Raw genomic sequence first — 72,089 nt, forward strand, 5'->3', positions numbered from 1 at the left:
GGAGAGTGAGTTAGAATGTTGTTATGGGTCTCAACATGGTGTGTGGAGATCTGTGTGGTATAATTTACATTGGAAGATGTCTTTTGGTTGACTAATTGGCAAGCTTTATTGCCTATCTACACATTACGTTTGGTGGAAAATTTGGAAGATGTGTTAGAATATGCAGATCATTGGATTAATCTTGGAAGGATGTGTCATGATGTATTTGGGTCCCCTCTTTCTCCTATTGTGGACCGCCTTGAGTATTTTTGGTTTGGATGGCTTATTTTGTGCAATAACATTTATTCTAGTTGTGGTCAACCCTTAATTCAATTTTTGATGATCTATCTTATATTTAATGAGTGTGGTTGTATGAGTTGAGTGTTTCAAAGAGTTTTATAGAGTGTGGATTGATGAGAAGAAAATGTGAATGATATGTAAGCAAATTTGAGACTACAGATGTGGAAAAGTTAGCTTCTAAAGAGCTCTCAAGGTGATGCATTCTATGAGATAGTGTACTAAGACAATGGTAGTGGTCATATATTTTTTCCATGATGTTGGTAACTTGATATAAATGTTCAAGGACAATTTCATGATCAGGAGATCCTTCTCATATTAGTTCTTCTATTTTCTCTATTTTTGATTGATAGTGGGTCCTCTAGCAACTCTTTGTATCTTGCCCTGAAGTAGTGTGCCTTAGTAGTGCAAGTCCATTTATCTTGCCCTAAGGTAGTGTTCCTTAGTCTTGCAAGTCCATTAGGTACATCTTGCTCCTTGGTAGTAATCCTAAAACATTGTAATCATTTTATTCATATTGTGAGTTTGATTCTCACTGTGGTTTTTCCCTATTTGGGTTTTCCACATAAATATGGTGTTCATGTGTAGATGGTTGATGTGTTTTTATTATTCTTATAGAATGGTTAAATGTTGTTTATAATTAATTTGTTTTGAAGATCTAGATTGATTCACCCCCCCATCTTAGTCCTATCATGGGTTCAATAATTGGTATCAGAGCAAGGTTCCTCTTCAGAAAGGTTAACCTCTTGAGGTAGATCTAGAATGGTGCATGAACTTCATCTTAAAACATCATTGTTTGACAGTACAAATTTTCCTTATTGGAATGAGAGGATGAAATTTTATTTGCAGACTTTAAAGAATGAAATATGGGATATTGTCTAGACTAGTTATACACCTTCACCAAATGGACCTCAAACTCTAGATGACCTTAAGAATCATGAGACTAATGCTAAATCTAGAACAATAGTATTCAATTGCTTGAGTGATGAAGTATTTGGTAAGGTTAAGGGATTGAAACAAGAAAAGGAGGTTTAGAACAAATTATAACAAACATATGAAGGTGATCCCAAGACAAAGAAAGCTAGGTTAATGAATCTAAAATAGAAATATGAGTTTTTAAGAATGGATAATGATGAAGGTGTTAAGAACTGCGTACCCAAGGTGAATGATATTACAGATGCTATTAGATTTATTGATGGAAATTTAGAAGAAGGTAATGTATAAGAAAGATCCTATTGACACTGCCTAAACCCTAGACAAACCTAATAAGTCTATGATTGAAGAATGTCATGATTTGGATAAGTATACAATTGATCAACTACTTGGAACATTATCTACTTATGAAATTGCAGAGATGGAAGATATAAAAAGAGAAAGGAAAAAGGTCACATTTAATGTTTCAAAGCTAGTATAAGATGAACCGAAAGCAAGTGAAAACCTAGATGATATCAAAGCAAAAATTTTAAGAAGACTGAAGAGAGGAACTAGAAAGTACAAAGGTAAGTTACCCTTGAAATGCTTCAAATGTGGTAGAATTGGTCATTATTCTTTTGAATGTATGTATAATGAAGATTATAAAAGATTTGATGATGATGAAAAGAAAAGTAGATATAGAATATATGAATCTAAGAAAAGGACAGATGATAGAGATAAAGGGAAAAGGAGCCTATGTTCTATGGAGACACATTCATCTAAGGATAAAGATGGTGATGACTTGAATGAAGAATCTCTATTTTTGGCTATAAAGGAGAAGAATAAGGATATGTCTAGAAGACTAAAAGGTAAGGAAAACAATAAGAAGTTAGTAAGAGAGAAGACTACACCGCATGCTAAAGTGGAACCAAGAGCTTGGAACATCGACTCTGGATTTTCAAATCATATGATTGGTGATAAAGAGGAGTTCATTAATCTTAAGAAGTATGAGAGAGGATCAATGAAATTTGTGAGAAAGGAATTTGCACCTATTTTTGGGATTGGAAGTATTTTGATTGATGGTAAGCATAAAAATAATGATGTTTATTATGTTGAACATATGAGACATAGTTTATTGAGTGCTAGTCATATGTGCAATAAAGGTTATGAAGTTTTATTCAGTAAGACTGGATGTGTAATTAGGAAAATGAAAAACTAAAAGAATGGTAGAAGAAGGTATTAGGACAAGTGTAAGTGTTAACTACATAAAGGATAAGAGTGGAAAAAGGTGTTTTCTGGCATAGAGCAGTGAATGTTGGTTATGGCACAAAAGGATGGGACATGTCAATTTCGATAACATGGTAAAGATCAGTAATACTAAAGTTGTGAGAAATTTACCAGGATTATCAAAATCACCAATATTGTGTGTAGGGACTGTCAACTAAGAAAACAAAGAAAGAAAAGATTCAAGAACAACAAATATTCTACTTCAAAACCCTTGGAGCTGATTCACACGGATCTTTGTGGACCTACAAGGACAAGAGGACTCAATGGAGAAATGTATTTTGTGTTACTTATTCACGATTACTTTATTAAACATTATCATTGAATGTAAAACAATGATATAATAGAATTCTTATATAGCTATAAAATAGCTATAAATGAGGAACTTAGAGGTTCCATGTGAAGTTAACAAATAATAAATATAGTCTAATATAAGCTAACAATCTATAACAAAATACTAACTACTAAACAAATAAATAAACAATCTAACAAACCATGCATGAGAAAATTATGGAATACCCAACATTTCCCCATTATTACATCATTTTTTTAAGTACTAATCAGAGAACCTTGAATTATTTCAAACTCCACATGAGAAAGAGGCTCTATGAAGATATCAATACGTTGTTCCTGTGTGGAGCAAAATTGGAGTTGAATGTTGTTTTGTTGAAAATGTTCTCATGTGAAGTGATAATCTGTTGATATTTTGGTATGGTTTTGTCATTGATGTCAACACCTACTAAAACACTAGCACTTTGGAGATCCAGCAGCATTCATCAGCAAGCAAGTAACTATTGCACAGTTACTGGTATATGGTTCACCGGCAGGATATAATGATCACCGGCACTTGAAATGATATGGAAGACACCTGGTAATATCGAAGACATCATGTGGACATCTCATCTTAATGAATTAATCATTGGTATATTCATATTTGCATATTTGCTTTTACCGGCAAATAGGTCCAGGGTTACCTAGGGTTACACCGACAAGTTTATCTTTTCCAGATCAGCATGGCACGCTATGGAGATGATTAATTATTGTTGTAAATGCATTAAGCTGACATCTTCAATTGGTTATTGCATCGGATATTATATTGTTTGTAGAATGTTTTTATTGTAATATCTTCTAGAGCCGACCTACTAAAATTGGTCTTAGGTTATGGTATAAATGTAAGATCTTATTTGTAAGATCAAGTGTGGAATGCGAAAAAGAATTGTGTGAAGGTATATGCGAGATTAAGTAGTGCAATACACGTAGACATCATTTGAAGGTGAAGCTAGGGTTTTGTGAAAGCATATCAGCATTACACCGGTACTGAATCCAGCATATGAAGATGCTATTTTGTGCAGTACATTCTTATTGGATTTAACCATCCAACTGTAGTCAGTGTGACTCCCATTTTGTGATTGAGCAGTGAGCTCTAGGCTGTTGGCCTTTCTGCATGTGCAGACCCCATTTATGTACACTTACTATCTACAGTAGTATCATCTGATTGTGGGTAAGGTTTCCCACCATGGTTTTTCCCTTTACAGAGTTTCCACATACAAATATTTGTGTCATGTGTTGTGGATGACTTTGTATTTATGTTTCATGCATTAATCTTTACCGATATAGCAATTAACTGTTAAAACAGTCTACCGGCATACTTAACTGGTTTACCGATATTAAGTATTAAGTTGGTTAAGTTGTTTTTTGTTTGAATTTATTTGACAACCGATTCACCCCCCCCCCCCCCTCTCAGTTGTCTCTGGGACCTAACAATTGGTATCAGAGCCTAGTCCTCTTTTGCAGAAGTTTAATAGCTTGAGGAGATCCAATGTCTACTAATTATTTTAGGAAGGACAGTCCTAAACTTGATGGAACCAACTATGGCATATGGAAGATCAGAATGGAGACACATCTAAATTGCATTGGAAAAGATGTCTAGGAAGTTACAAAGAAGGGTTATACTACTACTGTACCTGGTCAGCCCAGTCCAACTAACTTGGCTAAAGATGAGGAAAATGATTGCAAAGCAAGGGAAGCACTTTTGAGCGTATTATCAGATCAACAAATCATGGGATTATCAGATAGGTCTACTGCTAAAGCTATTTGGAATCATTTGCAAACACTCAATGAAGGAGATTCCACAGTCAAAATTGCAAAACTTGAAAGCTTTCGGGTTAGGTATGAACATCTGAAAATGGAAGAAGATGAAAGGATTTCTTCTTTTATGGAAAGAGTAAATGAAATTGTTTTCGGTATTAAATGTTGTGGAGGAACCTTAAGTGAGGATGAAATTGTTTCAAAAATTTTAAGAGGATTTCCACCGGCATATAAACTGAAGGTTACTGCTATAAATGAGTTGAGAACAATTCCTAATGCATCAGTAACTAGGGATACATTGATTGGCAAACTTTCAGCTTTTAAAATTGAAGAATTTGGTCATGTTGCTACTATTAAGACAGATTTAGCCTTTAAAACATCAACGTCATCTACTCCATCATTTGACAAATCTGATTGGAAAGCCTTTTAAGCAAGAGAACTTGAAGAAAGCAGGAAAGAAAATGAAGAACTTGAAAAACTTGAAGCACTATTTGCAAGCAAAATGCCTAAAGGTCTAGTTGGAAGTAAGTATGAAGGTAAAGCACCCTTTAAATGTTCTAACTACAATAAGATTGGTCATGTGGCTTTGAGATGCACTCATAGACATGCTAGACTAAGAGAAGAAGCTAGAAGAACATACAAGCCTAATCTTGAATATTAGAGATACAGATTTAAGAAGAACAAAGTCAAATCTTGTAACATTGTTGATGAAGGTGTGACTGATGATTCTGATAAGGATCTGGCAAACAATGGATGGGTTTTTGTTGCTATAACAAAAGATCAACTGACACCTACTGCTCAACCGGTAGAACAAGGCCTAGTGGCTAAAGTTGAAGTAAAGGATGAATGGATCATTGACTCATGATGCTCACATCATATGACAAGAGACAAAGGTAAATTCTTGAACTTTCAAGAATACAATGGAGGTTTAGTAAGATTTGGAGATGACAAAGCCTGTTCAATCAAAGGTAAAGGTACAATATCTCTTGATGGTAAGCATAACACTGACAATGTTTACTATGTTGAAGGATTAAAACATAATCTTTTAAGTGTTGGTCAATTAGTTGAGAAAGGATTTCAGTTACAATTTAAAAATGGAAAATGCAAAATCATGAATAGAACTGGTTTGGAAATTGCAACCGGTAATCAGAATAGAGGTAATATCTTTCATTTGAATAAAAGTGAAAAGACTGCAGCAATTGATATATCTAAGAATCCAGTACTACATTCTAAAACAAAACATGTTTCTATCAAACTGAATTTTCTAAGGGAAAAAGTTGAAGAAAAGGAGATAAAACTAGTTTATGTGAATACTAAAGAACAACTTGCAGATAGTTTTACAAAACCTTTGCCTAAGGAGACTTTTGAATATCTCAGAAATCAGCTTGGAGTCATACCACCACCGGTAGAGACTTAGACAGTTGATGATTATCATCAACCGGCAGAATTAATAGACAAATCTTTTACTGTGGTCTTTGATGAGGAAGCTACTTCTCAGGGGGAGTAGTTGGTATATTGAATTGATTGGTATTTTGTATATGAACTTGGTTTTATTATAACTTTGGCATTTGATGTCAAAGGGGGAGAGATATCTATGGAAAAACACATTATCTTTTGAGGAACTTTGGATAACACATGTTGCTCCTAGGGGGAGAGATTGTTGTTTGGGAGAGAGTATTACTCTCTGTATTCTGGTTATGATCTTTTTGGAGATTGTTGGTTTTTGGCATTTCTATTTTGGCACTTTGATGGTTTTTCCATGTTGTGTTGCCATCAATGCCAAAGGGGGAGATTGTTGGTATTTTGATATGCTTTTGTCATTAATGTCAACACCTACTAAAACACTAGCACTTTGGAGATCTAGCAACATTCACCAGCAAGCAAGTAACTATTGCACAATTACTGGTATATGGTTCACCGGCACTTGAAATGATATGGAAGACACTTGGTAATATCGAAGACATCCTGTGGACATCTTATCTTAATTAATTAATCATTGGTATATTCATATTTGCATATTTTATTTTACCGGCAAATAGGTCCAGGGTTACCTAGGGTTACATCGGCAGGTTTATCTTTTCCAGATCAGCATGGCACGCTATGGAGATGATTAATTATTGGTGTAAATGCATTAAGCTGACATGTTCAATCGGTTATTGCATCAGATATTATATTGTTTGTAAAATATTTTTATTGTAATATCTTGTAGAGCTGACCTACTAAAATTGGTCTTAGGTTATGGTATAAATGTAAGATCTTATTTGTAAGATCAAATGTGGAATGTGAAAAAGAATTATGTGAAGGTATATGTGAGATTAAGTAGTGCAATACATGTAGACATCATTTGAAGGTGAAGCTAGGTTTTTGTGAAAGCATATCAGCATTACACCGGTACTGAATCCAGCATATGAAGATGCTATTTTGTGCAGTACATTCTTATTGGATTTAACCATCCAACTGTAGTCAGTGTGACTCCCATTTTGTGATTGAGCAGTGAGCTCTAAGTTGTTGCCCTTTCTGCAAGTGCAGACCCCATTTATGTACACTTACTCTCTGTAGTAGTATCATCTGATTGTGGGTAAGGTTTCCCACCATGCTTTTTCCCCTTACAGGGTTTCCACGTACAAATATTGGTGTCATGTGTTGTGCATGACTTTGTGTTTATGTTTCATGCATTAATCTTTACTGGTATAGCAATTAACTGTTAAAACTAACATAATCAAATTCTATATTCTTGGTTTGTTCATGGAACACTAGATTTAAAATACGCTTGAGAACACTCTGATTATCACTGTAGAGGATGGTAGGTTGGTTTTGAGGTACACCCAATTATTCTAGTATGCAATGTAGCCAAATTACTTCACAAAATGCTACACTTGTTGTGAGATATTTTGCCTCTATTTAGGAATGAGAAATTGTGGCTTGCTTCTTGCTTCCCTAAGAAATAGGTCATGAACCTAAGAAGAAACAAGTCCAGAAGTAAATTTCCTATCATCAACTGAACTTGCATAGTCTGCATTTGTATACTCTGTCAAGAGGAATTGATCATTCTTGTTATATTCCAAACCATGATTCAATGGACCTTGGATATATCTTAGTATCTATTTTTCTACTATCTAATGACGTAGTTTTGGTTCTTGCATAAATCTTGATAGATAATTAACATCAAAAATAATATCTGGTCTGGTGCAAAATCAAGTAAATAAAACCTCCAATCATTTAATGATAGAGAGTTGCATTTAGCCAAGGAGATATATCAGATGTAGATAAATGCAATCCTGATTCCATAGGTGTAGACATGAATTTGGAATCCATCATTCTGAACTTCTCAAGCAATGTCTTGGCATATTTCCTTTTAGATACAAAGATATGGTGATTATTTTTTCATACCTCTAAGCCTAGACAATAGTACAGTAGCCTGATATTTGTCATATCAAATACCTTCTTGAGAGAATTCCTTGTTGCTTCAACCTTTGCTTCTAAGATTCTTGTGATAACTAAGTCATCAACATATATATTAATAATCACAATATCTTCCCTTGATCTTTGAGGTAGAGATTTGGATCATATGGATGCCTGGTGAAACCATGTTGTAGCAGATGTTTGTCAATTTTTATATACCAAGCTCTAGGAGCCTATTTAAGATCACATAGGGACTTAATAAGTTTGCATGTACCTTTTCTTCTTTATCAGGTGCAATGTATCCCCCTTGTTTAGTCATATAGACCTCTTCCTTAAGGTCTTCATTAAGAAAAGCACTTTCTACATCCATTTGATATAACTTCCATCTAAATTGGGTAGCTAAAGAGAAAATTATTCTCATGGTTTTTATCTTTGTTGTGGGAGAAAATGTTTCCTCATGGTCTATCCATTCTTTCTGCCTCTTGCCAAGGATTTGATTCAAGCACTTCTTAAATAGTAGATGGTTCAAAATTACAAACAACTGTAGTTATCAAGACTAGATTTACCTCATTATAATCTATGTTGTGAGTCCTTGGACCTAAATTGGATATTAACACATTGGTCCTACATGCCTATAAGTCCTACTCAACACCCCCCCCCCCTTTCTATAGTTTTCTAAGGCTAGTAAGTTGATTTTGTTGAATTATTTCTTGATCTCTAAGTGGCCTTACAGGCATGGTCATATGGCTACATTTCTATGGAGGGTTGGTTATTCTAAGTGTCTGGGACTCCATCTAGCTTTGCATCTCAAATGGTATTGTTGGAATCCAAGAACACTGAGAGGGGGGAGTGAATCAGTGTTCTACTGATGAGATTAATTTTAACCTTATTAACAAAGTATTTCAATAACCGGTAACCATAAAAGAATATAACAGTTGTAATACCCTAAAAATGGTCACCTAAACCATGGGCCCCTAATCTTGACAACATCACCAAGGTCCTAACCAAAGACATTTAAATCAACCTTGAGCACCTAATTAATTAATTCTTCAATCATTAATATTACATGGAAAATTAATCACTTTATATTAATTAAATATTTGTTTAATTAATTAAATCATTCCAAGTAAATCATTTTAATCAATTATCCTATTTATTTAATTAAATATCCTGGCATATTTAATTAATAAATAAATTTGCCATTAATCACAATAAGAGGAATTAATAAATATAAAAAAGGAATTAATTTAAAGAAAAAGAGATTAATCACAAAAGAGGAATTAATCTACAAAAGAAAGAGTTAAATTGAAAACAAAAGAAAAGAAATAAATTGAAAGAAGAAATCAAACTTAAGATATTTCTTATTCTAAAATTGAGATAACTTGGAAAATCAGAAAAGCAATTAAATTGAATTAATCATTTTCTCTAAAATTAAAACTCAAAGCTTTTGAGGAAAGAAGTTCAGTTATATTGAAAAGCCTTTTTCTAAATAAAAATCTTGAGAAAATTAAAGGAAAGTGCATGGAATCACCTATTTTTATCTCAAGTGCATGGAATCAACTAAATTTATCTCCAATGCAAACTTAGACTTATAATCTGAATGCATTCAATCAAGCTATAATTCGAATCTATCTCAAGGTTAACTTAATCTAATCTCTCAATTATTTCAATTGTCTTGAATTGTGCTTTTTTATTGAGGAATCTCAACTGCTCATTACTAATTGATCTTGACCGTTGGTCTCTCTTTTGAGTCTCTATAAATTCAACCTTCATCTCTCATTCAAAACGCCCTGGAGATTTATTGTTATTATGCAGTTTTTGCTCTGGAGTCATTGAAGATATTGTGCTTTGATATTATTGCATCTTAGTTTAGCTTTTTGCATATTTAGTTTAATTATGATTGCTTGAACTCATCTAGCTTAATATTCATTCATCTAGCTTACTATTCATCCATCTAGTTTAATATTGCATCCATTTAGCTTATTCTTGTGCTCATATAGAGTAAATCCTTCATCTTGGTGTAGTCTAGTCACTGGTATTGCTTATACAAATCTGAGAGCAAGTCTATACTCGCATCTTTTAGAAGGCAATAGGTCGATTTGTTAAGGTTTTTATATTCATGATTATATTTGTCTAACCATGCATGCAATGACTTAATTGAAGTGTTCTGTCTTGCAGCTTGTAGATACTTATCCACTTTTCACACACACAACAATAAGTAGAAATGAAGCGACCACAAGAACTTACACCATAACACAAAGATTTATACGTGGAAAACCTCAAAGAGGAAAAACCACGGTGGGATTGGTGACCCACAATATCTATCCACAGGCCAAATAAATAAATATTACAATAGGGGTTTGCACATGCAGGAAGGCCAATAGCTTAGAGCACACTGCTCATCACAAAAGGAGCCTCGCTAACTACAAACACCGAATATGGAGTTACAAACAAAATTATGAACTCAGAGATTGCATCTACTATGTTGGATGAGTTCTGGTTCAAGCACTGTATGCACCCATTTTCACTATGTCCTCCTTTACCAGTAACTTACTTTGCATCCCAAATCTTTAAACCAATAATCAGGACCGACTATAGAATATTATATGCACATTCAATCGATCAACATCGCTTGCACAATGTCACATCACTATATATTCCTTCTCTCTATGTATCTACAAAATATCCTAACTAGACTGACTTAAATACCATTCCCAACTATATACATAAATGCCTTATGTCGACTTACAATGATATTACAAGTTATTTACATGTTGGCCTAGACAAAAATAAATGCATTAAACTTTGTGATCGATGCCACTGATTGCTGCCATGAAAACCTGTCGGATCAATCTCCTATGTTGGCCTCATATATCAATTCCTAGTTTCTTGGTTTTCCTGAATGTCAGTTGTCAAATCATGAATATCGGTGAGTACCAGTTAAGTGTCCAACCCAAAATGATGTGTGCTGCCATCAATGACAACACAACTAAACTAGATGAGTGTCAATTGCCAACATGTACTAGTATACCACTTTGGTAAATATTTTGACATTGGTGAGTGTTGATTGACTATCAACGTTCTCATCATTTTTTCCATCCATATTGAATATAGGAGCACTATCTAAATTAGGTGATGATATAGCAGGAGTAATTGAATCACTTTTCTCATCAAAAATTACATCTCTACTAATGTATATCTTCTTTGTGATTGGATCCAAAAAATGATAAGCCTTAGATTCATTACTATATCCAAGAATAACACATTTCATTTATTTTTCATCTAGCTTCTTCCTATTTTGTTTAGGAATATGCATATAGGTAGTGCATCCAAATACATGAAAATGAGAGATAGAAGGGTTTACCCCTATCCATGTTTTTTTAGTGTGATGCCGTCATGATCTTTGGTTGTTGCATGATTCAAAATATATATTGTTGTGTGAACAACTTCAACCCATTATGCATATTCTAGTTGAGAATCTTTCAACATACTTCAGACCATCTCCACAATGATGTGATTTCTTTGTTCAACAACTCCATTTTTCTGAGGTGTATATGATGTATTCAATTGATGTTGAATTCCATTTTTCTTTAGATATGTGGAGATTTATGTGCTAGTGTATTCCCCCCTTGATCTGAGCAGAGGAAACAAATACAACAATTTGTATCTTTCTCCACAAGAGTGTGAAACTCTTTGAAGTAGGAAAAAGATTCAGCTTTATGTTGTAAATAATATACCCACATTTTCCTTGTGTGATCATCAATAAAAATCCAAAAGTACTTATATCCTTTATGAGTAGGTGCCATAGGGCAGCATAGATCAATATGCACCAATTACAAGGGTTGGCTTGTACAATGCTCACTAGGTTAGACACTTGACTTCTCAAGTGATGGAATCTCTTTGACCATGCTTTTAAAAATAAGTTTTAGCAAGTCACAATTTCTCGAATGATCAAATCTAAGATGCCAAAGCATAGCAATATCATTGTCCTTAGTCGCTAAGGCTTGATTATTAGCAATTGTATCAAGCCTAAACATTTTACCAATATTAGTAGCACTAGCAATAATCTTTGCATCTTTAGACTTATCCTTGATAAGAAATACCTTTGTATCCTAATTTATATATTATTCAATCCTAATTTCATGATCAAGAAACTAATTAATAGAAAGAAAAATTTTGGTAAGTATTGGCATGTACAAAACATCAGTAAGCATACAACGATGTATGTCAAACTATAAAGTGGTGTTGCCAATACCTTTGATGTCATGGATAGTATCATCTCTAAGAGTGACAATACCATGATGAGGTTTCAATGTGAGAAACCCATTATTATGTCCAATCATGTTCTTTGTAGCACCTAAGTCTACATACCATAGAGAGGTTGATTGTGAACCATCTTCTAAAGTGTAGGCTGAAATCATGTATTCCTCATCTAGAGAATCTTCTACTTTAGCAGCATTATTGTGTTGTGTTTGTTTTTCCTTCATCTCCCATCATGGTTTCCCACTTAGAAATGGATTCTTTGGTGGTGGTTTGTTGGAAGATCCTTTGTTGAAGGAGTTGTACCAACAATTTTACACATCATGTCCAACTCTTTCACATATTGGACACTTCTTCTGAGGTCTAGATGAATTACCAGATTTGGGAGGTCTACTGAATTTCTTTAGAGGATTATTGCCTTTATGACATGATAGTTTTGATACTTAAAGACAAGTACAGATGCCAAGCTAATAAGATGAGAGGGGGGTGAATCATACAAACTTAATCTTCCATAAAAAACAATAGATTCAACCTCGGTAACATATGCTTCAGTAATATAACCAAAACTGCTAAACATGCAAACTCGAAAGCATATAAACATCATAACACTCATAACACTAGATTTAACGTGGAACCCAAATAGGGAAAAACCACTATGGGAATTCAGACCCACTAAGAAATATACTCTTCTAGAGTATGCTCAGTTAAAAGCAAATCCTATTAAAGATTACAAACACATTGCTAGATGTGACCTGGTTAAGGGATTTCCCTCAGATCTGTTAGGATCTTCACCTTGTTAGAAGTGACCTTGTTAAAGGATTTCAAACACTCAATCAGAATGTCACCTTGCTAGAGGGTTTTACAAATAAGATTGTTAAGTCCACTCGGTTAAGAGATTTTCTATCACTTTACAAAATAACAATAATATAAATCTATCTGCAACTTCACATCTAAAATGCTAAAGCAGATTCTTATTTGCTCATTACAATATAGATATAGAACTAATCTTATCCATCTGTTGGGCTCTATACTCTGTTATTCAAAACAGATCTTCAAGCTTTTGTGCTCAGTAATCACTATGTAGCATCCCTATGCATACACTTGCCCGCATACATTGTTTATCAACAGTTCCCTATTTATAAACAATTCGCTAACCGCTTAATCTCCTTGATCACATTTCCCATGATCAATCATAGCCACCATATTTTCAAACTTGACCAGGTTCAATGTATCCTTCGATCTGAAAATGTTTTACCCCATCTTGGAACTTGCATACATTTCTTGGAACATGCACTAGGGTATTGTAGTTCAATCTAAGTTGTAGATCTTCCTGCCGATTTTCCTTTGCCATAGATTCTTTAACAAATTTCATTCATGGCATACCAATCATTTAATCATATCCAGCTCATCAGCTTCCTGCATTAAATAATGCTTTTATTCATTCAATGCATTCTATTATTATTCGGTTGCAACTCGGTAGACATTCTACCTTCATTAACCGATAGCAATAACCTTAGGGTTTACCGACTAGGTTCCTTAGGGTTTACCGACTAGGTTCTTTGGGTTTACCGACTAGGTTCTTTGCTCGGTAACATAGTATAGTATTAACCTTACAATCAATAACATATGTAGGATAACAAAATAATCTAATCATTATGATCTCATCATTGTCTAACTCGTAATAGTTGCCCATTGAATAACTTATTTCTCCCCTTATCCATCATATTCTTTCTGTGTCTTTTACCAACATCTTTATACTCATCAAATCATACTTCTCAAGATATGGCAACATCATACTGAATTAAAAAATCAATTTCTTGACATCAATGACAAAATAATAATATTAAGATAGTAAAACATCCTTAATCAGTTATATCCATAATCATCAACAACCTTCTCAATATCCTTATTGAAATGCCAACAATATCTCCTTGCTTGTTATAATGCCAAATGTGAACAATCTCCCCCTTTGGCATTGATGGCAAAACCAATTGATTTGACCTAATTGATTCGGATTGCTATGAAATTCTGAAATGCTCTTCCCCTGTCATCAGAATTCTCCCCCATACATTAGTCTTCTCCTCTTTTCTTTAGTCTTCCCCCCCTTTGACAACAATGCCAAAGAGTAAAGAACTAAAACATAATTTCTTCCTATATGAAGTGATTTCCTACTATTATGTATCAACTTAGTCTCGGTCAGAGCATTATCTCTTCAATTCCTATTCCTTGTATTGTTTCCTATATTGTTTCTTGCACAGCTTTAGAAAAAATCCTAAAGTGTGTAAATCAGCATCAACTCCTAAAAGATATTTTGTAGAGTCATCAAATTGATGCTTTCACCGAACTTGGTCAGTGAGTAGAAGATAGGGGTAGGACCCCTAACTTACTTCTGAGATACTCAAAAGTGTCCCTTGGCAATGGCTTGGTGAAGATATCTGCTATTTGTTCCTTTGTGCTAACATACTCCAACACCACTTTCTTTTCTTGAGCTTCTTCTCTAAGATAATGATATTTGATAGAGATGTGCTTTGTCTTAGAGTGCATAACAAGATTCTTTGAAATGTTAATGGCACTAGTATTGTCACAGAATATAGTTACTGGCTCGGTAACTTTCTCATTTATACATTCCAACAGTTGTTTGATCCATGCTATGTTGGTATAATTCAATGCTACAGCAATGTATTCAGCTTTTGTTGTTGACTGTGAAACACATCCTTGTTTCTTGCTAAGCCAACTCACTAGTCTTTCTCCTAAAAAGAAAGCTCCTCCACTTGTACTTTTCCTGCCATCAATGTTGTCTGCCCAATCAGCATCAGTATAAACTTTTAAATCAAAATCATTTCTTTTCTGATATACTAAGCCATAATCCTCAATGCCTTTTAAGTATCTAAAAATTCTCTTGATTTTTGTCATGTGTGTTTCCTTAGGATTTGTAGAGAATCTTCCAACTATACCTACTACATGTGTTATGTCTGGCCTGTTGTGAACAACATATTGTAGCTCCAATCATGGATCGGTAAAGTGTCTCATCAACAGATGCAGATTCATCATTCTTTGATAGTTTATAGTTGGTAGTCATAGGAGTACTTACTCGTTTTGAATCCTCCATTCCAAATTTCTTCAAGATTTCCTTTATGTACATGGATTGAGTAATGAAAATCTCATCTTTCATTTGCAGTATCTGTAAACCTATAAAATACTTTATCTCACCGATTAATGACATCTCAAATTCTTTGCTCATTTCATTTCCAAAGTTCTTACATAGAGAGTCATTTCCACAAAATATAATATCATCAACAAATATGGCTGAGATCAGTATTCCATTTTCATCATTCTTCATGTAAATATTGTTGTTTTCACTTGTTCTTATAAAACCAATCTTGATTAAATAAGAGTGCAATCTTTCATACCATTCTCTAGGTGCTTGTTTCATACCATATAAAGCTTTGTTCAATTTACATACCTGATCTTTATTATTGTCTTCAGCAAATCCTTCAGGTTGTTCAATAAAAACTTCTTCTTCTAATACTCCATTCAGAAATGCAGATTTGACATCCATCGGATATACCTTGAAATTTTTGTAAGCAGCATATGCCAACAATGTTCTTACTCCTTCTAGTCTAGCCATGGGTGCAAAAGTTTCACCATAATCAATTCCTCCTTCTTGGGCATAACCTTTGCAAACTAGTCTTGCTTTGTTTCGAATGACCTCACCTTTTTCATTCAACTTGTTTCTGAAAATCCACTTTGTACCAATTACATTTTTGTCCTTCGGTCTTGGGACTAGTTTCCAAGTGTCATTCTTCTTGATTTGATCAATCTCTTCTATCATAGCATTTATCCAATATTCACTGTTAAATGCCTCTTTCACTATCTGTGGTTCAAATTCAGATATCAGACATGTGTTTTGTCTCAGTTTATTCCTTCTCATCACTAGATCATCCTTATCTCCTATAATCTGACTTGGTGCATGATGTCTTCTGACATATTTGGCTAATACATGCTCGGTAGGCTCTATATGATCTTCTTTATCACTCGGTAACTGGATATTTTCTTCATTTCCTTCTGCAGTTTTCTCGGTAGGACTTGTTAGTTGAACATAGACAAATTCATCATAATCTTCTGGTTCCTTGGAATTTCCTTCATCATTTCTTTCTGCAAATTCATCAATTTTCACATTTGCACTTTCTACTATTTTGTTAGATGATTTGATCAAACATTTAAATGCTTTACTTCTAGAAGAATAACCAAGAAATGTTCCTTCTTCACTTTTCTGATCAAACTTGTCATTTCTATCATCCTTGTGTACATAGCATCTACTTCCAAAGATTTTAAAATAACTTACATTAGGTTTCTTGTCATACCAGATTTCATATGGTGTCTTCAAAGTACCTTTCTTCAGTTGTACTCGGTTCAAGGTGTAAACTGTTGTGCTTATTGCTTCTCTCCAAAATGTTTGTGGCACTTTCTTTTCAATCATCAGGGTTTTGGCACAATCCACAATAGATCTGTTTCTTCTCTCAGCAATTCCATTTTGTTGTGGATTTCTCGGTGCAGAGACTTGTCTTTTTATACCATGATCATTGCAGAATAAGTTGAACTCATCAGATGTGAACTCTCCTCCTCTATCTAATCTAAGACATTTTAGTTGTCTTCCTATTTCATTTTCAACTCTTGCCTTGTACCATTTAAACATTTGAAAAGCTTCTGATTTTTCTTTTAAAAACATTACTGACATCATCCTTGAGTAATAATCCACAAATAATATGAAATATTTATCACCATAATAACTTTGAACTTTCATAGGACCACAAAGATCAGTGTGCACAAGATCTAAAATTCCCTTAGAAGTGTAAGACTTACTTGTAAAGCTTGATCTTGTCATTTTACCCATCTGGCATCCTCGGCACATAGAATTCTCAAGTTTTTCAAGACTCGATAGACCTCTTACTCAGTGCTTCTTGCTTATTTTGATCAAATTATCAAAATTTACATGACAAAACCTTTTATGCCATAACCAGGTATCATCTATCTTTGCATATAGACATTTATTCCGAGTTGAGTCAAGGTGAAATGTGTTACCTTTTGTTTGTGTCCCGGTAGTAGCTAACTTTCCATTCTTGTCATGAATTTTGACAATTCCTTTCTAAAATTTCATTCGATAACCTGTATTGTTTAGCTATGCTACACTCAACAAATTTTATTTCAAACCTTCAACCCAATAAACATCATTGCATCTTGCATTGTTAAGAAGTGTTATGGATCCTTTACCTCTTACCGGACATGGTGCATCATTACCAAATCTTACATAGCCTCCATCATAGTCTTCTAACATAACAAACTTGTGTTTATCACATGTCATGTGATGTGAGCATCCACTATCTATGATCCAAGAATCATTAGTATTTATGTGAGATATTAGGGCTTTTTCTTCATACCTTTCTTCATCCAATCCATCTTTGATAGCCACATAAACTACTTCCTCTATATCAGTTTCATCTGATTTGTCATCATTGGATTCCTCATCGGCTATTAAGCATGACTTTCTATCTCTTCTTCTGAAGTCTCGGTGTCCTCTGTAATGATTATCTTTCTGTCTATCATCTCGGTAATCTCTCTTTTCAGTAGAATCTTTGTGAGGACAGTTAGAAGCCATATGTCCTATCTTATCACAATTGAAACATTTCAAAGGTAGTTTTCCTTTATACTTACCTTTGCCTCTCGGTAACCTTCTAGCTAATAGTGCTTCAAACTCTTCTTGCTTTCTAATTTCCTCATATAGTTTGTGTACTTCCTCCATGTTCTTGCGAAATCTTTCACTTGCTCCACTGTGATCTCCTTCAGAGTACTTATGCTTTCTTTCATTGTAATCATTAGATTCATCAAGATGAAAAGAACTAAATGCAGATTCAACTTTATTTACTAATAACCCACTGTTATCAAAGTTACTTAACTCAAATGCATGTAGCTTACCAATAGTAGCATCTAAAGAAACTGGCATATTAGGTACAGACCTCAATTCATTGATTGCAGTGACTTGGATTGCATAAGCTAGTAGAAGGGTTCTTAACAACTTACTTGTTATATCCTTTTCTTCAATAGTTCCACCTGCTCCTTTGATTTGATTGACAATCTCCTTTAGTCTTGTATTGTACTGGGTTATGTTCTCACCTTCATTCATTCTTATAGATTCAAGTTGTCCTCTTAGACTATCCACTTTTTCTCTTTGAACATGTTCATCTCCACTATACACAGATATGAGCTTATCTCACATAGCCTTTGCATCATTGCAGCCTTCTAGATCATTAAACTCTGAATCAGTCAATGCAGATGTTATTTCAATCATTGCTTGGATATGTTCTTTCTTTGCCTTTATCTCTTCCATTGTCAATGGATAGGTGCTCAGAGTAATGAAATCATTCTCCAGATAATATATAGCATATTCTCCAACTCCTGATAGGTGCAGCTTCATCCTTTTCTACCATGTAGAGAAACTTGACTTGTTCAGCGGTGCATCCCTCTTATACATCTTTGGATCTTTTCCTCAAGTACCTTTAAACTTTTCCTTCCAGAGTCCAAAGCTCTAATACCAATTGATAGTTTTGATACTTAAAGACAAGTATAGATGCCAAGCTAATAAGATGAGAGGGGGGGGTGAATCATACAAACTTAATCTTCCATAAAAATAATAGATTCAACCTTGGTAACATATGCTTCAGTAATATAACCAAAACTGCTAAACATGCAAACTCAAAAGCATATAAACATCATAACACTCATAACACTAGATTTAATGTGGAAACCCAAATAGGGAAAAACCACTGTGGGATTTTAGACCCACTAAGAAATATACTCTTCTAGAGTATGCTCGGTTAAAAGCAAATCCTATTAAAGATTACAAACACATTGCTAGATGTGACCCGGTTAAGGGATTTCCCTCAGATCTGTTAGGATCTTCACCTTGTTAGAAGTGACCTTGTTAAAGGATTTCAAACACTCAATCAGAATGCCACCTTGCTAGAGGGTTTTACAAATAAGACTGTTAAGTCCACTCGGTTAAGAGATTTTCTGTCAATTTACAAAATCATAGTAATATAAATCTATCTGCAACTTCACATCTAAAATGCTAAAGAAGATTCTTATTTTCTCAATACAATATAGACATAGAACTAATCTTGTCCATCTGTTGGGCTCTATACTCTGTTATTCAAAATAGATATTCAAGCTTCTGTGCTCGGTAATCACTATGTAGCATCCTTGTGCATACACTTGCCCGCATACATTGTTTATCAACAGTTCCCTATTTATAAACAATTTGCCAACTGCTTAATCTCCTTGATCACATTTCCCATGATCAATCATAGCCATCAGATCTTCAAACTTGACTAGGTTCAATGTATCCTTCGATCTGAAAACATTTTACCTCACCTTGGAACTTGCATACATTTCTTGGAACTTGCGCTAGGGTATTGCGGTTCAATCTAAGTCATAGATCTTCCTGCCGATTTTCCTTTGCCATAAATTCTTTAACAAACTTCATTCACTGCATACCAATCATTTAATAATAGCCATCTCATCAGCTTCCTTCATTAAATAATGCTTTTATTCATTCAATGCATTCTTTTATTACTCAGTTGGAACTCAGTAAATACTAAACTTCACTCGGTAGACATTCTGCCTTCATTAACCAATAGCGATAACCTTAGGGTTTACCGACTAGGTTCCTTAGGGTTTACCGACTAGGTTCTTTGGGTTTACCGACTAGGTTCTTTGCTTGGTAACATAGTATAGTATTAACCTTACAATCAATAATATATGTAGGATAACAAAACAATCTAATCATTATGATCTCATCATTGTCTAACTCAGTAATAGTTGCCCATTGAATAACTTATTCCTCCCCTTATCCATCATATTCTTTCTGTGTCTTTTACCAACATCTTTATACTCATCAAATCATGCTTCTCAAGATATGGCAACATTATACTGAATTAGAAAATCAATTTTTTGACATCAATGACAAAATAATAATATTAAGATAGTAAAACATCCTTAATCAGTTATATCCATAATCATCAACAACCTTCTCAATATCCTTATTGAAATGACAACAATCTCTCCTTGCTTGTTACAATGCCAAATGCCAACATGACATGTTTTGTGGCATGATCTTCCTCACCATGTTCCTAGCTTATAGACTTTTCCTTTTGAAGGAGATTCACTAGCTTCTCAAAAGTGGGTGTTGTCTCAGTGGCATTTGAAGTTGTCACAAAGACTTTATATCTAGAAGGTAGTTCCCTTGGAACAATAGGCACCAAAAATGAATCATCAAATATTTCTCCCAATGCTTGTAGTGAGGCTCTCAACTCTATAATCCTTCTAAGGAACGATTCCATATGTTCTTCAATCTTCCTCAAGCCATGTACCTAACTCTGCAAATTTAGGATCTAATTTTAATTCTTCACTTCATACACCATCTTAATCTTGTCCCATGCATCTTTGGGTGTGGATGAGTCATGGATAAAAGGTCAAACTTCATCAAACACACTAAATAAAATGATCAATTTTTCCTTTTTCTCAGCTTGATCAAATTTATTGTGTTCATCAACATATGTCTTGTATCTCCTTTTGGTTCCATTGACCACATCCCAAGTTTCTTCAAACTCAAGTTAAGTTTTGAATTTTTTTTTACACGTGAAATAATTATTTTTGTGCAGTAGTTGTGAATGAAGAAGAAGAAATTTCGAAGAACTTCCAGCCATTTTTTAGAGAAAAAATAACACCCCGCTTGGAAGAGTTTAAAAATAGGCTTACAATTAAACTTCCTACATCTAATAATATACTTGGAAACCTCCTATTTTTTTTAAATAGCATATGAATGCATGTTTCACATGGATATAAATGTTTGAAAAAATGAAACACTCCACAAATACAATGTTTTCATTGAACAATGGTTGGGACTAACATATATCTTATTATTAGATACCCATCCATCTATCAAACCCTAGAATGGGATTCACAAAATGTAAGCCTCAACAGTGATCATGCCTACTAAATTACTGAGAAAACCAAATTAAAGTAAAATGGAGCACCCTAAAAACTTCAAAATGCTCAAAACTGCAGAGAGAATTCAGAATTTCTACCTCAACCCCTATTGTGATAGCAGCTAGAATCTTCTTGTGTAAAGGAACATTGGTGCAGGAGCACATAGTTGAGCGAAACTCCCCTTTTTGAGTATTTAATGCTTTCATGTTTGTAATGTCTTATTTCAAGTTTATAATGTTGTTTTAGGTTGTTGTGTGTCTTTTTTAGTGGTTTTGATCACATTATGGGCTCAAGAGGTCAAGTTTTGCCTTTCAGGATTTGAGTTGACAATTTTTGGCAAAAATGTGCAAAATTGCCAAAAAGGTCTTCTAATGCTTTCCAAAGAATTAAAACATGTTTGATAAGTGTTTTTAAGCATTTATAAGGTGTTTAGACAAGTTGATAAGGTTAGATTGTCAAAAATGTCTTTTGGAGCAAGAAATGTTGTCATTTGGGCTTGTAAAAGTTGCCATTTTTTTACTTTTCTTGCAAAATGAAGTTATGGAAGCCTCATGTCTGTACTGGGCTTGATAACTAACTTTTTGGACTTTAAAAAGACCTCTCTTTTCTTTGAGAAGGGTTGGTGATTTTAAGAGCAAGAGATTCCTAATAAAAATTATGAAATTTTGGCTTTTATCACTATTTTTTGCTTCTTTGGAGTAACAATCCGTACTGTAGCTTTGCTAGTCCGTACTATACCTTGGAAAAGTGTGCACGGTAGTTGTACAATTCTCTCCAAGTGATTGTTGTACTGGTTTCCTTTGGCAATTTGTTTGTGCAAAATTAATTTACTTCTGTGTGCTCATTGCCATGTTAAGGGTTTGAGGTTCAAAAATGCCACCACTTGACTAATCTAGGTCTGGGATCCCACAAAATGGATTTAGTCAAGTTGGAACTCATGTATATAGTGTACATATGCTTTACTTTATGCCAAAATTGTGTTTGGAAGGAGGACTTGAGTGAATACTAGGCAAGTATTGATTACTCGGCTGGTAGCATGATCAAAAACTCAAGATTTGCACCCAAAAGAAATTTGGAGTGAACAAATGTATGAGGCAGAGGTCTAGAAATATGGCCAAGGGTGTTGAAGATCGCCTTGGTTTGTTAGAGTAGCTTGTTCCTATTAAACATGCTCACTTTGTAAACAAAACAATGAGTTCACTGTTTTTGTGAATTGTGTTTGTCAAATGCTCATGGAATGCTTCAAAAGCATCATCCAAGCCTTGTAACTGAGAAGGCTATGTAATAGGAAACTTCTTTCATATCTTGAAAACCTCATTGAGGTATTTTTCCAGTTCAAAATCCTTGTCATGCAAGACCAAAGATGTAGCAACAGATTGACTGGTAAAGGGGCAATTTTAACAATGATAGTGACATTTCAGTTGTTTGCCAAGTGTTTGGCATTGTGTTTGCAAGGCAGTAGTAGGGGAAGGCTTCATTTTGGTGTGGCAAAAGTTCTAAGCTAGTTTGGAGGTTTGATTAGTGGAGATTCAATGACTTCCCAATGTTTTTGGGTCTAAACCCTACCAAACCCTACAAAAGTGCCACAAATAGTGGACAGTCCTCAATCTGCATTAACAATGGTCTAAAACATAAAAATATATGAGCATATACCCCTAAGACACTATCCAAATTAGGTTTGAGGGAGGAAATACCCATCATAGAGTAGGATAAGCAAAAAAGTGCCAATTACCCCTCCACGGGCTAGTAACCCTTTTGACTGCATAACACACATTTGACTGTTTTTGTCAAAATGCATAAACCCGATTATAAGGAGGAGTTTGGGGTTTTTGAAACCTTATGAGATCACTCCAAAATAATGAAACAAGTAACTTTTGAGACCTTGGACAGTGTGATGACAGTTTTGGGGGTTTGACCTTTTGGTTGGTGTATTGAGCAAGCTAAGGACTATGAGCCTTAAACTAAGTTGGTTGTCAAACTTGAACAAAACCTTGCTGCCCCTACATGACCATGTTGGAACTGCCTAATGCACACTGAAAACAATAAGTTGAATGTCTAGTAAGCTAGGGATTGACAAATGTGTAGATGGGTGAAGTGAGGAGTTGGAGTAAGCTAGAGCAAGGGTATGAATTTCCACCAAGAAGGGAGATTGATGGTGAAGACTTGTAGAGAGACCTATCAAGTGTAACTAAACTTGTTATTGCAAACATCAGGAGCAAACACAAACAATACCTCTTGTTTCCTTTTATGGCCTTTTGACTCAAATTGGCCTTTTGAGCACTTACCTAGCAACCTCCCTATCATAGTGGTACCAGAGCCAACAAAAGATTCAGGAGGAAAGGAACATTAGGAAAACATGGTGACTAATGCAGAGTTAGCCAAGAAGAGGAAAATAGGGCACTCAGAGAAAGATTAGATCAACTAGCAATGAAACTAGTTGAAGTAAAAGTCAAAACTGAAGAAGTCCATGATAAGGTTGGAGATCAGGGTAAAATGATGGCAATAGATGATGAGTTCCCCATGCCTGACCCTATCATTGAGCAAGAACCATTCTTGAAAGCCTTTAGAGCTATGAGTGGTAAAACCTTAGAGGGAGTGGCTCTTTTCAGTGGGAAGATGGATCCAGATGCTCTTATAGAGTGGATTGAAGGTCTAGAAAACTATTTTGAATGTGATGGAGTGACTGAAGCACAAAAGGTTAAGGTAGCAAAATCAAGGTTGAGAGGGGCAGCCTTAACTTGGTGGAAGTTCATCCAAGAGGAAAGGGTGAAAGAAGGTAAGAAACCACTAGCCACCTGGAAAGCAATGGTAGCCAAAATAAAAGAAACCTACCTTATTGAAGACTATGAAGTACAAATTCACAGGAAAAGACAAATTTGAGACAAAAAGACATAGATGTCGGTATCTACACTGAGGAGTTTCAAAAACTATGCATGAGATCCAGAGTAGTAGAGGATGAGAGTATAAAAGTGGCAAGGTACTTGAATGGGTTAAGATGGAACATCCAGGAAAAGATGAGTTTGTTATGCCCACAAACAGTACTCAAGTGTTATCAACTAGCACTTAAGGTGGAAGAGAAAGGTAGGAGAAAGCAAGAACAAAACAACAGAGGAAGAGGTAGGGGAAGAGATGGTAGAGGCCATAGAGATAGTTTTGGGGGAAGGAGCATAGATCAATGATCCCAGGGAGAGTCTAAACTTATAGAGCAAAGTGGGGATTCTCATAGCAAACCCAACTATAGGGGTAGGGGATCAAGCAACTCGAGTAGGGGTAGATCTAATGGACTAGGGAGAGGGTCTTACTTCTCAACCATGAAGTTCTATAATTGTCAAAAGTTTGGCCACCTTGCCTATAGATTCCCAAAGAAGCCTAGTTCATCCTATGGTGGTGAAAAGAGGGTAAACTATGTTCAGGAAGATGGAGGTAATGCCAAAACTTCAGCATTGAACCTAGCTTTAGAAGATGGTGAGAGTTTAATGATCAAGAGAGTGTTAATGAAGAAGCCACATGGTACAGAGGTCTCACAGAGAAGAGCATTGTTCAGGATTAAGTGTAAAATCATGGGAAAGGTGTGTAAGGTTATCATAGACTCAGGGTCCACAGATAACATCATATCAGAGGAAGTAGTGAGTAAATTGAAACTACCTAGGATACAACACAAGGAGTCATAAAAAGTCACATGGTTAAATAAGGGACAACATGTGTTAGTAAATGAGCAAGCCTATGTAGATTTCCACATAGGTGGGTATATGGATAAGATCCTATGTGACATCCTTCCTATGGATGCTTGCCACCTACTGTTGGGTAGACCATGGCAGCTTGATAGAAAAGCACACCATGATGGGCAAAGAAACTCCTACTCATTTCAGAAAGATGGAGTAACCTATCAGATTCAATCCCTGAATGAAGAAGGAGAGAGCAGCAATAAAGTGCCTAATATTCTTGTTAGTGAATGAGAAAGAGTTCATAAAAACACTATAAGAAGGTGAAGGAGTGGGATTTGCACTCATAGTGAAACCCAAGGAAGAAAAGGTAGAAAAGAAATTTGATATACCATATGAGGTGCAGTAAATCCTTGATAACTTCAAAGCAATAATCAGTGATGGTACACCTGTAGCTTTACCACCTTCTAGAGCCATTAGCCATCAGATTGATTTCATACCTGGAGCCTCTTTACCAAATAAGGCAGCCTATAAGATGACCCCTGAACAAAATAAAGAGGTATCAAGACAAATACAAGAACTCTTAGACCAAGGGCTTATTAGGAAAAGCATTAGTCCTTGTGTAGTACCTACAGTGTTGGCACCTAAGAAGGGTGGAACATGGAGACTTTGTACAGATTCTAGAGCCATAAACAAGATCACCATCAGATATAGATTTCCCATACCCAGGATAGAGGATTTGATGGATTGTTTGGGGGGTGCACAGTATTTCAGTAAGATTGACCTGAAGAGTGGTTACCATTAGATAAGAATCAAAGAGGGTGATGAGTGAAAGACAACTTTCAAAAGGAATGAGGGTCTTTATGAGTGGCTTGTCATGCCATTTGGACTCTCTAATGCTCCTAGCACATTCATGAGCCTCGTGAATGAAGTTTTACATGATTTCATTGGCAAGTTTTTTATTGTGTATTTAGATGATATTCTTATTTTCAGTAAGACTAAGGAAGAGCGTCTTAAGCATTTAGCTATTGTTTTGAGACAGTTATCTGATGAACGGCTAACCATTAATCTTGACAAGTGTGATTTCTTGAAGCAAAAATTGGTCTATCTTGGTTTTGTTGTATCAAGAGGCAATCTGAAAATGGATCAATCTAAAGTTGCAGCAATAACCAGCTGGCCAACTCCTAAGACAGCCAGTGATGTCAGAAGTTTCCATGGTTTGGCACAATTTTACAGAAAGTTCATAAGGGGATTTAGTGCGATTTGTGCTCCAATGTTAGACACCATCAAAGGGGGTGTAAACATAAAATTTCAGTGGACAGATGTAGCCAATAAGGGGTTTGAATTATTGAAAACTAAAGTAGCTACTCAACCAGTGTTCATTTTACCTAGTTTTGATAAGCTTTTTATTATTGAATGTGATGCTAGTAATATTGTTGTAGGAGCTGTTTTAAGTCAGGAAAATAGACTAGTTACATTCTTTAGTGAGAAGTTGAATGATGCCAAGAAAAAGTACTTTTCCTATGATTTAGAACTTTATGAATTAGTATAGGCACTTAGGAAATGGAGAAATTGTCTTCTTCCTAAAGAGTTTGTTGTATACACAGATAATCAGGCACTAAGTTTCTTGAACTCATAGGATAAACTGAATCATGGGCATGTTAAATGGGTAGAATACTTGTAGGCTTACACTTTTACTCTTAAGCATAAGAAGGGTCAGTTGAATAAAGTAGTTGATGCTTTAAGTAGAAGGTTGTTAACTATTCATGAGATTCAAGTTCAGAGCATTGGTATTGATAGTTTTAAAGAGATGTATCCTACTGATGATGATTTTGTTGAAGCTTATAAAGTTTGTCAAGATTTTGAGAGTAATTTCCATGGTGCATATGCTGATTTCACTTTGCAGGATGGTTTTTTATTCAAGGGTGGACAATTGTGTGTTCCAAAAGGTTCTATGAGAGAGAACCTCATTCAGGAGAAGCACAATGGGTGCTTAAGTGGACATTTCGGTCTCAAAAAGACCTTAGAGTTGGTTCAAAGGTTCTATTATTGGCCTAAGATGCAGAGAGACATCAGGAGGTATGTTGAGAATTTTTTGGTATGTCAGAAAGAAAAAGGTAATTTCTCCAATGCCGGTTTATATTAGCCTCTTCTCATTCCACATAGGCCTTGGGATTGCATTAGTATGGATTTTGTGGTAGGATTACCTAGAACTCAAGTAGGATTTGATAGCATCTTTGTAGTAGTTGACAGATTTAGCAAAATGGCTCATTTTATTCCTTGTAAGACAACACATGATGCAAGTCATATTGCTTACTTATTTTTCAAAGAAGTTGTTAGAATTCATGGTTTGCGTACTAGCATTGTTTCAGATAGGGATGTTAAGTTTCTTGGTCATTTCTAGAAAACATTGTGGAAGAGATTGGGTACTAATCTCTCTTTTGGTTTAGCTTATCATCCACAAATGGATGACCAAACCGAAGTTGTGAACAAGTCTATTTGAAACATGCTTAGGTGCTTGACAGAGGAATATGGGCAGAGTTGGGGTTAGCTCATTCATCAAGCAGAATATGCCTACAATGATAGTGTCAACCGGTCTACATGTAAAAGCTCTTTTGAAGTTGTTTATGGTATGCATCCAAGGGGTATAATGGAGTTGATGGATATCACTAACTTGCAGCCTAAGAGTGGAATAGTAGATGACATGGCTCAATCCATGAAGGAGGTTCATGAGCAAGTGAGAAAAGCTCTCCAAGAAACCTCCCAAAAAGTCAAGGCAAGAGTGGATGCTACAAAGAGAGATGTTCAATTTTCCATAGAAGATTATGTGATGGTTAATTTGAACAAGGCAAGGCTACAAAAGGGAGTTCCAAGCAAACTTCAGATGAGGAGAATAGGCCCTTGCAAAATATTGGCTAAGTATGGGTCTAATGCTTACAAAGTTGATTTGCCTACTGATGTTTCTTTGTCTCCTATTTTTAATGTTGCAGATTTGATTACTTTCCCAGGGCAGCCACCTGAGGAGATTCAAAGAGTTTCAGATGTTTCACAATCCCTTTGTGATCTATCTCTCCCTTCTCTTTCTATTCCCCAAGCAGAACAGGTTCTAGACTCCAGGATTCTCAAAAAGACAAGGAATCACACCTACATGGAGAATCTAATCAAATGGAAGAATAAGCCTATCTCAAAGGCCACATGGATACCTAAAACTAACTTTCAGTAGTTTGGCATTCTTTCTTCTTTTCTGCCTCAAGGAGTCACATGACTTCTCTGTTTTTGGGGGAATATGGTGCAGGAGCACCTAGTTGAGCAAAACTCCCCTTTTTGAGTATTTAATGCTTTCATGTTTGTAATGTCTTGTGTCAAGTTTATAATGTCATTTTATGTTGTTTTATCTCTTGTTTAGTGGTTTTGATCTCATTATATGCTCAAGAGGTCACGTTTTTCCTTTTAGGCTTTGAGTTGACATTTTTGGCAAAAATGTGCAAAATTGCCAAAAAGGTCTTCTAATGCTTTCCAAAGCATTGAAACATGTTTGATAAGTGCTTTTAAGCATGTCTAAGGTGTTTAGACAAGTTTATAAGGTCAGATTATCAAAAATATCTTTTGGAGCAAGAAATGTTGTCACTTGGGCTTGTAAAAGTTGTCATTTTTTTACTTTTCTTGCAAAATGAAGTTGTGGAAGCTTCATGTCCATACTGGGCTTGATAACTAACTTATTGGACTTTAAAAAGACCTCTCTTTTCTTTGAGAAGGGTTGGTGATTGTAAGAGCAAGAGATTCCTAATAAAAATTATGAAATTTTGGCTTTTATCACTATTTTTTGCTTCTTTGGAGTAACAGTCCATACTGTAGCTTTGCTAGTCCATATTGTACCTTGGGAAAGTGTGCATAGTAATTATATAATTCTCTCCAAGTGATTTTTGTATTGGTTTCCTTTGGCAATTTTTTTGTGCAAAATTATTTTACTTTTGTGTGCTCACTACCCTGTTAAGGGTTTGAGGTTCAAAAATGCCACCACTTGACTAATCTGGGTCTGGGATCCCACAAAATGGATTTAGTCAAGTTGGAACTCATGTATATAGTGTAAATGTGCTTTAATTTTTGCAAAAATTTTGTTTGGAAGGAGGACTTGAGTGAATACTAGGTAAGTATTGATTACTCGGCTAGTAGCATGATCAAAAACTCAAGATTTGCACCCAAAATAAATTTGGAGTGAAAAAATGTATGAGGCAAAGGTCTGGACATATGGCCAAGGGTGTTGAAGATCACCTTGGTTTGTTAGAGTATCTTGTTCCTATTAAACATTCTTACTTTGTAAACAAAACAGTGAGCTCACTGTTTTTGTGAATTGTGTTTGTCAAATGCTCATGGAATGCTTCAAAAGCATCATCCAAGCCTTGTAACTGAGAAGGCTATGTAATAGGAAACTTCTTTAGTATCTTGCAGACCTCATTGAGGTATTTTTCTAGTTCAAACTCCTTGTCATGCAAGACCAAAGATGTAGCAGCAGATTGACTGGTAAAGGGGCAGTTTTAACAGTGACAGTGACATTTCAGTTGTTTGCCAAGTGTTTGGAATTATGTTTGCAGGGCAGTAGTAGGGGAAGGCTTCATTTTGGTGTGGCAGAAGTTCTAAGCCATTTTGAAGGCTTGATTAGTGGAGATGCAATGGCTTCCCAATGTGTTTGGGTCTAAACCCTACCAAACCCTACAAAAGTGCCACAAATAGTGGACAGTCCTCAATCTACATTAACAATGGTCTAAAACATAAAAATCTATGAGCATATACCCCTAAGACACCATCCAAATTAGGTTTGAGGGAGGAAATACCCATCATAGAGTAGGATAAGCAAAAAAGTGCCAATTACCCCTCCACGAGCTGGTAGCCCTTTTGACTGCATAACACACATTTGACTGTTTTTGTCAAAATGCATAAACCCGATTATAAGGAGGAGTTTGGGGTTTTTGAAACCTTATGAGATCACTCGAAAACAATGAAACAAGTAACTTTTATGACCTTGGATAGCATGAAGACAGTTTTGGGGGTTTGACCTTTTGGTTGGTGTATTGAGCAAGCTAAGGACTATGAGCCTTAAACTAAGTTGGTTGTCAAACTTGAACAAAACCTTGCTGCCCCTACATGACCATGTTGGAACTACCTAATGCACACTAAAAACAATAAGTTGAATGTCTAGTAAGACAGGGATTAAGAAATGTGTAGATGGGTGAAGTGAGGAGTTGGAGTAAGCTAGAGCAAGGGTATGAATTTCCACCAAGAAGGGAGGTTGATGGTGAAGACTTGTAGAGAGACCTATCAAGTGTAACTAAACTTGTTATTGCAAACATCAGGAGTAGACACAAACAATACCTCTTGTTTCCTTTTATGGCCTTTTGACTCAAATTGGCCTTTTGAGCACTTACCTAGCAACCTCCCTATCAAACATCCACAACAAAATACTCTCCTAATGAGTCTATCCATTTCATTGGAGGTCATATACTTTTTCATGAACTTTGACACATCAATTACAATTTTACATGATAAAATTGGACCAAATGTTGAGACTGTCTCATTTTTCCCTACCAAACCAAGGGTCATACAAATTGGGCTTATCTTCAACCCCATCTGAATTACATCCAAGTGTGATGAGGAGGAGTCAAACTTGGTACATGATTTGGAGGTCATGGCAAGGCTTGAGAGAAAGGATAAGGACATGTCGTAAGATGTGGAGAGAGTGAAGGGAGTCTCCCTCATTCTTAGTCTTATAGACTCTCCAAATTATTTTAATGCACATCGCTACAAATAAATGAACTAAGCCACCATAAGATCAAGACAAGGTATTTGCAAAATTTTGGCTATGTACATAGAACTAGTCATTGACAATCTTGTAGCTACACACACAGAGGATCAACACCCAAAATAAAATACAACCGGTCACCGATATCATCACCAAGTAGGAATAAAATGTCAAAAATAATAGTGCATTTCCCAACAAATAACACCTTCAACCAAATAAAGGTCATCCATACACACACTAGTAGAAAAACATAAATAAATGACTAAAAAAACTACTTAAATTTGCCTATAAATGACCAAACTTGGTCACATGACTAGTGGTATTTTATTTCCAATCATTTATAACGCAACCAAATTTATGACTAAACCATTTTGGTCATTTATTTGGTTGTTTTGATTGATCAATTTGATCATTTATTTGGTCATTGGTTTAGTCATTAATTGGGTCGTTGATTTAGCCATTAATTTGGTCATTGATTTAGTCATTGATTGTTGTTGACTATGTTGGAAATATGTTGGATTTGGTTAAGTGTTGTTATTGATGTCAACACTGTATCCCGATTAGTCTTGGTGATCATCTTGGTTTTGGCTATGATTCTGAACCGGTATGATCGAATCTCTGGAATCAGTTTTTGATCCTTACTCTTTATGGTTATATACTTTCTATATTCTGTTGGTTCATGATTTTGTGCTTTTGTTGTTATCTCCTTTGGTATTTACCGGTACTGGCTAGCTTCTAGCTTTCCCTATTAGTTTTATCAGTAAGTGATATTTGGTGTTTTGGTCAAACAATCTTGGTCCAGCTTATGGAATCAGTTTCTATCATGTTGAAGGTGCTTCTTGATCATATTCTGAGTTTTTGGTGACTTTGCATTGGCTAGTGTGTTATTATGGTGGTCCTATTTGGATCTGGTTAGACTTTCTGTGTTACTTCACTAAGGGTTTCTATCGATTGTTGAAGCGTGTTGGATTTTGGTCTTAGCAGAATTTTTGGCTAATAGAATTGTTTAGTTATTTAGGTCTATGCTATGTAATGTAAATCATAATATTGGTCCAGTGATACCATGTAATGTATTTTTTGTTATTATGGGTTTATGGGTTTAGGGTTTAGTCGTCCTTGTCAATAAGGTTGATGATCTGTATTTATAGGTCACTTATTCATGTAATTTGGATATCGATGGGATGGATGGTTATGTCTGCATTATCAGAGGAAGGTTTATGCTCAAACAAGTGATATATCTTTTGGTGAAGGTTTTTGTATTGTAGGGAAGACATTTGTGCTTAAACCGGAACTATATCAAGCATTAGGAGATGCTACTTTCACAGTTCATTATTTCCAGATTGTAGTCCGATGTTTTGTAAGTCAGTGAGTCTTCTTTTTGTGATGTGCATTGCGCTCTAGGCCATTGGCCTTTCTGCAATTGTAATTGTTCACAATACTATTGCAGAGTATTCATTTGATTGTGGGTAGGGTTTCCCACCGTGGTTTTTCCCTTTACCGGGTTTTCCACGTCAAAATATTGGTGTTGTGTGTACTGAGCTTTAATGTTCTATTCTTCATTGTGTTGGTTCCTTTCTGCTCTGGTTTAATGGTTTTGATATGCATTAATTTATGATTTCTGATGGTAAACTGATTCACCCCCCCCCCCCTCTTAGTTTACTCCTGGTATCAGATCTATCTAACAGACTAGTCATTTGTTTAGTCATGGTAGTCATTTATTTAGTCACTTTGGTCATTAATTGCCATCAATTGGTGGTATATTTAGTCACTAATTTCTGTCAATTGGTAGTATATTTAGTCACTGATTTCCATCTATTGGTAGTATATTTAGACATTTTAATCATTATTTTGCCATCAATTGGTCATATATTTAGTCATATTTATTCATTGAAATATGTCAATTGGTAGTATATTTACTCAATTTAATTATTAATTAACGTCAATAAGTAGTATATATAGTCATTTTATTACAGCATGCTAGAAGATAAAATATTTTTCTATTAATTATAAAGAGGGCACTACATAAAGTATATATATGTGTGTGTGTATATATATATATATCTATATGTACATATGTACATATAGATGTACATATGTACATATAGATGTACATATGTACATATAGATGTACATATGTATATATATATATATATATATGTGTACATATATATATACACACACACAGAGACACATATAAGAGTTTTCAACTCTTGCAAATAAACCATGATAAGGATAGAGAAATAAACATATTGTTAAAGATAAAGATCCCTGAACAACACATTCAAACCACTACATAAAGTAGTAGGCCAAGTTGTCTGACTGCTAGTAAATGATAAACATCAACTATCATTTTTTGCAAATATTTTAGTGGCCACTATGTGAATATTCCTTCTTTATCTTTCAGATGAACAACTCCCTCTATTTTGTCTTCATAAGAAAGGAGTATGTTACTTGTGACCTTTAAAATATTTACATTTGCATCTCATGTTCCTTTCAAGTTGACTCCATGTACAATAGATAGTGAGTGAATTCACCCAATACCCATAGCAGTACCATCAAATGGATCCAACACCATAACATTATCCCCTTCTTGGAGTTTGTAGACACCTAAATTTGATTAATTTAATTAATTAAATTTATCTATCTTGAATATTCTTAAATTAAATAATTACGCATTATTTAATTAGTTAGTGTTCCCTCCTTCTAGCTAATTAATTTTATTAATTACGATATAGTCCCCTTTTAATTAATTAAATTCAACCCCTTCTTCTATTAAATAAATCAAATACATAATTTGACTATTTAATTAATTTTGTACTTTCCTCCTAATCTCCTTTATTGAATTAACTAATTAAATTAATTAATTCTATTTTCCCCACATGTCTCTTAACGCTAACCCTCCTCAAATCTTCCTTTAACCCTTCATCTAGCCTAACCTGGCTAATTAACCAAGGGTATTGGTCAACCTTATCCCTTATCCCTCACCATATGTATGCACATTCCTAAAATATCCTAAATTTCCTAAAATTTGGGGAAAATGTCTTTGAATTTGGGGAAATTTCCTAAAATTTGGGAAAATATTCCAAATATCCTAAAACATGGAAATATCTCTATTTGGGTGCCTCATTCCCAAATAGGCATGTGTCCTCAAGGACACATGTCATTCCTTCCAATGACACTTGTCCTTTGGGGACAAGTGTCTCATTTTCATGCCTCTCCATCTTCTCTTCTAGCTTATTTAAACCCCCCCATTTTTCTTCACAACCCATCCACTTTCATACTATCATGTCGTTATAATGCAAATTCAATTACTCACATCCATACACTTTGCATCCAATTTAGCTTAGTTTTTGCATATCCAACCATCAAGGAGCACATTCAACCACCCTTGGAAGCATAGATCAAGCACACATCCAATTAAAGGACCATCAAATCGAAGGGTTATTGGTTTTCATTTTAATTGCTTGCTTTTTATTTAATCTAATTTCCCTTCTTAAGCATCCTTATCTTGAGTGTTTGATTGATTTATGTTTTACTTATATTGTTAACTTAGTATTTCAATCATTTTATTTGCACACATTTTCACTCACACATTTTTGGCCACGTCCGGTGGGCACTCACTTCATGGGTACATCTCACCTTTTTTGTTGTTTTAATGTGTTTTGTTGCAAATTTTTGACACTTGCAAGCAAAAATGTGAGAACACAAGTGGATTTCCACCTCGGCTGAAGTTTGTTTCATCTCAATTTTAATTTTTAGAAATGGTGGGATTGCTTTGTGAAGTGGCAAGATGCTCTATGTTTTTTATTTTCTCTTATTTTCTCAAATTCAAATTTTCTCAGTTTATTGCTAACTTTAATCTTGTTGTTTGAGTGGATTTTGCTAACGTTTGTGTAGTTATATCACTTGTTAAAGACCCCAAAACATAAACACTAACTTATGTGTTATAGGACTGCCAAAGACGGGTGCATTTGCAAATGATTTTATATTATAATGAATCATGTGTCTTCTCTTAGTTAGAAAACACTTCAATTTCATAAGGAAATGAACCTTTGTATTTTGTGTTTAACATAATTGTGCATGTGAGTGGATCTATTGCTAACACGTACTATCCTCTCCCCTAGCTTTCATGGTCCTCAGTGCAAGAGAAACATGTTAGTGCAACTCAAATCTTTACTTTTATTAGAGGGTCTGCCTCCCGAGAAGCCATTAAGGTTGAGTGAGAGGGAATGACCCAAGTGGTGCTTTCTTTTGGTCCACAATATAAATATTCATGATTTTGGTGAAAGCCATAATCAATTGGTGCAGTTACGTTATAACAATGATTTCCCTTAGTATCTACATGAAAATACCTTTGTGATATTGACAAAAGTCAAAATCTCTTGGTTCTTGTGTGTAAGATGTGTAAAAACCTATATTCCATAGGCTAGGATATCTCTTAAATGAGCTAGCCACCACATGTATAGACATCAAATTTACCTTAAAAGTTCCTCCACTATGAACCAATATTTTTAGTATCTCAAAACCTTTGATACTTGTTGGTGCAAGAGGTCAGACCTCTGAAGCCACCCCAATTCGTACTATTCATTGTTGAGATAGATGTCCCTCAGTTCACAAGATCTTTAGATCTTCGAGGTATGAGATACTAGTGCACCTGATAAGTGTGTGTCATGTAAGGGGGAGTCAGTTCCTCCAAAATCTCTTTATGTTCGCTTTGTTTTAGTATATGGAGAAATACAAGTGGGGATTCAACAAGTAGTATCTGTATTCCAAGCTCTAGGATATTTTGTCTAATTGGTCTTCACGTTTTGACCAGAATTGTAAACATTATGGGCTAATTTAGGCCCTCATCCTTCAGTTGAGTTAGACAATTACTTTTGTGTTTGATGTGTGTATGTCACAAAACTATCTTTTGCCAAAGAACAAGTCAAAAATCAGTGTTCGAAATCCAAACTTATTGTCCATCAAAGTCCCAAATTTGCATCTCCGTGATCTTTATCCTAGTCCTAGCATAGTCACCATTATCATCCAAATTTGCACCATCATAATTGTCATTTTTCATCCATCACCATTGCCACCAGAGTCATCTTGTCATTACCTTCTTCCTAAGTCATCAATCCAAACATCAAACATCAATCAATCCAAATATCAAAAATCCAAAAATGAATATCAAAATTCATCCTCTTTCCAACTTCCTCAAATTCAGTCCCCATCCTAGTTTGAGCTTGTCATTCATCCTATTATGAGCTTTAGTTTGTTGTCTATTTTCATCTTTCATCTCTCCAGCTCATCGACTAATCATCATGTCACAATTTTATTAATATTAGTTTATTCATCCTTCATTTTATTCCACTTCATCCTATTTTGATGATGATGAGAGTCTTGTTCATCAATACAAATATGAAATTGAAAACCTTGATGCCCTCATCCTTAGCAAATTTGCACCAAGTGTCAAATACCAAAATCCAACTATTCATCCTAGCTACCCTACCATTCCTCCATGTGTATCCATTCATTATCCTTATCGCACCTTTGACAAGGGAATTCCATTATGTTTTTTACCCACAACTCCCTCATATATCACATCCTCATATCCCTCATATGCAACATCCATGCCTGCATCTTCTCCCATGATCTTATGCCAACCTACATCTTTACATAACAATACTACCTACATCCATAATCCAAATCCACCATCTCATTCTCCCCAAATCCATTACACAATCCATTATTCTTATCCTCCATCCAATCCTAATCCTTCATAATACCTCAATCTACCATCATCCAATTCATCCTATCTCAACCCACCATCCACTTCATCCTACCTCAATCCACCACCATCCACTTCATCCTATCTCAACCCACCATCCACTTCATCATATCTCAATCCACCATCTTCCACTCCATCGTACGCCAAAACACCTTCATCCACCCCATCCTACCTTAATCCACCACCATCTGCTTCATCCTATCTCAACCCTGTTGGCATCATTGACATAATTTATGTAGATCAAGAATGGTGATTGAGCCAGTAAAGGATTGTTTGTGATGACATTGTGATGAAGAGATTGATATTGTATGATCGGATGACTTTGATCAGTTGTTTGTGTTGTCATTGATGGCAACTAATGTTTTCTATGTTGTATTTTGTCATCTAAGTCTTTTTGGTATACCAGAAATACCTTATAGGTATTATAGATAGTAAACTAAAAATTAGGACCTTAACCGGTAAACGAGGAATGTTTTGATTTGATCTAGTGATTGGTGATGATTGAAGTGTTGTGGTTTGGAATGTGAGCTTGTATCATAGTAATATGTATCTGACCGTAACTACATCATGTTTTGGTTATCAGAAATCATGTTTATGATTTCTATTGTATTTTTGCTAGGATTTAAGAAGGGTTTAAGGACCGATAAATAATTCTCTTAACCAGTAATGATTTTTGGTATGGCGGTGATCTACATCAAGTTAAAATGTTTGTGATGACATGGCACAAACCACATGAAGTGTTTGAAAGATGTTTTGGTGCATTTGGAAAGCGAATTTCTTGGGAATATGCAAAGTGCTTAGCAGAGTGCTCTAAGGGTTTGACTTTGCATCAGATCAAGATGCAATGATCATTGAATGGTTGTAATTGATTTGTAATTGATTGTAATGATTCATGATGATCAATGATGATCTGTAATGAGCTATAAAATATCTGTGATGAGTTATGTTATGTCTTAGGGTTTTGTAACCGACTAAGTTGTAAAGGTTATTTATGTCGGTAAAGATGATGTTTGGAGTGTCAATGGTTTTGAGAAAAGTGTGAAGTCGAACCAGAGTATAAGATCTGCCAAAGTGTAGAAAATTTAAAACTTAATTGGATCTGATCAAGCAAGCAGTTAAGTATTGTACCTATATCATTCACTATTATTCTCTAACAGTTGCAGCGGTCAAAATCCCTTAACCGGGTAGGTCCTAACAGACCTTACATTGTAAATCCCTTAACCAGGTAGCTCTATATTAGAGTATTAAATCCTCTTGCGAGGTTGATCCTAACAGGTCAAATCCCCTAATAGGGCTCATCATCTAAATCCCTTAATCGGGTGACTCCTAACAGGGTATGCTCCTAACAGGGTGCATTCCGAAAGAGTGCACAATTTTTGTGGGTACCAATTCCCACCATGGTTTTTCCCTATTTGAGTTTCCAAATGAAAAACATGGTATTCATATGATGAATGTTTTTATGTGTTGTTATGTTTTACTTTCAGTTTATGCATATTGATGAACACTTAGTGAGTTATTATGATAAAGCGGTTTAATAGTTGGTTATCAGTGATTATCGATAATGGTAAAGAGTTTACTACTAGTTTATGTTTGATTTGAAGAAATTTTATAAGTTCAAGTTTTAAAATTAAAATTATTGTTAATACTGATTCACCCCCCCCCCTCTCAGTATTAACTAGATCCTCTAAGATTATCAAACCCACCATCCACTTCATCCTACCTCAAGCAGCCTCCATCCAATCCTAATCCTTCATCTTACCTTGATCCACTATCATCAACTTCATCCTATCCCCATCCACCATCCACTTAATCCTACCTCAATCCACCACCATACTTCATCCTATCTCAACCCACCATCCACTTCATCCTATCTCTATCCATCATAATCCACTTCATCGTACACCAAAACACCTTCATCAACCCCATCCTTCCTTAATCCACCATCATCCACTCCATCTCATCTCAATCCACCACCCTCCATTCCCTCCTCCATTTCTACAACTTCCCTTCCATCTCCCACATGTATCATTCCTCTCCCACCTCCCAATGTTGTTGAAACCCTCTCATGCATTGACATTATACAACCACAATCCCCATCTCCTACTCCTACCATCATTCAAATTCAACCCAGTGAAACTCCCATCATTTCATCCACTCCATCTACCCCATTTGATGAATCTCCCATCCTTCCATTCACTCCATCTATCCTAGTCGATGACCCTTCCATCCTTCCATCCACACCAGTCCCATCATGGCAAGATATTTTTAAAAGCATGTTGAAATATTTATTGATCCAAATCAAGATCTTACCATTTTGTCTCCTTCATCTCAAGAGACCTTATCATCCCCTCATCCAAGTCAAGATCATCTTGTCCCTAATACTCCATTTCTTGAGTGCTTTAATGTGCTCCATGATTGAGAGTGTGAAAATTAGACTAAAAATGGATGCAAATGGATGCTAAGTGGATATGGATATGCAAACGATTAGTAAACAATTTGGCATTATGATGGTATGAAAATGAAAGTGGATGGAGTATTATGATTGGATGGAGGATTAGGATTATGGATTGTGTAATGGATTTGGGGATAACGAGATGGTGGATTTAGATTATGGATGTAAGTGGTAGCGTTGTTAGTGAAAAGAAGTAGGTTGGGATATGATCATGGGAGATGATGGAGGCATGGATGTTGTATATGAGGGATACATGGATGTGATATATGAGGGAGTTGTGGGTGGAAAACATAATGGATTTCCCTTTTCAAAGGTGTGATAAGGATTATTAATGGATGTGCATTGAGGAATGGTAGGGTACCTACGATGAACAATTGGATTTTGGTATCTGACACTTGGTGCAAGCTTGCTAAGGATGAGGGCATCAAGGTTTTCAATTTCATATTCATCTTGATCAACAAGACTCTCATCATCATTAGAATAGGATGAAGTGGAAGAAAATGAAGGATGACCAAAATATTCATAATAAAATTGTGACTTGATGATATGAAAATGGACAACAAACTAAAGCTCAAAAAAGGATGAATGACAATCTCAAACTAGGATGGGGACTGACTTTGAGAAAGTTGGAAAGAGGATCAATTTTGATATTCGTTTTTGGATGTTTGATTTTTGGATTGATTGATGTTTGATGTTTGATTTTTGGATTGATGAATTAGGAATAATGTAATGATGATGTGACTCTGGTGGAAATGAAGATGGATGAAATATGATAATTTTGATGGTACAAATTTGGATGATAATGGTGACAATGCTAGGACTGCACTAACGATCATGAAGACGCAAATTTGAGACTTTGATGGACAATAAGTTTGGACTTTGAATGACTAATTTTTGACTTGTTCTTTGGCAAAAGAGTTTTGTGACACAAACACATCAAGCATAAAAGCAATTGTCTAACTCAACTAAAGGATGAGGGCCTAAATTAGCCCAAGATGTTTACAATTACTAGTCAAAATGTGAAGACAAATCAGACAAAACATCTTAGAGCTTGGAATACAGATACTACTTATTGAATCCCCACTTGGATTTCTCCATATACTGAAATAAAGCAAACAAAAAGAGATTTTGGAGGCACTGACTCACCCTTTCATGGTACACACTTCTCAAGTGCACCAAAATCTCATACCTCAAAGATAAAAATATCTTGTGAATCGAGGGACATCTATCTCAACAATGAATAGTATGAATTGGGGTTGCTTCGGAGGTCCGACCTCCTGTACCAACAAGTATCAAATATTTTGGGCTACTAAAAAAATTGGTTCATAGTGGAGGAACTTTCAGAGTAAATCTGGTGGTTATACATGCAGTGGCTATCTCATTTAAGAGATATCCCAGCCTATAAAACATAGGTTTTTATGCATTTGCCACACAAGCACCAGGGGATTTTGACTTTCATCAAGACCACAAAGGTATTTGCATGTAGATACTAAGAGAAACTGTCAGTATAACACAATTGCACCAATTGATTATGGCTTTTGCCAAAATCATAAATATTTATACAACAGACTGAAAGAAAGTATCGCTTGGTTTGTTCCCTCTCACTCAACCCTAATGGCTTCTTGAGAGCTAAGCCCTCTAATAAATAGTAAAACTAAGCATCACTAATACTTTCTTGTTGCACCTAGGACCACCAAAGCTAGGGGAGAGGATAGTGTGTGTTAACGGTAGGTCTACTCACATGCACAAGTGTACCAAAAATGGAATATAAAGGTTCATTTCCTTATGAAAATGAAGCATTTTCTAACTAAGAGAAAGCACATGATTCATTTTATCCCAAAAGTTTTGTTTTCCAAGTGCACCCCTCTTTGGTGATCCTACAACAAACAAGTTAGTGTTTCATCCATTTGGGGTTTTCTACTATCAAACCTGTGCCAAATGTTAGCCAAAATCCAAAAAACAATCAGCAAATTAGTGAGTTAGCTACAAATTGAGAAAATTTTAATTTGAGAAAATGACAGAAAATAAAACACAAAGCATTTCAGCCACTTCACAAAGCAATAACCAAACTAAGGGTGTGATCTTGATGGTTTTTGTTTTACTCAATGTGTGTGTTTTTTATGTGACTCTTGTTGTAGCCTCATGAGTTCTTGGTTATCTCATGTTATACTGGAGCATATATTTTTCTTGTGGTTTTTCTAGCATCATTTCCAGCAAAGTTCTTCATAACTCTGTGTGGTGCTAGACTAACCTTTGTGTGTTTTTTTCTTGTGTCATTTCATGCATTAATGATGCAATAACCAAGTGGTTCCTCATACCCTCGTGCCTCATATACAATGCTAAATCAAAATAAGCGCTCATTGCATGCTAACCCATTTTCAAGGGTGCTCACCATGATCATTTTGTGCATATCATTTGTTGCATTTGCATTCACTCTATTAGATAGTTCAAATAACTGGAAGACAATTGAGAGGGGGGGTGAATAAGTTGTCACAAGATTACCAAAACCTTAAGAAATTAAAACTTTAATATCAAAACACATAAGATCAATACCAGAATACATAAACCAATTACCGAAATAGCATATATACCAATTAATCACAAGAAACAATTTGAGAATTGATACCATCCACATAATATCAATATGTGTACGTGGAAAACCCAATAAAGGGAAAAACCATGGTGGGAAGCCTACCCACAGTTAGATAATACTTTTGCAGTAAGTATGTGATTATAAATTAAGGGGCCTACACTTGCAGGAAGGCCAACAGCCTAGAGCACATTGTTCATTACAAAAGGAGTCTCACTGACTACATAAAAATCCAGACTATGATCTCGAAGGAAGAATGAACTACAATGATAGCATCTCCAATGCTTGAGTACAGTTCCAGTTAAGCTCAATACCAGAGGACTTAATCCTCTTGCATAAACCCAACTCGATCACCTATGATTGATCAAATCCTTTGCATGAATGATTATTACATTATTCACTCCTATACCATTCCATCCATTATCCATCATGATTTACAATGAGATCATACACATATATATACAAAACCTTGACCATAAATAATAAGGTCGGTCACTAGACAATAAAGTAATTACATAATTATAAAACATGTTGGCCTGAGACCAAACAAATATTATCCAACCCATAAGTCATCTTGGAAGCACGTCAAGAAGACCAAACAACATGTTACATTAAGCCATCCATAACCTATATAGTACCGGACCCAATTTAGGTCCACACATGCTAAAGCAATGATTCCAATCAGCCAAGTATTGAACATGATCACCATCAGCATCCTAAATCTCTACTAGAATCCACACCAACACCACCTATGCATAACATTCAGTGAAACCCTAACTGGATCAATAAACCAGGCTTACCAGCATATAAGATAGCATCCGATCACCAAATCAAAACCAACTGAATGAACATGAATCTAAGTAGCATGAATAACAGATCTAATTCAATTCCATAAGTCAAAGCATATCGGAGTATACCAGATCAACATGATCTAACCAACCAGAAACCAAACATCCTATCGGGACCAATCGGATACCGATAAATAGCCAAAGTAGCCAGTGTTGACATCAATGACAAAACATCAATGCAACACATAATCAATTCCTCAAAATGGCCAACAATCTCCCTCTTTGGCATTGATGGCAACACTAGATGTGAAAAACATCCAAGGGCCAAGAAATGCCAAAAAAATCTCCCATACAAGAATATAGCAATGAACTTCTAATCCATACTCTCCTTGTAGATGATATCATAGTTAAGTTCTACAAATTTATCCCCCTAATGTATATATCTCCTTAGGTTTTTCACATGAATATCTCTCCCCCTTTGACATCAATTCCAGAGATCTGACATAAATATCAAAGCAAAATCATAAACCATTGAATCACAAGACTAACTACTCCCCCTGAGTAGTAGCATCGCCACATCAATCTGGAATGAATAATAGCTCTGATAATGCATACCGGATTGATGCCAAATAGCATCAATCAGTTCTCTATTGGAGAGGCAGAAACCCCTAATCTATCTCTGAGATACTCAAATGATTCTATAGGCAAAGGTTTAGTGAAGATGTATGCAATCTTCTCTTTAGTGTTCATATAAACCAATCTAACTTCATTTTCTTCTACCTTCTCCTTAAAAAAGTTATACTTGATAGATATGTGCTTTTTCTTAGAGTGAAATACCGGATTCTTTGATATGTTTATAGCAGAAGAGTTATCATAGTGAATAGCTGTCGGTCTATTGCAATGCACTTTTATGTCCTTCAACATTTGCTTCATCCATAGAACTTGTGTACAGTTAGTAGCAGTAGCAACTTACTTAGCTTCAGTAGTAGATAAAAAAGTACATGAATGTTTCTTGTTGATCCATGAAATAAGTTTCTTTCCAAGAAAGAAAGCTCCACCAGAAGTACTTTTCTGGTCATCAACATCACCTGCCCAATCTGCATCTATATATGCACATAAATTAAAGTCGTCCTCTTTAGGATACCACGACCCATATTCAGATGTTCCTTGTAAGTATCTAAAAATCCTTTTCATTGACTCTCATGATTTTCTCTAGGATCACTTTGATATCTTAATGCAATGCAAACAAAATTCATTATATCTAGTCTAGTCTTAGTCAAATATAGCAGACCTCCAATCATAGACTTGTACCTTGTAGTATTTATCAGTGCAGATTCATTGTTCCTTGTCAATTTCTCACTTGTAACCATAGGAGTACTAACCGATTTAGAATTTTCCATACCAAATTTCTTCAACATCTCCTTAGCATACTTAGTTTGACAAATGAAAATACCTTTATCAGTTTGAGTAATCTGTAAATCTAATAAAAAATTCATTTCCCCAATCATAGACATCTCAAATTCATTCTCCATATTGTTAGAAAATTCCATGCACAACTTATCTTCACCTCCAAAAATGATATCATCAACAAAGACCTTGATAATCAATATATCATCATCAATGACTTTATAATATAGATTATTGTCAGCATTACCTTTAGTGAAACCAAGCTTTAAAAGATATTTGTCCAACCTTGCATACCAAGCTCTAGGTGACTATTTCAATCCATATAAGGCTTTGTTTAACCTGCAAACCATGTTTTTATCATCTGAAAGTGAAAAACCATCAAGTTTATCAATATAAACTTCCTCATCAAGATCCCCATTTAGAAAAGCACACTTAACATCCATCTAATAAACCTTGTAGTTTTTATGTGCAGCATAGGCAAGAAATAATCTTACAGCTTCAATCCTAGCTACAAGTGCAAAAGTTTCACCATAATCAATTCCTTCCTTATGAGAATATCCTTTACAAACCAATCTAGCTTTATTCCTTACAACTTGTCCATCTTCATTTAATTTATTCCTAAAAACCCATTTAGTTCCAATAACATTCTTATTTTTAGGTTAGGGAACTAAAATCCATGTGTTATTCTTTTCTATCTAATCTAATTCTTCTTCCATAGCTTTAATCCAACATTCATCTTTACATGCTTCAATTATTGATACCGGTTCAACTTGAGAAATTAAGCATACCTCATTAGCTGCCAATCTTCTTCTTGTCATCAATTCATTGTTTTATCCCCAATGATCTGATCTTCTGAATGATTCAACCTTACATACCTAGGAGTCTTTTGACTCTCTATTCCTCTTCCCTGATCTTCAGTTCCTGTAGAATTTTTTGATACTATCGGAGTAACTGGTTCAGCATTATGTTCCGGTAAAGGTGTTACCGGTTCAGTTATGATCATTTCCACTGCCGATTCTTGCTCATAGATTTTGATTTGACTTATATTCAACTCATCTACCTTGACATTAGTGCTCTCCACAATTCTCTGCAATCTTTTGTTATAACATCTATATGCTTTGCTTTCATTAGAATAACCAATAAATATTCCTTCATCACATCTAGGATCAAATTTGCCAATGAAATCATCTCTCCTAATATAAAATTTACTACCAAAGATTCTGAAGTACTTAACTATAGTTGTATTGTCAAACCATAATTCATAAGGTGTCTTACCGATTTCTCCTTTGATATGAACTCTGTTGAATGTATAAACTGTTGTGCTCATTACTTTTCTCCATAGATATGAGGTAGATTATCTTCCATCATCATGGTTCTAGCAGCATCCAAGATAGTTATGTTCTTTCTTTCCACAACTACATTATGTTGAGTTGTCTGGGGAGCAGAAAATTGTCTCCTTATGCCATGCTTCTTGCAAAAGTTATTAAACTCACCGGATGTGAATTCTCCACCATGATCTGACCTTAAGCACTTAATCTTCAAAACTGTCCTAGTTTCAACTTTAGCTTTAAAGATTTTAAACTTTTCAAAAGCCTCATATTTCTCCCTTAGAAAAGTAAGCCACATCATTCTAGAATAATCATCAATGATTAGCATAAAATATCTATCACCTTGAAAAATTTTGATTCTAGTAGGGCCACACATATCAGTATGAATAATATCAAGAACTTCATTAGATTTGTCTTGTATACTCTTAAAAGAGGTTCTGACCTATTTTCCCATTTGACATTCCTTACATACCAGATTATAAGGCTTCATAATCTTAGGTATACCTCTAACTATCTTAGTTGAACTGATCTTTATAATGCAATCAAAATTCACATGACATAGCCTTTTATGCCAGAGCCAACTCTCATCAATTTGTGCCATCAAACATGTCTTCTCACTAGAATTCAAATGAAATATATTACCTTTTGTCTAAGTACCGGTTGCAATTTCCAATCCAGATCTATTAATGATTTTGCATTTTCCATCCTTGAATTGTAATTGAAATCCCTTATCCACCAACTGTCATACACTCAAAATATTATACCTTAAACCTTCAGCATAATAAACATTATCGGTATTGTGCTTACGATCTAATGATATAGTTCCTTTCCTTTGATCATGCATGCTTTGTCATCTCCAAATCTAACCAAACCACCATCAAATTCTTGAAAAGATAGAAATCTCCCTTTATCTCCAGTCATATGATGTGAACAACCATTGTCTATTACCCATTCATCATTATCTTCAATTTTAGCAGCAAGGGCCTTTTCTTCAGGTGCATTCTCTTCCAGTGTCGGAACATCTTCCTTGATAGCCAGGAACACCCATTCCTTTCCATTGTTGGAACCACTAGCAGAGTCTTGTGTCAGTTCATCATCAGAATCAGTCATACCTTCCTCATCCGCAAAGTAACATGATTTATCTCTGTTTTTCCTATACTTATGCTTGTTCTGATATCCAAGGTTAAGCTTAAAAGATCTTCTAGCACTTTCTTCAAATCTTGAATTTCTTTCAGGATATCTAGATGCAAAATGACCTATCTTATTACAAGCAAAACATTTAAAAGGTGATTGTCCTGCATACTTACTTCCTATCGGTCCTTTAGGTACTCTTCTAGCAAATAGGGCTTCAAGTTTCTCAAATTCTTCATCTTCTCTTTTCATATCAACCAATTTCTTTGCATACAAAGCTTTCCAATCTTGCTTGTCGATTGATGATGTAAATGCATGAAAAGTAGGTTCAGACTTCACAGCTCTAGAAGGTCCAAATTTTTCAAGCTCAAAAGCAGATAATTTCCAAACCAAGGTATCCCTATTGACAAAAGTATTAGCCATTGTTCTCAATTCATTAGTTGTAGTAGCCTTCATCTTATAAGCTGGTGGTAAAGCTCTCAAAACTTTAGAAACTATTTCATCTTCACTCAAAGATCCACCACAACATTGAATTCCCGTGACAATTTCATTTACCCTTTCCATTAATGTAGTAATCCTTTCATCTTCTTTAATCTTCAAATTTTTATATCTCACTCAGTAACCATCAAGTTTAGTAATCTTAACATTAGGGTCACCTTCATTTAGAGTCTCCAACTTGTCCCATATAGCTTTTTCTGATGATTTGCCAGTCAATCCCATTATTTGTTGATCAGAAAGTGTGCACAAGAGGGCTTCTCTAGCTCCACAATCATTCTCAAGCTCCTTATCCAAGTTTGTTGGAGGAGGATTTCCAGATGCCAGATTAAAAGGAGTAACCCCATTCTCTATGATTTCCCAAATTTCCTTACCAAGATATCTCAGATGAGTCTCCATCTGAATATTCCATACTCTGTAATTTATTCTGTCAAGCCTAGGAATTTCTCTTTGAAAGAGAGTTGCAGATGAACTAGATGAACTTGAATTGTTAGATGCCATAGGATCTTCCTCAAGCAGTTAAGCTTCTGTAGAGAGGACCAGAGCTCTGATACCAATTGTTGGACAGTTCAAATAATCGGAAGACAACTGAGAGGGGGGGTAAATCAGTTATCACCAGATTACTGGAAACTTAAGCAATTAAAACTTTAATACTAGAACACATAAGATCAATACCAGAATACATAAACCAATTACCAAAATAGCATATATACCAATTAAGCACAAGCAACAATTTGAGAATAGATACCATCCACATGAAATCAAGATTTGTACATGAAAAACCCAGTAAAGGGAAAAACCACGGTGGGAAGCCTACCCACATTAAGATAATACTTCTGCAGTAAGTATGTGATTACAAATTGAGGGGCCTGCACTTGCAAAAAGACCAACAACCTAGAGCACACTGCTCATTACAAAAGGAGTCTCACTAACTACATAAAAATCCATACTACAATCCGGAGGAAGAATTACTACAATGATAGCGTCTCCTATGCCTGAGTATAGTTCTGGTTAAGCTCAATACTAGAGGACTTAATCCTCTTGCATAAACTCAACTCAATCACCTATGATCGACCAAATCCTATGCATGAATGATTATTACATTATTTGCTCCTATACCATTCCATCCACTATCCATCATAATTTACAATGAGATCATACACATATATATGCAAACCCTTGACCATAAACAATAAGGTCAGCCACCAAACAATAAATCAATTACATAATTATAAAACATGTCGGCCTAGGACCAAAAAAATATTATCCAACCCATAAGTCATCCCGAAAGCACATCAAGGAGACCAAACAACACATTACATTAAGCTGGTCCATAACCTAGATAGTATCGGACCCAATTTAGGTCCACACATGCTAAAGCAATGATCCCAATCAGCCAAGTCTCGAACACGATCACCATCAACATCCTAAATCTCTACTAGAAGCTTCACCAACACCACGTATGCATAACATCAAAAGATCTTCAACAAAGCTCTATCAGTGAAACCCTCACCAAATCAACAAACCAAGCTTACCAGCATATAAGATAGCATCCGATCACCAAATTAAAACCAACTAACTAAACATGAATCTAAGTAGCATGAATAGAATATCTAAGACAATTCCATAAGCCAAAGCATACCAGAGTATACCGGATCAACATGATCTAACAAACCAGAAACCAAACATCCTACCAGGACCAATCAGATACCGGTAAACAGCCAAAGCAACTAGTGTTGACATCAATTACAAAACATCAATGCAACACATAATCAATTCCTCCAAATGGCCAACACACTCTTCTTTCCCATCTTTTTTTTCTTTATGGGGCATCACTAACCCATCCTCCATCTATCATTAATTCAACCTGGGGCACTTTCTCACTATCTATTCTTTGAGTCACTGGTGTCTCATTATCTTCACGCTGACACTATTTCAGTGCCACCACAAAGAGGGGAAAAATGTAGACACCTGAATTTAATTAATTTTATTAAATAAATTTAGCTATCTTGAATGCTCTTAAATTAAATAATTATACATTATTTGATTAATTAGTGTTCCCTCCTTCTAGCTAATTAAGTGTATTAATTATGCTATAGTCCCCTTTTAATTAACTATTTGACAATCATAAATCATTTAATTAATTAAATTCACCCCCTTCTTCTATTAAATAAATCAAATGCCTAATTTGACTATTTAATTCATTTTGTCCTTTCCTCCTAATCTCCCTTATTGAATTAATTATTCTATTTTCCCCACATCTCCTAATGCTAACCCTCCTCAAATCTTCATTTAACCCTTCCTCTAGCCTAACTTGCCTAATTAACCAAGAGTGTTGGTCAACCTTATCCCTTAGCCCTCACCATATTTGTGCACATTCCCAAAATATCCTTAATTTCCTAAAATTTAGGGAAAATGTTTTTGAATTTGGGAAAATATCCCAAATATCCTAAAACATGGAAATATCTCTATTTGGGTGTCTTATTCCCAAATAGGCACGTGTCCTCAAGGACACATGTCATTCCTTCCAATGACACTTGTCCTTTAGGCCTCTCCATCTTCTCTTCTAGTCTATTTAAACCCCACCATTTCTCTTCACAATCCATCCACTTTCATGCTATCATCCCATTATAATGCCAATTCAATTACTCACATCCATATACTTTGCATCCAATTTATCTTAGTTTATTAAATATCCAACCATCATGGAGCACATTCAAGCACCCTTGGAAGCATCGAGCACACATCCAATCAAATGACCATCAAATTGAAGGGTTATTGGTTTGCATTTTAATTTCCTATTTTTTATTTAATCTAATTTCCCTTCTTAAGCATCCTTATCTTGAGTGTTTGATTGATTTGTGTTTTACTTAGATTGTTAACTTAGTATTTCGATCATTTTATTTGCATGCATTTTCACTCACACAAAGTTTTATCAACATATTTTTGCAAAAATAAAAAAACTACACATCATATTGATATATAAAATATTCGATAACACACCAGATAAACATTCGATAAATATTTGTAAGAAACAAAAAAATGACAAATCAGTTTTTATATGTGCTTTTTTTATTCTGTTGATTAACAAAGAAACAACTTTTTACTCTGAAAAAAAAAAAACTAACTCATTGCAAGGTACGAACAAATAGAGGGCAAGACTATAATAGTGCTATAATTTATGAGTACTCTAAAAAGAGATATGGATTTGCAATCAAATTCCCCCCCACTGAGGACCATGACATCCCCAAACATAATGCACTAATGCATTGTCAAAATCTATGTATGCACTCTATTACAACTAAGCTCTAAGCTTCCATATGTAATTTATATGTTCTCCCTTATTTCCATAATATTATATGTATATATTAGCTAATTACACTTCACTACTATTCTAGCTTACTTGAATAGTACTTACTTGCATGTGGCATCATGGCACTCACATTGAGTTCAGCACCATTACTACTCTGAATATCATGCACAAACTCACTGAGTTCAGTATAATCATGACTATCAACATTGCCATGAAGTTGTGCAGCTTTGTAGAGAGGTGCATTGACATGGCCTTTTTCTTTTCATTCTTCTTTCATAGAATTTCTCTACATGTGGCTTAATCATCATCCAAAAATTAATATAAGTGAAGAATGCAAAAGCTATAAATTTTGTCCAAAAGAAAAGTAAAGGATTTAAACAAAACAACACTTATACTATGTTGGTAATATAATTAGAAACAAATTTAACACTTTCAAAAACAAAGAATTGAATAAACACTTTCATAAAAAACTGCTCTCAATTAGACTCTACATACAACAAGACAAAGAGAAAACGTAACACATATAGCTATATTGAAATCAAGAATTGCTTACAAATAAATAGAGCTAAATGTCTTCATTCAAATGACTAAAAATAGTAGACTTAATGAAGTTAACCACTTGTTTTAAACATTGCAAAACTTCATGCCTTTTGAATGCATGGAAGTTAGATTACAAATAAAACAAAAAAAAAACTAATCTAAGGTGTTACGTATTGCATGAACTGCAATTTACAAGGCAGAAAAAGAAAAGTAAAAATAAATATAAAAGAGTTGCAATTAACTGGAACATTTTATTGGGAATAAAAAAACTCTAAAAATAATGATGTCATTGTTGTGAACATTTTAAGCATGAATAATGACAAAACATTGGGACACATGACTGAGAACAACTATTATATTACCTCAACTTTAGCACATATTTGTAGTGCACATTCTTGTCCAATTCATCATGATCACTTATTGTTGGGTCTGTTGAAATGAAGGTGTTTATGTTTTCATTTTGCTTTGATAAAATTGCTTTGCATGTGGTTTAACCATCATGCAAAAAAATATACAAAGTATTCAATAGTCGAGTAAAGAATGCAAGCTATTAATTTGTCCAAAAGAACATTTTTTTATCACACCAACAATAAAGAAATTGGGTTGGATTCTCCTACGCTCAGATTTCAATCAACATATTAAGAGGCATTTGTATATAGAATTTTCAAACAAGAATAAATGAGATTGATAGAGCCTCTTACCTCAAATGAACTGTGGAATTATGGTCATTCCATGCAGAAACTATAGGCTTAACAAAGGCAACCAACTGTGAAACTTTCTTAGTGACATCATATATACAACTCATTACATGTTGGTACTTTTCATTTGAGTTGACATGATCTAGAGAGGCTCTTACAACTAGGTGTCTAACAGATGGCTATGAAATCTCTATTGACAAACTAGACTTCGACTTCATCCTACTCTTAGATTTACTAGGATCTAGTTCTAACATATAATTAGCATTATCTTTTGTACCTAGTTCTCTATTATTGTTTTCCACCTAGAATATAATGTCAATTTCAACATATATCCAATTCAATAAAAAATTGAAATAAATAAGACAATTTAAATTGAACCAAAAAGCCATAAACTTACTCCAAATTTGTAAATTTTGGCCTGCAACCCACCTCAGCCAAATGTATATCCAGCCCTCACATTATGTCTTGCTCTCTTGCTTTTGTTACTCATTGTCAAATATTCTTCAAAACACACTTTATTTCAATGCCTCCCACTGTTTGGGAGATAGAATGGAGTCTAACCTCTCTTTTCCCTCCAACATTGTTTTTTCTGCAATTGTATCTAAAATTGTTCATCAAAAGTCTCATCTTTTGCTTGTAATATTTTCTAGAGATTTGTCCACCAATAGTCTCAAAACAATTTTCCATTTTTTGTATAACATTTTCCACACTTCATGGATCTTGCTCTGCAAAATTTTATTTAGAAATATCCAAATGTGTGCTAAATCTTACACCCAACTCAAAGGCCCACCTTGCAGCATTTGGCCCAATGGACTCACCATCTCTTGATACCTCAACCAAGAATATCTTCTTACCTTCTAATTGTCTCTCTTTTGCATTCCTCTCTATAGATCTGTACAAATCTTGACTCAATATTTGTCTTTTGACAAAAGCAGACACACCTTCTATTAAACCACTACCACTAGTTGTATTAAAATTTGTAGATGCAACAGGTGCACTCTGAGGCACACTAGATGCAATAAGTCTCTCTTCATGAATCTCATTAATTGGAACTATATGCTCCTTGGCCACATCAAGTGTGGCATGAGTAGGTAGATCAGTACCAATCTTAGTAGATTTCACTTCAAACACATCCTTTAATCTTAAATAAATCATTTGTAGACTTCATGTCCCTTTGTTCTCATGTTTTTCAAACATCTCTCTTATACTCTATACTAAGAGATCATCAGGACATTTCACATCACCATTTGCTATATCAGACTACACATCACCATGTGTCGCTATACCAAACTACACATCATCATGTGGTGCTATATCAGGCTACACATCATCACAACTATTCTTTTCACCGAGTGAGTTTGTTGAATCACAAATGCATTGGCAACACTGTATCTTTACTTTCCTCTTTTTTTATCCTTTTTTTTTTTGCACTCTTTTTCTTCCCTATAAAACAAAACAAATATCATATTGTGCCTTATATACATAAAGGTATTGCCTATAAAATTTCATTAAACATTATTAAACAAATAATATACTACTTAGTGGATTTTCAACTTGCTTGTTTGTCAAACCAAGATGCAATAAATATTCTTTAGTCTTGGCCACACGTTCTCTATTAAAGCGCTCATAATTTGTCTCTAAAATTTCAACATTATGATCACTATCATCTAATTTGCACCTTAAACTCTTTTTCCTCATTTCCTGAAGTCCAAATAAACAATAATGTATAAATCAACAACTTGAATCAATAGAACACCAATCTCCAATAAACAATTACTAAATGCTTTACATTAACACTTAAGAGATATTGTCATCAAATCATGTGTATTGATCCAAATCACACTCGTACACTCACTGTTGATTACTTTAGGTATTTTATTTCTTTCTTTAAAAGAAAGCTAAAAATGAGTAACACAAACCCATAAACCATAGATTAACAAACTGGAAATATATCTGATAACAATCTAAATCCCATGATACTGAGTTGTTATTGTATCAAGAAATACTTATACGACTTAAAACATGCTATATTAACACCTTGGACTGACACTATTCTACTATGCTATCCTCATACAATATTTTTTGAACATACATCAGGCCATGGTATTCTCTTTATAAGGATGGAGAATGCTAAGAAGCTTTAGGCTAGATTAAACAACATAAAATATTCCCTTTAATTACTGCCAAAATGCTCCAACAAGGCCTTGAAACCTAAATTGCAACTAAAAGAAAGAGATCAAATCATATCAGATTTTGAAGCAAGGGCATGGAGATGACATGTCTTTTCTATAGCCGGGTGGACAACTAATAATTGAATAACAAGAAAAAGGAAATAGTTGAGAAAAATTCTGACAAGGGCACTTGACAATGTCCTCTCCATCTTCAACTACATTCAATTTTGTTAATGGCTCCATAGACCACCTATGACCTACTTGGCTAGACAATGTGTCTATCTGAAGTAACTAAATGAAAAGTTGAATTTCTTCTGCTTCCTTATTTCCAACTTCATGCCCTGCTGGTGCAAATTCAAAAATTCAAAACTGGAGAACCATTCATATCAAAACCTCCTGCTCAAAAAGGAAAAATTAAAATCAGAACATTATTGATGTTGCTTTATCAATGATTCAATTGTCCTTAATAAGAATAGATTCAGCTGAGACAAATGATATATATATATTCTTGGGCAACATGGATGATTGTACTATCTTTGACAGTCTTCATTACATGTTCCAAAGAGATCAATATCTCCAACTGGTTGCACATAATATCAACAAGTTTATCTTCATTGTTCACAAGATTCAAAACATTGGGCAGTATTTGGGCAACTTCATTCTTTCATTCTTCTTCCTCCTTAATTTCACCTTCATCATTGAAGAAATAATGAATAGACAAATTTTGCATCTTATCAAAGGCATCAATTTCATCTACAAGTGTCTTATGATAACTTTCATGTTTTTCAATCCAATTATTGAATTCATCAAAAACAATGTTGCAAATAGGACCCTACACTTTTATTCTCTCCTTTTCTAATTCAAGCTTATCTTGCAGTCTTTTATGCTCTTGAAGGGCCTTGTAAGTCCTTGCATAGGTGGACCATGACATCTCAATATGTGGCACCATTTTACCAAATCTATCCTTTAGCAATGCAAAAGCTAAATTGAACTTGGTGGCCTTAAATTTAGTATTTAACAATTGTATCTTTACTTGTGCCTTTTTTGCCTTATATCTTCAATAAGCCCCATTTGCTTGTTTTTGGAGAAGAGCTTGGTCATGTTCACCTAAATTCTAGTATGAAGATGTTGACTAGACTAATTTATCCCTTAGAGAAGCATTTCTTCATTTTCCTTGTTCAAGATTTGGTTCTCATTAACCAACTTTAACATGTGATATTTTGTGAAATGGGTTGAATTAGCTGTCAAAACAACTACTTCAATAGGATTTGTATCTTCGAGTCTATGTACCGCAAGTTGTCCATAAATATGACTTGGGTCTTCAACTAATAGTGGCTTTCTACCAGGTGGATATGGAGCCCACATACACAATGTTTGATTGTCAAGGTTATACCCAGACCCTGTGTAAATTTTATCAATATACTCTACACTCAAACTCACATTCATTTTCTTCCTCATTCTGAAGGTATCAAATGCAATTGTTGAACTAATGTCCTAGCCAAGCATTATCATAATTCATGCCTCCTACAACAATTCTATCCCCTTTTCTGGAGTCTTATCCTTCATTTCATCTTCTATTCTATAAGAGAGTTCCTGACTCAATTGGTTTTTCATTTTAGGACTAATGTCCTTCTCTCTTTCAATGATTTCCTTCATGAATCTTCTTAGCCACAAAATGGGCATAATCAAAGGGTTGAGCTCTAAGGATCTGAATATCTACAGCCAAAATCATGGGGGTCAATTGCATATTTGTGCGTGCCTCACAAGCCAATACTTGACATGTTGCATAACAATGAATTTATAATATTCAATGAATAAATTGACAGAGAATGGTTGATTCTCATTGGGTTGAAATTGCACCAGATTACCCCTCTCATCTCTAGGTCTATGCATGGGAAATATCCATCTTTTGTAATCATTATACATTTTCTTATATTCCAACCAGAGCTCCCCCTCAGTGAACTTCATGTCTATGGTATCATCTAGTTGAAAAAAATTACAAATCTAATGCTTATCAATGGAGCAAAAACAAGTTTCATCCTCACTATAGCTGCCCTAGTCTTTGGGTCATACTTGCTTGCAATTATCTTCATTAATTCCACATTTATAAACGCATTAGGGACCACCAATTTCCCTAAATTCATCCTTCATGGGTTGCAAGCAAGCCTTCTCTTTTGCATCCTCACATAATGGAACCTGAAAATGTCATATCCTCTATCTGGTGTCAAGATATCCCCAAGCTCTTTCTCTTTATCTTCAAGCCTTTCTACACCTGCATTTCTTTTCACCATTGTACTAATTGTTGGGGATGAACTAGGCATCTGGTCGATTAAATCCTGATTTAAATGTCTAGACTCTAACTTTTGTCTAGTCCTAGGTGTAGGGTTTGGTTTTTCTTTTTTCTCTCTCTTAGTCTTAGGCTTGGAATTTCTAGTCCTAGCTATAGAGTCTACTTTTTCCTTTTTCTATCTCTTAGGTTTAGGCTCGGAGGAGCTAGCCATTCTTGATTTTTACAGAAATTCCTCTTAAATTTAATTACTACCTCAAGACTTTACTACACAACACTTAATCAAATGCCCCCAACGTCTATCTTAAAATATAATTATAATCTCAGAGACACTTGTTATGGTGTTGTCACCTCTATAACTTAAAATTAGCTCTCTGCAACATCCTGAACTTGCTTTCTCTATCTTGCATGCTCATGAACAAAATCACCAATTGAGGAAAAATTATCAATTTAACTTGCATCTAAGTCGGCCCATAAAAATTCACACAGGTTGCATCAATCATTGCCAGTGGAATTGGTTTCCCAATTTTGAACCTATGTCGTTGATCATGAAATCAATGATTGTCAATGGAATTTAAATTTATTGCTTCCACACGACATTCATCTTTCTTGGAGATCGGGAACCGATGAGACCATCAAAATATCTCTTTGACATGCAATGAGTGGGGAGAAGTGACATAATCAACCATATAAATGTCCATTCGATGCTTGAGATTCTTCATAGCCCACCTGTTTTATCCTCACCTTTCATGGGGGATCAAAGAGATAAGAAGAATATCTCTCCAAACCCGATGGAACACTTATTTTATTATGGGACCCACAAGCCAACCGATTACATCTTGCCCTTTGGGGGTTGAAGGGACACAAAATTTATCTCTTCGATTCCTAAAGACCCTCTTCAATGAGTGGGGCCCATCTACAAACCAACTCTTTCATTTGTCTATTGAAATTCAAGAGGACATCAAAATTGTCCTCTCGATAGAAGAAGTCTCTTTGACGGATATGGGCCCACCTATTCACTCATAATCTTTCATGGGGGGTTGAAGAGATAAGAAGAACATCTCTCACAACCTAATAGAACACTTTCTATATTCTGGGACCCACAGGCCAACCGGTTACATCCTACCCTTTGAGGGTCAAAGAGACACAAAATTTATCTCTTTGATTCTCGAACACCCTCTTCAATGAGTGGGTCCCATTGAAACAAACCAACTCTTTCATCTTTCTATTAGAAGTTGAGACGCCATCAAAATTATCATCTCAATAGAAGAAGTATCTTCAATGGATATGGGCCCACCCATTTTCTTGTCACCTTTCATCATGGGTCAAAGAGAAAAGTATAACATCTCTCCAATCCTAATGGAACACTTGATGTATTTGGGACCCACATGCCAATAGGTTACATTTTTCCCTTCGAGGGTCGAAGAGACATAAAATTCATCATAGTGATAGACCAAGTCTCTTTGATGGATTTTAACCTTCCTTATGTTGATGACCATATGTGTCCATCAGGGGTTGGAGAGACAAAAATAATGTCTCTTCGATAAGCAATGAAACTTATCAATAAAAAGGCAATCGATCAAACAATATTCCTAATGTGAAGGACCGCTAACTATCACAAATTGTAAGGCATAAGTTGCAACTTAGCTAGTTGGTAACCAAATGAATTAGGTCAGCGAGGGAAAAGAGTTAGAGTGCACACAAGGGAATAGCTAAAAGCTCAACACTCAGACAAAATTTTGAATTATTTTGAAGAACCCTAGCACTTAGACAACACATATGTGGGAAAAAACATAGGAGAACACCAACAAATACAATACATATCTAGTAGTTCGAGAGAAGTTAGAAAAGTCTAGCATCTAGAAAATATACAGGACATACAAGAAATTATATTCTAACTAAACAAAATTAATTTCAACTAAAGTAAGAAAACTAAGAACTTTAATTGAACCTAACTTCAAATTCACTTTAAATCAACAATAAACATCTTAGGTTTTGTATACAATGTACTAACAGAATAATGATGATTACATTTAGAAATGTATCATGAAAACAATAGTGAATAAGCACTTCAAATAAACACTAAACATCTCAGGTTTTGTATATAGTGTACCAATAGAATAATGATGATCACATTTAGAAATGTATCACTAAAACAACAGTGAATAAGCTCACTAATACTCATATCTTTATTACATTCAATAATAAATTGCACCATACATATAACCAAAGTCTAGGTGAGAATTAGCTAACAATTTAAGGTGACGGGATAGTTAAGGTGACAAAACACCATCATAATCATCTGCTTTGCCAGCAAAATCAAAATCCTAATAACTCATGTATGCATCTGTTTGATTTTATTCCTCATCCTGATTTTTGACATGTGATACATTCTCTCCCAATCTCTTCATTGGTAAGAAAAATCTCTTCTCCAATAACTCCATCGTCGTCTTCATCCACTTCTTCAAATGTTTCTTTTAAACTAACATATTGCCCATCAGACATTATATCAACTTCTTCCATGAATTTTTTTGTTTCAAACAAGACTCTATTTGAATGACATATAGCCATCCTCGACTTCTTACATCATCAATTAGAAATGATTGGTTAATTTTAAGAGGGGGAACATACAAAAAATATATCTTTGATAAAAATTGTCGTGTATTTACGCGTACAAATCCATACTCATCAAATTGTACTGCAGATGGTCGGATCCACTTACATTTTAATAATATTGGACTATTTTCACCAAAATCTACTTGAAAAATTTCTTGGATGAATCCAACATAAAATTTCTTCTCAATATCATGAAGAAATTCAACACTAACAACACAATCACAATTTGTCTTTCCTTCGTCTTTTTCTTCCACTCTTAAATGACTACCATATGCCCACATTCCACTTGTTGACGAGTGTTTGGACACACTCACCAATAGTTAGGTAGTTTATGTGAACACTCACCACCTCTCCTGAAAAGCAGTAAGTTTTGGGAAACTAACTACTCCAAGGTCTCTATAGTCGAGTCTCAACGGTGATGGAAAGCTCAATGGTTGATGTGAGTGTACCTATCAAGGGGCCTGCTAGTTGAAACAATTTCAAATTACCTACTTTTTTTTTGTATTTTTTGATTTAGATTCTCTCAAAAATAAACAGCAAAAGATAGATTAGGGGAATAAGGAAAAAATAATGAAATCAACATAATAACAACTGAACGATCCACACGGTTAGAATCTCATAACCCAATATTATCAACATTACTAAATCAGTATTCAAATGACGAACTCCAGAAAATACATAAATTCAAACAACTTCACATACCAATGGAAATGAATATCAACAAACCAATAATCACCCTATCAATTTAATCCACATATACCATTTACATGTGCAATATGATTCATAAAATAACAAAGTATCCAAAAGAACTAGTTGTTGATTCAAATAATAGAAGATACCAGATAAAGAAGAACATAACCATATAGAACACACAAGAAGATCAGGCAATCCACAAGTTGCTTTGTGTATTAAACTTCAAAGAGTATCACAAACTCTTCTAAAATTATAAAACTTTTCATCAAAATATCTAAAAGAATCTCTAAATTGGACCTCAAATTATCAATTTGTGGACCATTACAATGAATCAAAATCTCTAATTATAGAGTTTCAAGTCCTAAATTTTAGGAATTAAAGCTATCTGAACTAAGAGCTACAAAAACAAGGAGTTGTAGTTTACATGCAAGTCTTTGCCTTAAACTCCAATGAAACTACCAATTAACTATTACTATGAAACATGCGTTCCCAAAATTGGCCCTCACAGCCATGCAGAATTTTGCCCAAAAACTGAAGTCGATGTGGTGCAGTAGTTGAACTCTCAGCTTTTGTGGTAATCAAAAATATCTTCAAAAAGCAGTCAAAAGTGCATGTGCAACAACTATATGTTCATCCTCTACTCCTTTTATAGCTCTTATAGTTACTAATGTAACATGCAACTATGTCTTCAAGAGGATCAGCAACATACAAAATCAGAAACTCAGACTTCTTTAAAATTTTCTTTGCCTGCTCCCACCTATCGACCAACTTATCAATCACCCCCTTTGCATGTATACACTAGGAAGTCAAAAATGAATACTTATCCATCAATCCCGTATTAAACTCGGTTATAGGTGCAAAGTGATAAGCCACATACTGGACCCATTGGTCTAACACTACACCTTCCTTCAGGCAACCATCCTTCAAAATGTCATGACCATACGCCCCTAGCAACTTCTTTACAAAATTCTCATATTTACATGTTGACTTCAAAAGGGGAACATCTGCCTCCAAAATCTTTGACTTACACTACTCAAGCACTTCTATCTTAAATTCTATTACAAAAACATAAGACTGTAAACTATCAAAATCATCTCCTCCCAGCAAATCTTCACTTTTACACACTTCTTCACCCAAGGCCAATATTTTATTCAAGTTTTTATATTTCTTGGTGAAGCCTCTAATTGTTACTTCCCAATTTTTTGAGGAGTCTCTTATTTCTTTCTCTATTTCGAGGACTCTTTGAGATATTATCTTTTGCCCATGATTTCGTAGTGGTAGCTACTTTCCTTATTTCAATCAAGGCTCTTACGTCACCTTATGGGAGTGATGATGTGGATGGTAGTGTGTCATCAGCCCTTGAATCCAAAGGCTTCCCCATCTCTACGAGCAATTGTTTATACTATTCTAATTACGCCTTTACCTGTAGTTGGGAGTTATGCTCCTTCTCCATTTTGTTCCTTACTGTACTTGTAGAAAACTCTAAAGTGTCAAGCTCTCCCCACTTTGTCTGCTTCCCAAGCCTAACCTGTGATACTTGGTATGTAAAAGGACCTTCCCCTTCAGCCTCCATAGGAGATGTGATATCAGCAATTACTTCACCCGAGCCAATTCTAGATAAAGATGAATAGTTTTAGCCTTTTTTGTTTTCTTCGGCTCCTCCGTAGTAGCTTGCTGCAATGAGAGTTTGGGCAGCACCACCTTTTTTTCTTATTAAAAGTGAAGGTTAATCATTGTGGTGCTCCTTCATTTGTATCTCCTCCTTTGGTGGTTATTTGTATCGTCACCCTTCTAGCTTCTTGTTCTGGTTCCTCCTCCTGTTGTTGCTCTTGTTTTGCATCCTGTGTATCGGGAAGAGTTTGGGTCTCTTCTTGGGTAGGAGGCATTGGGATGGCGAGTTGTTTTTGTGAAGGCATTTGTTGAGCCAAGTTTTCCTATAGAGTGTTATCAACATCAAGTTGTTGTTGGTATTCTTCCAATCTCCCGCTCACTTGCTCATTAAAATCTTTGGCCAGCTCTTGACCTTGTTGCTTTGTTTCTCCACCTGTGATGTGTTTAAACAATTTTTCCACATCTCGTGGAGTGAGAACAAGTCTTTCACCATGCTCTTCATCCTGTACTTATCCCATTTCCCCCTCTTCACCTCATTTTTGCTCCTGTAGACCCTGATCATCTGTGTCCATGGGGGTTACCCGCATAAGTTATGAAACCTTTTGTACGATGGGCCCCCCTAATTTCTCTGCACTAGGAGGAGTCATTCTTTTCCTCTTCTTGGGCTTTGCCTTCTTTGGTGCTAGCTCTATCTCCTCTTGATCCGAGTTTGACTCCACATTATGAATCATTATTGTCTTTGTTGTGGGAGTCATTGCAAGTGCAATCATTTGTGAAATAATAGAAGGTGGAGGCGTTGTTGTTATATCTAGTGCAACATATGTAGTTGATATGGTGGCAGGAGTTATTATTGCAGAAATAGTGGCAGTGGTAGTAGGAGTAGTGGTAGGCATGGTAGTGGTGGTGATGGTGGTGGTACTGGAAGGTTGAGCCTCTAGAGAAAGATGCTCTGCCATAGCTACATCACCTTCAATAGTGGGCTTGAAAGGATGAATTTTTACTTGTGGTGTGGCCCCTAGGCCAACAGTAATCCCCAAACTCACCTATTTTGCCAAGTATTCAATTTCTTTCATTTTCTCATTCAACTTCTGCTTCAGTTCTTCCATGGTTAAAGGAGTATCAGCTTCTTCCTACAGGTCTTTGGATGTATTCTTCCTCGACTCTGACCCTATCCTCCTTGTATTTTCTTTGTGTATCCTTGATTGAGGATTGTCAGTCGGGATATTCTTTTGTTTCCCTTTGCAGGCAGTGGTTTAATTCTGAGACTTGTCCATTTCTTAGTTTTATCTATTATCTGTCGAGAGATGGTATCTGTTAGGTCCTGGAGACAACTGAGAGGGGGGGTGGAATCAGTTGTCAAATAAATTCAAACCAAAAACAACTTAACCAACTTAATGCTTAATACCGGTAAACCAATCCAATATGTCAGTAGATAGTTTTAATAGTTAATTACAATACCGGTAAGGATTAATGCATGAAACATAAAGACAAAGTCATCCACAACACATAACACCAATATTTGTACGTGGAAACCCTGTAAGGGGAAAAACCACGGTGGGAAACCTTACCCAAAATCAGATGATACTACTGCAGATAGTAAGTGTATACAAATGGGGTCTGCACATGCAGAAAGGCCAAGCGCCTAGAGCTCACTGCTCAATCACAAAATGGGAGTCACACTGACTACAGTTGGATGGTTAAATCCAATAAGAATGTACTACTCAAAATAGCATCTTCATATGCTGGATTTAGTACCAGTGTAGTTCTGATTGTCTTCTCAAAAACCCTCCTTCAATCTTCAAATGATGTCTACGTGTATAGCTCCACTTATTCTCACATATACCTTCACACAATCCTTTTTCGCATTTCACATTTGATCTTAGAAATAAGATCTTACATTTATACCATAACCTAAGACCAATTTTAGTAGGTCGGCTCTACAAGATATTAAAATAAAATTAATTTACATATCAATGAATACTCGATGCAATAACCAATTCAATATGTCATCTTAATGCATTTACAACAATAATAAGTCATATCCATAGCGTGTCATGCTGATCTGGAAAAGATAAACTTGTTGGTGTAACCTAGACCTATTTGTCGGTAACAGCAAATATGCAAATGCTAATGTACCAATAAACAAAACTCCAAGACAAAGTGTCCACACGATGTCTTTGACATAACCAAGTGTTTTCCATATCATTCCAAGTGTCGGTGATCATTATATCTTGTCGGTGTACTAGATACCAGTGACTGTGCATGAGTCACTTGCTTGGCGATGAATGTTGTTGATTCTCCAAAGTGCCAGAGTTGATAAGTGTTTAGTAGGTGTTGACATCAATGACAAAACCATACCAAAATACCAAAAATGTCCCCCTTTGGCATTGATGGCAACACAAGATGGAAAAACCATCAAAGTGCCAAAACAGAAATGCCAAATACCAAAAACCAAAAATCTCCAAAAAGAGATCATAACCAGAAATCAAAATACAGATACAGAGAGTAATAAACTCTCCCAAACAACAATCTCTCCCCCTGGGAGTAACATGTGTTTTCCTTGTGTTTTTCCATACCAATCTGTCCCCCTTTGACATCAAATGCCAAAGTTATTTCCAAGCCAAGTTCATATACAAAATACCAATTAATTTAGTATACCAACTACTCCCCCTAAGAGGTAGCTTCCCATCTAAGCCAGAATAAAAGATTTCTCTATTAATTCTGCCAATTGATGACAATCATCAACTTCCTAAATCTCTACCGGTGGGGGTATGACCCCAAGCTAATCTTCGAGATTTTCAAAAGTCTCCTTAGGTAGACGTTTAGTAAAGATATTTGCTATCTGTGTTGGCATTGGGCATTATAACAGACAAGGAGAGATTGTTGGCATTTCAATAAGGATATTGAGAAGGTTGATGATGATTATGAATATAATTGATTAAGGATGTTTACTGTCTTAATATTATTATTTTGTCATTGATGTCAAGAAATTGATTTTCTAATTCAGTATGATGTTGCCATATCTTGAGAAGTATGATTTGATGAGTATAAAGATGTCGATAAAAGACACATAAAGAATATGATGAATAAGGGGAGGAATAAGTTATTCAATGGGCAACTATTATCGAGTTAGACAATGATGAGATTATGATGTTTAGATTGTTTTGATATCATACATATGTTATTGATTGTAAGGTTAATAATATACTAGGTTACCAAGCAAAGAACCTAGTCAGTAAACCCTAAGGAACCTAGTCGGTAAACCCTAAGGTTATCGCTATCGGTTAATGAAGGCAGAATGTCTACCGAGTAAAGTTTAGTATTTACCGAGTTGCAACCGAGTAATAACATAATGCATTGAATGAATAAAATCATTATTTAATGAAGGAAGCTGATGAACTGGCTATGATTAAATGATTGGTATGCCATGAATGAAGTTTGTTAAAGAATCTATGGCAAAGGAAAATTGGTAGGAAGATCTACAGCTCAGATTGAACCGCAATACCCTAGCACAAGCTCCAAGAAATGTATGCAAGTTCCAAGGCGGGGTAAAACATTTTCAGATCAAAGGATACATTGAACCTGGTCAAGTTTGAAGATCTGATGGCTATGATTGATCATGGGAAATGTGATCAAGGAGATTAAGCGATTGGTGAATTGTTTATAAATAAGGAACTGTTGATAAACAATGTATGCAGGCAAGTGTATGCACAGGGATGCTACATAGTGATTACCAAGCATAGAAGCCTAAAAACCTGTTTGAATAACAAAGTATAGAGCCCAGCAGATGGACAAGATTAGTCCTATTGTATTGAGCAAATAAGAATCTACTTTAGCATTTTAGATGTGAAGTTGTAGATAGATTTTTATTACTATTATTTTGTAAAGTGACAGAAAATCTCTTAACCGAGTGGACTTAACAGTCTGATTTGTAAAACCCTCTAGAAAGGTGACATTCTGATTGAGTGTCTGAAATCCTTTAACAAGGTCACTTCTAACAAGGTGAAGATCCTAACAGATCTGAGGGAAATCCCTTAACCAGGTCACATCTAGCAATGTGTTTGTAATATTTAACAGGATTTGCTTTTAACCAAGCATACTCTAGAAGAGTATATTTCTTAGTGGGTCCAAAATCCCACAGTGGTTTTTCCCTATTTGGGTTTCCACGTTAAATCTGGTGTTATGAGTGTTATGATGTTTATATGCTTTTGAGTTTGCATGTTTAGCAGTTTTGGTTTTATTACTGAAGTATATGTTACCGAGGTTGAATCTCTGATTTTTATGGAAGATTAAGTTTGTATGATTCACCCCCCCCCTCTCATCTTATTAGCTTGGCATTTGTACTTAACATTAAGTATCATAACTATCAATCTACTCTTTTGTATTCACATAAACCAGTTTTACTTCCTTTGCTTCAACATTTTCCCTTAGAAAATTCAATTTGATAGAAACATGTTTGGTTTTAGAATGTAATACCAGATTCTTAGATATATCAATTGTTGCAGTGTTATCACAATAGATAGTAATAGGTTCCTTGCATTTTACCTTTATGTCTTTCAGCATTTGCTTAAGCCATAGTACCTGTGTACAGTTAGTTGCTGCTGCAACATATTCTGATTCTGATGTTGATAAAGATGTACAACTTTGTTTCTTACTCAACCAAGAAATTAGTCTGTTTCCAAGAAAGAATGCTCCGCCGGTGGTGCTTTTTCTATCATCCACATCTCCTGCCCAATTTGCATCTGTGTATGCACATATTTCAAAATTTTCATCTCTAGGATACCATAATCCAAGATTTATAGTGCCTTGTACGTACCAAAAAATCCTTTTTACTGTTGATTCATGATTTTCTCTAGGATTACTCTGAAATCTTGAAACAATACATACTGCATTCATAATATCAAGTCTGGTTTGTGTCAAATACAATAAACCTCCTATCATAGATTTGTATCTAGTTGGATTAACAGGTGTAGATTCATCCATTAGTGATAGTTTGTCATTTGTAGTCATAGGTGTGCTTACCGGTTTAGAGTTCTCCATCCCAAATTTCTTTAGTAACTCTTTTAAGTACTTGAATTGACTCAAGAATATACCTTTATCAGTCTGTGAAATCTGCAATCCTAAAAATAATTTTATTTCTCCAATCATAGACATTTCAAATTCTTGTTGCATTTTAATAGAAAATTCTTTACATAATCCATCTTCTCCTCCAAAGATTATATCATCAACAAATACTTCTATAACCAAGATGTCATCATTAGTCACTTTATAATATAAATTTTTGTCTACATTACCTTTAGAAAAACCAATCTTCAAAAGATACTTATCCAGTCTTTCATACCAAGCTCTTGGAGCTTGCTTCAATCCATACAAAGCTTTTCTTAACCTGCAAACCATATCTTTGTTATCTGTCAAAGAAAATCCATGAGGTTGTTCAATGTAAACTTCTTCTTCAAGATCTTGATTCAAAAATGCACATTTAATATCCATTTGATATACTTTGTAGTTCTTATGTGCTGCAAAAGCCAAAAATAATCTAACTGCCTCAATTCTAGCTACCGGTGCAAAGGTTTCATTGTAATCAATTCCTTCTTTCTGATAATATCCCTTACACACTAGTCTTGCTTTATTTCTGATAACCTTACCATCTTCATTAATTTTGGTTCTGAATACCCATTTGGTTCCAATTACATTTTTATCTTTAGGCTGGGGAACTAATGTCCAAGTGTTATTTTTCTCAATTTGTTCTAATTCTTCTTCCATAGCTTTAATCCAAAATGTATCTTCACATGCTTCATTAACTAATGATGGTTCAATTTGAGAAATAAGACATACCTCTTCATTTTCCAATCTTCCTCTTGTCATAGCTCCTTTAAACTTGTTTCCAATTATCTGATCTTCAGAGTGATTCAGTCTTACATATCGGGGTGTCTTTGTTTGTTGTTGTTCCTCAGTTACTGTGGAATTTTCAGATGATACCGGGGTAACTGGATCTTCATTCTATACCGGTGGATTCAGAGTAGGTTCATTTGTCAAAATTTATGTTGACGGTTCAGAGTCTATATACCTTGAAGTTCCTCTAAATTGTTCATCAATCTTCACATTTGTACTTTCAACAATTTTCTACAATCTTTTGTTAAAACATCTATATGCCTTGCTCTTAGATGAATAACCAATAAATATTCCTTCATCACTTCTAGGATCAAATTTTCCAATATACTCATCTCTTATGATATAACATTTACTTCCAAAAATTCTGAAATATTTAAGAGTGGGAGTAATACCAAACCATAGTTCATGAGGGGTCTTATCGGTTTCACCTTTGATGTGAACTTTGTTGAATGTATAGACCATTGTACTAACTGCCTCTCTCCAATATACATGTGGTAGGTTTGCTTGTTTCTTGATGCATCCAAGATAGTTCTATTTTTCCTTTCAACAACTCCATTCTGTTGTGGTTTCTAAGGTGTTGATAGTTGTCTTTTGATTCCATTTACTTCACAAAATGTAATAAATTCCTTAGATGCAAATTCTCCTCCTTGATCTGATCTTAGACATTTGATTTTCTTACTGGATTCATTTTCTACCATTGCTTTGAACAGTTTTAACTTTCCAAGTGCTTGTGATTTTTCTCTAAGAAAAGTAACCCAACACATTCCAGAATAGTCATCAATGATTAGCTTGAAATATCTATCACCTTGTAAGATTTTAGCTCTAGCTAGACCACATGAATCGGTATGAATTAAATCAAGAACATTATTGGATTTCTCTAGAATACTTTTGAAACTAGCTCTAAATTGTTTTCCAAATTGACATTCCTTACATACTGTATTGTGAGGTTTGACAATTTTAGGTAAATATCTAACTACCTTAATAGTGCTGATTTTCACCATGCCATCAAAGTTTACATGACAGAGTCTCTTATGCCATAGCCAACTTTCATCAATATGTGCAATTAAGCATGTCTTTTCATAGTTATTCAAATGAAAGATATTACCTCTAGTCTGATTACCGGTTGCAATTTCCAAACCAGTTCTATTCATGATTTTGCATTTTCCATTTTTGAATTGTAACTGAAATCCTTTCTCAACAAATTGACCAACACTCAAAAGATTATGCTTTAATCCTTCAACATAGTAAACATTGTCAGTATTATGCTTACCATCAAGAGATATTGTACCCTTACCTTTCATCAAACAAGCTTTGTCATCTCCAAATCTCACTAAGCCTCCATTGTATTCTTGAAAGTTCAAGAATTTACCTTTGTCTCCTGTCATATGATGTAAGCATCCTGAATCAATGATCCACTCATCCTTTACTTCAACTTTAGCTGCCAAGGCCTATTCTATCGGTTGAGTAGTAGGTGTCGGTTGATCTTTTGTTATAGCAACAAAAACCCATCCATTGTCTGTCAGATCCTCATCAGAATCATCAGTCACTCCTTCATCAGCAATGTAACAAGATTTATCTTTATTCTTCTTAAATCTGTATCTCTGATATTCAGGGTTAGGCTTGTATGTTCTTCTAGCTTCTTCTCTTAGTCTAGCATGTCTATTAGGGCATCTTGAAGCCATATGATCAATCTTATTGCAGTTAAAAAACTTAAAGGGTGCTTTACCTTCATACTTACTTCCAACTGTACCTTTGGGCATTTTCCTTGCAAATAGTGCTTCAAGTTCTTCAAGTTCTTCATTTTCTTTCCTGCTTTCTTCAAGCTCTCTTGCATAAAACGGTTTCCAATGAAATTTTTCGAATGATGGAACAGATGATGTTGATGCTTTAAAGGCTAAATCTATCTTTATAGTAGTAACAGGACCAAATTCTTCAATTTCAAAAGTTGAAAGTTTTCCAATCATTGTATCCCTAGTTACTAATCTATTAGGCATTGTTCTTAACTCATTTATAGCAGTGACTTTCATTTTATATGCCAGTGGTAATCCTCTTAAAACTTTTGAAACAATTTCATCCTCACTCAAGGTTCCTCCACAACATTTAATACCCAAAACAATCTGATTTACTCTTTCCATTAAAGCAGAAATCCTTTCATCTTCTTCCATTTTCAGATGTTCATACCTAACTCGGAAGATTTCAAGTTTTGCAATTTTGACTGTGGAATCACCTTCATTCAGTGTTTCCAAATGATCCCAAATAGATTTCAGTAGACCTATCTAATAGTCCCATGATTTGTTGATCAGATAATGCGCTCAAAAGTGCTTCTCTTGCTTTGCAATCATTTTCCTCATCTTTAGTCAAGTTGGGTGGATTGGGCTGACTCTGAGTAGGAGCAGTATAACCATTCTTTGTAACATCTCAGATGTCCTTTCCAATGCAATTTATATGTGTCTCCATTCTGATCTTCCATATGCCATAGTTGGTTCCATCAAGTTTAGGATTGTCCTTCCTGAAATAGTTAGTAGACATTGGATTTCCTCGAGCTGTTAAACTTCTGCAAAAGAGGACTATGCTCTGATACCAATTGTTACGTCCCGGAGATAACTAAGAGGGGGGAGGGGGTGAATCAGTTGTCAAATAAATTCAAACCAAAAATAACTTAACCAACTTAATGCTTAATACTGGTAAACCAATCCAATATGTCGGTGGACAGTTTTAATAGTTAATTGCAATATCGGTAAGGATTAATGCATGAAACATAAAGACAAAGTCATCCACAACTCATAACACCAATATTTGTATGTGGAAACCCTGTAAGGGGAAAAACCACAGTGGGGAACCTTACCCATAATCAGATGATACTACTGCAAATAGTAATTGTATACAAATGGGGTCTGCACATGCAAAAAGGTCAAGTGCCTAGAGCTCACTGCTCAATCACAAAATGGGAGTCACACTGACTACAGTTGGATGGTTAAATCCAATAAGAATGTACTGCTCAAAATAGCATCTTCATATGCTAGATTCAGTATCGGTGTAGTTCTGATTGTCTTCTCAAAAACCATCCTTCAATATTCAAATGATGTCTGCATGTATAGCTTTGCTTATTCTCCCATATACCTTCACACAATCCTTTTTTGCATTTCACATTTGATCTTACAAATAAGATCTTACATTTATACCATAACCGAAGACCAATTTTAGTAGGTCGGCTCTACAAGATATTACAATAAAATTAATTTACATATTAATTAATACCCGATGCAATAATCAATTCAATGTGTCGACTTAATGCATTTACAACAATAATAAGTCATCTCCATAGCGTGTCATGTTGATCTGGAAAAGATAAACCTACCGGTGTAACCTGGACCTATTTGTAGGTAACAACAAATATGCAAATGCTAATGTACCAATAAACAAAAATCTAAGACAAAGTATCCACACGATGTCTTCGACATAACCAAGTGTTTTCCATATCATTCCAAGTGTTGGTGATCATTATATCTTGCTGGTGTACCAGATACCGGTGATTGTGCATGAGTCACTTGCTTGCCGGTGAATGTTGCTGATTCTCCAAAGTGCCAGAGTTGATAAGTGTTTAGTAGGTGTTGACATCAATGACAAAACCATACCAAAATACCAACAATATAAATATCTAAAAATTCTTGTTGTGACCATTTGATTTGGGGGAGCAGTCTTTTATCTATTCTTGTTTCTTTGTGCATAGGATCTAGCAAAATGCCATCATCAAATAATTGATTTGGCGAGTTGGTTTCAATACCAAAATCCCTTATTTGAGGAACAGTGAGGCGATGATAGTATTTATCCCTTGCCTCAAAACTATCTTGGAGGTTGGTCAAAAACTCCTCCAGGGTAGGTTGATGTACTTTAGACACTTTAGGTATCAATCCTTTTAATTTATTGTATGGAACAAAAAATTGCCTAGCATAATTGAAAGGCTTCAACTGTAATTCTTGTAATTCTTTTTCTACAGCCTTGGCCATATGAATCTTTGGACATGAAAATAATGATAAATTTAAAGGGGCATCTTCACCTGTAACCCCCATCTTATGCCTTGAGGACAACAAGTTCTGCAAATGTACCATTTGTCTTGTGTATTCCAACAAAATTATCCTATCTTTAAAGTACCTGGGCAACAAAAATGGTTCTCCAGTGAACTCACTCACCCTCAGATACGTAGACTGGGAGTTTTGTATGAACCAGCACCCCCACTTCTTTACTAATTCCACAGCTTCCTTGCTTAGCCTGAATCTGGTATCACCTGTTAGTCTTATAATAATAGGAAACAAAAATGTGTCATTTATTCTTTTATAGTGCAGTCGGGACTCTTTTAGTGGTAACTGGGTGTAATATTCCCATACTGCATTATGTCCTTCTTCTTATCCTAATGTGCCTTCAGTTTGCAGCCCTGGAAATTAGTCAGATCTGGCTGCCACCCAAATGACATAAGATGTGAAGAAAAATTTCCTTGTGTTGTGTACCTCCTTCAACTGGTCCCTTATGTTATCTGACAAAATTTGGGCCCAGTCGTAGTATTGTCCATCCAAAATTGTTAGCATGAATTAAAACATCCATGGTTGGAAATGTTGCAGGCAGGTTTGTCGAAGGCCTTGCTAAGCATTATTACCAGGTCTCTTTGTGGCTCTTTGAAATCCTGCCTCAAAATCTCATTCGCCTTTAAACCTATTTTCCTTTCTTCTTTGAGTCATTCTTCATTCATTCTCTTTTTGCATTGGCTCGCATTCTAGTTCCATTCCCTTTCTTTATCGCCTTCTCCATACCTCCTTTCTAGTAGGAATCTAGAGAACTAGGCCCAACATGTCAGGGGACAAGTCAATCACCAATTTTTCATCTGCATCAACACACTACCTAGTGTCAGGGTTGTAGAAGTGTGCCATTTTCATACTAAATTCAAGTGCTTGCACCGACTGTGAGAAGACGGTTGCCTCTACCAGGCTGGATCTTTTAATCCGCCTATACTCTACACTCAACCCTAGTTTCTCCAATTGTTTTTCTATGTCTTCAAGCTCTATGTTCCCGATCTTGGTATTTGTAACCCATTGGATGGCATCCTCCAACTTGGAGGCGTATGTTTGCCCTTGGTATTGATATTTCATGGTGAGCGGTAGCTTCGCAAGATCTTTTGCTTTGCGGGAAGATTCCATCAACATAGCTAAACCTGCAAGGGAAAACAAGTTGGATTAGACCACATACTTGATAGAAACTTAACATTACAAAACTCACCTCAGGAACTCAGGATCCCGGGGTCTCGATGTAGCCAAAACATCAACATAAACAAAACAAACCCAAGAACCCAAAAACCCAAAGTCCCGAGGTAGAACTCACTAAGCTATGACATTCGAGTTTGGGAACTCGGGAACCTGAGTTACCTAGCTCGACAAAGGAAAGACAGAAAGCAACTTCGAAAACCTGAGAACCCAGGTTACCGAACTTAAATACTAAACTAAAGAAAAAACTACATAACCTACACAAACTGACAAGGGAAGGGAAAAAAAACACAAGGAACCACTTCGGGAACATGGGAACCCAGGTTTTC

Source organism: Cryptomeria japonica, chromosome 10, assembly GCF_030272615.1.
Source record: "Cryptomeria japonica chromosome 10, Sugi_1.0, whole genome shotgun sequence".
Taxonomy (NCBI): Eukaryota; Viridiplantae; Streptophyta; class Pinopsida; order Cupressales; family Cupressaceae; genus Cryptomeria; species Cryptomeria japonica.